Source organism: Leiobunum rupestre, chromosome 3 (genome assembly GCF_980474605.1).
Source record: "Leiobunum rupestre chromosome 3, qqLeiRupe1.1.hap1, whole genome shotgun sequence".
Classification (NCBI taxonomy): domain Eukaryota; kingdom Metazoa; phylum Arthropoda; class Arachnida; order Opiliones; family Sclerosomatidae; genus Leiobunum; species Leiobunum rupestre.
Genome location: NC_143386.1, coordinates 51,715,715 through 51,787,803, shown reverse-complemented (window position 1 = coordinate 51,787,803; position 72,089 = coordinate 51,715,715). Strand labels below are relative to the sequence as shown.

The following is a 72,089-nucleotide window of genomic DNA, read 5'->3' as shown; positions in this document are numbered from 1 at the left end:
ACGTAATTACTGATGTCAACAACTTGTCTGCTTTATTTAATTATGGTTTTAAGGTAAAAGAGTAAATTTAAACAAAGAAGATAATATATTTCGATCTAAACAATATATTTGATACACTGCGATTCTAATATTAGCCATTCTCTCTGAAATGTTTTATGGTTTTACAAAGGATTTTAACTCAGTAAAACACTTAGGACGCGCAAGGTCTAGCATATTACTTCAGAGCACATCACTTGTCGATAAATAAGTCCAGTTTATGACGTTTATGGGAATATAATTACAGATCTTGCCCGTTATTTGATTTTACTACTTTTATGGCCTAGAGTAATATAGGACGTGACGTTTTTGTTTAAAGGACCTTGTAATTTTTAACCGAATGGTTTTTGGGTGGATTTCATGCTTTTTTGTTTATAACAATAGAAGTGAAGTTATTATAATACCTATAAACGTAACAAAGTGGAAATAATGTTTATTAACAATATTGGAAAGTTAACTTTTAATTTTTTGGAATATTGAGAACTGCCTAGCTCTTTCGCCAACATTGTGTACGTTTCGATATTGTTTACTTGAATTTTTTGAAAACGTGGCGTCATTATGCTCTTTAATTAATTTTTCGATGTTAATAAATAGGCTTGTACGATTGTTATTAAACTTTACACGTTTTGTACTGTGTTCATTACTCATTGGCATGGTTTACCGCCCTCTGGCGGCACACTGCCCACCTGACACTGGCGAGACACTTCGAACTCACTGCACCTCTTTCACTTAGAAACAACCTATAAATCAGTAGCATAGAATGTTTAAATCTATTTCTGTTATTATTTTCCCATAAACGTCATAAACTGGACTTATTTATCGACAAGCCCTATGGCGGACAACCACCATCCTAACACTCGCAAGACTATTGTTGTCGAACTCAGCGCCCCCTTTTTTTTCCTACAATCCACCTATAAATATGTTGCATACATAATTTTCAAGTATATCCGTTAAAGCGGGCATTTTAACCTTTAAGGCTATATTTTCGAACACAGCGCCTCGTTTTAGCCTAGAATCAACCCTAAAACCTTTTGCATTAATTTTTAAAATCGCTGGTCGCTCCGGTTTAGTACTTCTTATGTGTTTATTACTCCAGGGTTTCGTTACCGACTCACTAAACTGTACATTTGTCACCGTAGCTCAAGAACTTTACCAGATATGAACTTCTCCTTTGGAACGACACAATGGAAGCTTAATATGAAAATATATACCAAATTGCATTTAAATCGGTTCAGTAGGTTTTGCACCTAGTCAAGTACCGTTCTGGAATGGCCGTGAGAGGTCCTCCAATTAAAATGTGTCCGGGGGTTAGTGCGGACAAGTCATTGGGGTCAGAACTTAATGCCGTTAATGGTCTGGAGTTCAGGCAGGCACCACTTGGCATAGCAGCGTCTGAAATTCTTCATAGGTAAACATCGTAGCCCCAATGACCCTCTTGAGATGAAATTTAACAGACCTGACCCCTGCCTCCCAAAGGCAGCCAAAGTGAGGGGCAGCCAGTGGATTGAAATGCCAGCTAATCACTTCTTCGGTTGTCCATCCGAAGATTTGTTCCCGGTTCGATGTGGCGTTTATGGTTCTAATGAACTCTTTTAGTTCGCGGTTTGCTCCGACAAAGTTGGTGCCGCAATCGCTGTAGATGTCGGAACTTTAGCCGCGCCGAGCCACGAAACGCTTGAGTGCTGCTAGGAACGCTTCCGTAGACATGCTGCTGACTAGTTCTAGGTGCAAGGCCCGGGTAGCGAAACAGGTGAAAAGGGCGATGTACGCTTTGAACATCCTCTGTCCTCGTCCTTTCAACATTCGTAGTGTGAATGGCCCAGCGTAATCCACTCCGCAACTTTGGAATGCTCGTGCAGGATTAACCCTTGGCACCGGAAGATCGCCCATTTACTGCTTGGCAGCTTCAGCGTTCTGGCGCACGCAACGGACGCAACGGACGCTGCGTCGTATATGAAAGCGTACGGCGTCCTGGATGCCAACAATCCTGTAATGTATCTGGGCAGTGGCTACCAGGAGTTGTTGTCCCCCAAGAAGATGTTGGACATGGGCCTGGTCAATGATTAGATCCGTCAGTTTGCTTCTTCAAGGGAGCAGTATTGGGTGCTTCTGGTCTGGAGATACGTTTGCGTGCCTGAGCCAGCCTCCTACTCGGAGAGTCCCATCCTGGTCCAGAAACGGGCGGATACCCAGGAGGCTGCTTTTTGGCGGAAACTCGGCTCCTTGCCGCAGCCTTCCTAATTCCTGGCTGAAGGCGTCTTGTTGTACCATTTGGATCCAGCGTAGAAGGGCCGCGTCGCGGTCGTCTCTGCTTATCAGCCCCGGGAGCCTGGACTGTTTTGCTTTGTTAGGGATCCGGGCGTTACGAGCGAAGCGAAGTATGTAAGCTGTTATGTTTATCAGCGTACGTAGTGACGAGTAGGATGCCAGCATGGAGCCGTTGATCTTGCTGTGAGCGGAAAAGGCGTCCCCGACTCTCTTCTTCGGTGCTGCATTCCTCTGGCTCGGTGACTGATGTGTCGCTCTGCAACTCGTTGCTTTCAAGTAGCCATCTTGGTCTGTGCCAACAGAGTGGATGAGAACAAAGTTCATCCACTTGAATGCCTCGTGATCCGCAGACAGCTGGGTTGTGGTCACCCGGCACGTGTTGCCATTGAGTGAACGGTAGAATCTCCTGGACCTCAGAGACCCTATTGGCGACAAACGTTTTCCACCTTTGAGGAGGGGACGAAATCCAAGCCAGAACGATGGTGGAATCCGTCCAACAATGAATTTCAGGTACGTTGTCGTGAACGGAGTCTCGGAAGAGCTTGACTAGTCTGGCGAGCAACACTGCTCCGCAGAGCTCTAGCCTTGGCAACTTTGTTTTCCGTAGTGGCGCGACCCTCGTCTTGACTGCGATCAATAGGACTTGAACTCGCCCAGCGGCCGAGATAGTCTTCAAGTAAATCGTTGCGGCAAACGCCTTCTCAGAGGCATCGCAGAATCCATGCAGGATCGTCTGCTGAACATCTACCTGCGCTAGGTAGCGTGGTATCGTGAGCTTCTCGATATGTGGAAGTTTCTCCCGGATAGTGTTCCATTTCAAGACCAGTGGCGGAGGTAATGGGTCGTCCCAGTCAAGCTTTAGTTGCCACATCTCCTGAAGCAGCATCTTCGCTAGTACAGTTACGCGAACCAGGAATCCCAGCGGAACGAAAACCTTGGCGATTTCCGACAGGATGGTACGTTTATTTATCGGAGCCCTTTGCTTCAGTGGCGCTAAGGTGCATGAGAAATGATCCGGGGCAGGGGTCCAGAATAACCCCAAAGTCTTGATGGTTTCGTCAGCGTCGATTCTTTATGGGCTTTGGACCTCCCGTAGCTACGGTGGTAATGCGTTTAGTAGTGCGGACGAATTCGATGGCCATTTTCTTAGCTCAAAGCCGGCTCCTGTCGTTGCTTGGATTATCTCCTTCTGAAGCTTCAGGCCTTCGGATGTGGTTGCGCTCCTGCCATAAGGTCATACATGTACAAATACTGTGCTAGCGCTGCTGATGCTAGCGGCAGCTCATCCCTTACATCAAGAGACAGCTGTTGGATGGTCTTCGTAGCCAAATATGGAGCCGCCGCCGTCCCGTACTTGTCCGTTAAGAGGCGATATTCTTACAAAGGCCTTTCCGGATCATCCCGCCAATGACTCGTTGCCAGTCGGCGTTATCTGGGTGTATCAGTACCTGGCGGTACATCTTGGCTATATCTGCTGTCATGGCGATGGAGTACGACCTGAAGCGAAGTAGTAGTGCGACTAGGTCGTCCTGAATGTTCGGCCCGACCACAGCACGTCGTTGAGTAAGAGGCCGGATGAGGTTTTCGTGGACGCGTCGAAGACGACTCTCAGCTTCGTTGTTGTGCTTGCCTCTTTGACCACAGCGAAGTGGGGTTAAAAATAGGCCTTCTTAGACAACTGGGCTGGCGGCACGCGTTCCATATGACCCAGTTCGATGTATTCGGTCATGAACCGCAGGTACTGATCCAGAAGGTAACCGTCTCTCTGTAGCCGATTTTACGACCGCCAGGAACCGCCGAACCGCAGTCTTGCTTGATTCACCAAGTTTCACCCAGCCTGACCTCCAACTGGGTGACCCCACGAGCCGTACCTAAGCCTGCCGCTCCGACCCCTTCAATCGGGACCGTACAGCGTTTTGCTTGTAGCTTTCGGACCCCTTTTTCCGTTTTGAAGGTTGCCTGTAACGCGGAGTCTAGAAGGGCGCGCAACCATAGGAAACGCCCATCCGCGTCCCTGACGGGGATCAGCGCCGTCGGAAGGATGACTTGTGTCTCCACTGCGCGTGAAGGTGAGCCAAGCGACCCTTGACGAGAGACGTAGCAGGTGACTGTTGATGACTTGACTGTCTCGTCTCCTGGCTCTCGATGGAGCAGAGTGTTGTGTTTTGAGCTGCAGCGTTTGCAATGGCCGAGCTTACATTCAGGGGTTCGATGATCTGTACGGAGGCAGTTGAAGCACAGCGTATGTTTTTTTGCCAGAGCCCATCGTTCCTCCACCGATGAGTTCAGAAACATGGTGCACTTGTAGATAGTATGTTCTTCGGAGAAAGTAATGCATCTCAGACGAACAGCTCCTTGATGCGAGGACAATTGTTTCCTCTGGTGGCTCACTTCGTTCGATCTTGACGACCCTTGAGAAGGTTGTGAAGCTGCGAAAGCTCTAGCTCGTTGCTCTATGAACGTGGCGAGTTCTTGGTACTTCGGACACTTGGACCCTGCCAAGGATAGCTCCCATTGACGCCGAGACTCCAAATCTAGCTTATCCTTGATGATGTAGACGAGAATTGCTGGACTGGTTCTTGCAGCACCCTGAGGGATCTGGTGCACTCCGGGGTGGTGTCAATTAGCTGACGTAGGGCTATTGACGACTCTTCTTTGATTGTAGGTTGGCTAAAAAGGCGTTTGACATGAGCGTCAACAATCTCCCTGGCATTGTGAAACTGTTTTGTCAGAATGTCCCACGCCTCAACGTAGTTGCCATCCGTGAGCTGTAGTGACTGTATAAGACAGGCAGCGTCCCCGAACATAGCGTTTTTTAAATAATGGAGTTTCTGGGCCCCGGACAGCACGGCATTGTTGTGGACTGTCGCCAGAAACAAATCGTGGAATGGCAGCCATTCTGTGTAACTCCCGCCGAACTTTGGCAGATCGATGCGTGGCAGCCGAACGTCCGATGTGGGTCCCGTTGGTGTAATTATGCTTTCCGACGCAGCTATGATGTTGCTCTTAGCGTTCTGTAGTAGGATATCCAACGACTCCAGTCTAGTGACAAGCCCGTCGTATTCCGTCAAATGGCAATCAAAGTCTTCCACCTTGAACTTAGCAAGGATCAGGTCTTGGAGTGTCTCTAGATCGGAAGCCTGCTTCGTAACCTTGTCGAGATATATGCTCAATACCGCGCCGCTCAAGGGAACGAGCGTCGTCAGGTCGGACGGATTCAGGACATTATACTTGATGCGCGTAATCTAGCTTTTGACGACCTTGCGTTTGGCCAGCAGGGCGTCCATACTCAGGCAATCTTTTAGACAGTAGACGCCTTGAAATCGGTGGACTTCTCACGGAAAGAATGCTGGAGACCTCAGGCCTGCTTCGTGACTTCAGGCGATCTGGCTCGACGGACCGAAAATGATCGTGGGTTCATGGATTCAAGGCAACGACTATGTTAAACGTTTAAGCATTTATTTGGATAAAGAACGACCGAACATACAAATGAGGTGACGGTCTGCCATTATATACAGATCGTTAAAAAAGTGTCGTTATAATTAAAACAGTTAACATAAAAAATAAAGAACGATAACCGTATAAAAAAACTTTCTTTATTTCTTAAACACCACTCGTCTGGTTCTAGCACCTTTAAGTAATTTTTGGGTCGAAAATAAGAATAATTACCAAGTCGTCCCACCGATGTTTAGGAGTACATATGACGAACATTTAGAGTTGGCAGAAGTCGAACATATGACGTCGGGCCGACCCTAAATCAAGTAGGACATTTCGATCATAAATAGTGCCAAACGTTCACCCGACTCCGCGAATTACGTCTGCCGCCGACGTCAGTTCGACTCCGATTTACTACTGGAGTAGACCTACATGTACTAACGAGGAAATTCATTTTCGCTATTTATTAAAATACACCACTAATTTTTTCTATGAACTTTTTGTTAGATTAAGGGTTCGTACGCAATTTTCGGAGTAAAAATCCTTGAATTATCCAGGTTATCACTGACCATTTTTTGGCATTATCCCAGACCTTTTTGATAATTTTTCATAGGTAAAATACAAAATGAAAATAATTTTTAAATGTCACAAACTCTGGAAAAGGTGCCAGATATGAGCGCCCAAGAGAAGACACCTACGATGCCAAGTTTGTTGACTAATAAAACCCCTGACTTATCACGATATTATTTAGCTCCCTGATTTATCCCTGTATTTTAAGATATAATTTAAATACCTTTCTTATCCCTAACTTTTTTTCCCATATTTGACAATCCCTGACATATCCAGGTTATCCAGGTTCCGTACGAACCATATTAAATATAGCCAAATCGAAGATTTGTCGGAAAAAAATGAAGACAATTCTCTAGTTAATTTCGTAATAAATATATCAAACATTTTATTTCATTTTAAGTTACTCAACACTTTCTGCTACCATTGCAAATTCTCCATTTTTGGTCGCGGTCGTCCGAGTTGCAGTTCGTAGCACGAATGGTGGCTCCATTTCCATGACTGTACGCTCTGAGGCATCTTCCGGTTGCCTTTTGGACTAGAAGATACTCGCCGCCCCCAACTCCTCGGAATTCGAACTGCTGTCGATCGTCGTTGGTGTTGCAACCGATGGTGTACAGAGGGTCTTCGTGGTTCTTCCCGGTGTAAATACACATGTTAGAATGAGTGGCCGATCCTTTCAACAGTTTCGATCCTCCGGGAGCGTCCACGGCGTAAAAAAGTTCGTTGACTGGTGTGAAAGCGCCTCTGAAAATGAAGACGCCAATAATGACATTTAATTAGAAACCACTCTTCGAATCTCAAATATATCTTCAAATATTTTAAATTTCAAATCGAAAAATTTCTTTAAATCTGTTAAATCTTTAAATTATTCCGTATAAACTTTTTAAATCTGTTTAAAAATACTTTCAGGCTCTCCCGCAAATCACCATTTTGAAAAACTCTTTAATTAACTATCTGTCCAATGTTAAAATTTAATTGAAAGTAAAAAAATAGTTCGTGTGTCTGGATTATAATAAAGCGGTGAAGCAATGAAAGACAGGAAAGTGTCCCCTTACCTCCAGTTGCAGTCGTAAAGGATGATTTTGATTCCGGATCCAATCAGGGCTCTTTCGACGTTCATGCATTTCCCGCTGGCCGGATGCTCAATCAGTCTGCCTTTATCGTATCTCTCCGCAAAACTAAATATTCTCGAAATGATATCTAATCCACCGCCGATATTAGGGAATTGGCAGGCGCCAGATGACAGGAGTGCGCACAAAGTGACAGCCATCAGGCAGCAGCACAAATATGTCGACCTCATTTTTCAAATCTGCCAAGAAAGTAAGACAACAACTCGAATCATTACACGACTTGAAACTTACTTAAGGATATGTAAATTGACGTTTCAATAATTTAATATAGCCTATTTAATACGTGTACGCGCTCATAAGAGTGAAATAATAAACTGTTTTTTAAGTGTATTTGGTCTGGCTCGATTTTGCGCGTTCCTTGAATAGAAGGAAAATACCCTTGAGAACAATAACAATTTGACGGAAATTAACCAAATTATGTGACTATCTGTCTCATTTGAAATAACCTATTTGGATTCATGAATTTTGCCGTAAGCGAACGAAGTTCACAAGTTTCTTTAAAGACATTAAACAGAGTAGGTGTGATGGTAGTATTCACTTTCAACTCGCAGCATGAGGAGCCCAGCTTTTAAAAGTACCATTCTCCCACGCAATGTAACCCGGTCATCTGGAATAATTGTATTAAATGTCGTCTATGCAGGTGCCTTTAACAGGGGAATTTTAATGCATGGGCTAACCCGGCTAGTGCCCAGGGTTCAAAACCAGTTTGGGGAAGTCTGGTCTATCGGCTTTATCAGAAGGAAATATCCCCTTTCTCATTATAGTTATTGGTGTTAATGTTCTTATCAAAAAGATAGAATTAAGTCTATTAAAACAGGGTTTCGAAGTAGATTTATGAAGTGTTTGGCAAACCACCCTCCTACGTATTGTTACCCGGCCAGCAGAATTAATGGCGTTAAAGGTCGCTCGTCGACTTGAGCTTAGGTGGTGCAAACCAAGTTAACTTGGTTTGGAATGGGTATAGATTGTAGATTTTGGTAGCAGACGAATCTGGTAAGAGACCAGCCGGAAATATTTTATTCCGGGATTCTAATTTTGCTATAAATAATGAGTGGTGTTTTTTATTAAAGTGCCTATTAAATTTTCCATTATTAATATTTATCCCGAGCAGAGGTGAGTTGTCCCCTCAGAAAATAAGGATGATAATAAAGAGTGCATTCTCATTTGCAGAAAACTATGTAATTAACTTAGTAATGGAATTTTAAAACCTCTAATTATTCCAATGAAAAATATGAAATGAAAATTTGGTTATTTGAAAAATCCTTACCGTAAGTTGTAGAGCTCTAAAGTCCTGAATTAACACGGTGCTCGATGTTGCTCACGCTGATATAAGAGAAGCACCAATGAAGACTATAGCTTATCTCTCGAGATTGTCTTTATTTATAGTATAAATCCCGACGCATTTTTACCTTTTGTTGATCGTGAAAAAAACCGGTCTCGAAAGTATTGCGCAATACGAATATGAGAGTGTTGCAATTTTCCTTGTTCGAGAAATTTGATAGTTGTGCAACAAATGGAAACGCGGAATTGTCGAAGTACTTTGAAATGGTATATTTCCAATATAATACTAAATTACTATCAGGACACTTTTCAATGTCCATTGGTTTGTGATAGATATAAGTGTTTTTCTTTATTTTATTACATTTATGGTAGTAATTTTTAAACAAGCTTTCCGTATTTCACATATTAATTTCCCAAAGAATTATTATAGATTGTTACAGTCATTTGTCAATATAATTATTCAAGATTAAAAATAATTATGTATTTATATTTTTTAGAAATGTATAATTTTTAAAATTGAATAAAAAATATTTAAAAATTAGTTTACACCTAAAAATTGATATATGCAGTTAAAAAAATCCATATTTATACTTAAAATCTACACTTTATAAATTAAATAAAATAAATTATGTACTCGAAAATAAATTTTGTTTATTAAACTAAATTTAATTTTAAAATCAAATATTATATTAAAATGGAATAAAATAAAATAAAATATTATATTAAAATGGAATAAAATAAAATAAAATATTATATTAAAATGGAATAAAATAAAATAAAATATTATATTAAAATGGAATAAAATAAAATAAAATATTATATTAAAATGGAATAAAATAAAATAAAATATTATATTAAAATAAAATAAAATAATATATTAAGATAAAATAAAATAAAATATTATATTAAAATAAAATAAAATATTATATTAAAATAAAATAAAATATTATATTAAAATAAAATAAAATTAAATATTATATTAAAATAAAATAAAATATTATATTAAAATAAAATAAAATAAAATATTATAACATAAATATTTATAAAATTAAATAAAATATTATATTAAAATAAAATAAAATTAAATATTATAACATAAATATTTATAAAATTAAATAAAAAATATTAAATCATAATTTTCTATAAAATTTAATAAATAATAAAATATATAAATATTTTTAAAATTAAATTAAAAATATTGAATCATAAATTTATATGGACCCTTTGATTTTTTTACAATTTCCATTTTTATAAGACGTAAATATTTATTTATATGAATAATTTTTTAGACAAATTTCATTCGAGTATCAATATTTTATTTAATAATTATAGTGTGCGAAATAATCATTCAAAATATTTAAAAATTATACCAGATTAAATTGAAAAATTTCCATTTATTTCTAACAAAATTACTATTTAATACCTTCAAATTACAGGAAAACCTCATCTATTTTGATATGAATGTAGCTAGCAAATCATATGTGAATATTTTGGTATCAAAGCTTGTTAATTATTATTAAATTCGTAATAATTAAAAATAGGTTCGAATTTAGACCCTTAAATATTTTTAAAATTATTTACAATTGTTTTTTTGCGACCGACTTTAGCCCTAGTATATATATACAGCCTTATATTTCAGGCTTGATATTATTTATTAATTACAGTTTCAAGCCTTAAAAATAATTATGTATTTATATTTTTTAGAAATGTATAATTATTAAAATTGAAAAAAAAAAACATTTAAAAATTAGTTTACACCTAAAAATTGATATATTCTGTTAAAAAATAAATTAAATTAAATAAAATTTTGTACTCTACAATAAATTTTGTTTATTAAACTAAATTTAATTTTAAAATCAAATATCATATAAAAATGGAATAAAATAAAATAAAATAAAATATGTTTAAATAAAATAAAATAAAATATTATATTAAAATAAAATAAAATATTATATTATATTAAAATAAAATAAAATAAAATATATTATACAATAATTTTTCGGGAAAAATACCTAAAGTACAATGTTAACCAATTTTTTTAATTTAGGTATTTTTCCCGAAAAATTTTAATTTTAAATATAGAATATTATATCAAATTTAATTGATATTAGGAGAATTCACATTTAACCTAAGCCACTAAATGACTATTTAAAAAGTATTTAACTAAAACAACATGAAAACGAAAATACAAATAAAAGATAACAATTATCTTTATATTTTAAGTTTCGGTATTTTCCCCGATACTACACGTTGTAGGAGACTCATTCACAATCGAACCTTGAATGATCAAAAGATTCCTCGATTCGTGCTAGACAACAAACCGTATGATGGAATTGGAGTTAGCCAAAACCTGTTTGTCCGACCTCAAATGCTGCTAATGATTAAAAGGCGAATGCATTCGTTTCCTTCTTTTGAGCAGTTGCGACAAAAAACGTCACACATTCTTTCAGTTTCATCGGAATTACAGAGGAAACAAAATCCAATAATGAATGAAATTACAATACACTACTTTAGCTCCAAAATCATGTATCTCATGAAAAACCAATATGAGTTGTTATAAGACATTGTTTTTAAAAATCGTTAAAGAGCCATTACTTTGAAACTATTTAATTAACATATTTTTACTATAAATGTAATTTTTAATTATGTTTCGATTGTTACACAAAAAACTATTTCGCTTAAGTGAAAACCGTTTGAATGAAAGTTAACGTTTTCTCTCACCAGATGGGGTAAAGGACTCACTCAGCATCGCGCCTTATTACTAATAGTAGCGTTCCAATAAATTGTTTCTTAGCAAAGGTAATTACGAGCTTAGAATCGTTGGCTTTTAATTCATTCATACTTAAAAAAATTATTTATTTATTTAATTGTTTAAGGCTTGAAACTGTAATTAATAAATAATATCAAGCCTGAAATATAAGGCTGTATATATATACTAGGGCTAAAGTCGGTCGCAAAAAAACAATTGTAAATAATTTTAAAAATATTTAAGGGTGTAAATTCGAACCTATTTTTAATTATTACGAATTTAATAATAATTAACAAGCTTTGATACAAAAATATTCACATATGATTTGCTAGCTACATTCATATCAAAATAGATGAGGTTTTCCTGTAATTTGAAGGTATTTAATGGTAATTTTATTAGAAATAAATGGAAATTTTTCAATTTAATCTGGTATACTTTTTAAATATTTTGAATGATTATTTCGCACACTATAATTATTAAATAAAATATTGATACTCGAATGAAATTTGTCTAAAAAATTATTCATAGAAATAAATATTTACGTCTTATAAAAATGGAATTTGTAAAAAAATCAAAGGGTCCCTATAAATTTATGATTCAATATTTTTAATTTAATATTAAAAATATTTATATATTTTATTATTTGTTAAATTTTATAAAAAATTATGATTTAATATTTTTTATTTAATTTTATAAAAAATTATGATTTAATATTTTTTATTTAATTTTATAAATATTTATGTTATAATATTTTATTTAATTTTATTTTAATATAATATTTTATTTTATTTTAATATAATATTTTATTTTATTTTAATATAATATTTTATTTTATTTTATCTTAATATATTATTTTATTTTATTTTAATATAATATTTTATTTTATTTTATTCCATTTTAATATAATATTTTATTTTATTTTATTCCATTTTAATATAATATTTTATTTTATTTTATTCCATTTTAATATAATATTTTATTTTATTTTATTCCATTTAAATATAATATTTTATTTTATTTTATTCCATTTTAATATAATATTTTATTTTATTTTATTCCATTTTAATATAATATTTTATTTAATTTTATTCCATTTTAATATAATATTTGATTTTAAAATTAAATTTAGTTTAATAAACAAAATTTATTTTCGAGTACATAATTTATTTTATTTAATTTATAAAGTGTAGATTTTAAGTATAAATATGGATTTTTTTAACTGCATATATCAATTTTTAGGTGTAAACTAATTTTTAAATATTTTTTATTCAATTTTAAAAATTATACATTTCTAAAAAATATAAATACATAATTATTTTTAATCTTGAATAATTATATTGACAAATGACTGTAACAATCTATAATAATTCTTTGGGAAATTAATATGTGAAATACGGAAAGCTTGTTTAAAAATTACTACCATAAATGTAATAAAATAAAGAAAAACACTTATATCTATCACAAACCAATGGACATTGAAAAGTGTCCTGATAGTAATTTAGTATTATATTGGAAATATACCATTTCAAAGTACTTCGACAATTCCGCGTTTCCATTTGTTGCACAACTATCAAATTTCTCGAACAAGGAAAATTGCAACACTCTCATATTCGTATTGCGCAATACTTTCGAGACCGGTTTTTTTCACGATCAACAAAAGGTAAAAATGCGTCGGGATTTATACTATAAATAAAGACAATCTCGAGAGATAAGCTATAGTCTTCATTGGTGCTTCTCTTATATCAGCGTGAGCAACATCGAGCACCGTGTTAATTCAGGACTTTAGAGCTCTACAACTTACGGTAAGGATTTTTCAAATAACCAAATTTTCATTTCATATTTTTCATTGGAATAATTAGAGGTTTTAAAATGCCATTACTAAGTTAATTACATAGTTTTCTGCAAATGAGAATGCACTCTTTATTATCATCCTTATTTTCTGAGGGACCAACTCACCTCTGCTCGGGATAAATATTAATAATGGAAAATTTAATAGGCACTTTAATAAAAAACACCACTCATTATTTATAGCAAAATTAGAATCCCGGAATAAAATATTTCCGGCTGGTCTCTTACCAGTTTCGTCTGCTACCAAAATCTACAATCTATACCCATGCCAAACCAAGTTAACTTGGTTTGCACCACCTAAGCTCAAGTCGACGAGCGACCTTTAACGCCATTAATTCTGCTGGCCGGGTAACAATACGTAGGAGGGTGGTTTGCCAAACACTTCATAAATCTACTTCGAAACCCTGTTTTAATAGACTTAATTCTATCTTTTTGATAAGAACATTAACACCAATAACTATAATGAGAAAGGGGATATTTCCTTCTGATAAAGCCGATAGACCAGACTTCCCCAAACTGTTTTTGAACCCTGGGCACTAGCCGGGTGAGCCCATGCATTAAAATTCCCCTGTTAAAGGCACCTGCATAGACGACATTTAATACAATTATTCCAGATGACCGGGTTACATTGCGTGGGAGAATGGTACTTGCTAAAAGCTGGGCTCCTCATGCTGCGAGTTGAAAGTGAATACTACCATCACACCTACTCTGTTTAATGTCTTTAAAGAAACTTGTGAACTTCGTTCGCTTACGGCAAAATTCATGAATCCAAATAGGTTATTTCAAATGAGACAGATAGTCACATAATTTGGTTAATTTCCGTCAAATTGTTATTGTTCTCAAGGGTATTTTCCTTCTATTCAAGGAACGCGCAAAATCGAGCCAGACCAAATACACTTAAAAACAGTTTATTATTTCACTCTTATGAGCGCGTACACGTATTAAATAGGCTATATTAAATTATTGAAACGTCAATTTACATATCCTTAAGTAAGTTTCAAGTCGTGTAATGATTCGAGTTGTTGTCTTACTTTCTTGGCAGATTTGAAAAATGAGGTCGACATATTTGTGCTGCTGCCTGATGGCCCTCACTTTGTGCGCACTCCTGTCATCTGGCGCCTGCCAATTCCCTAATATCGGCGGTGGATTAGATATCATTTCGAGAATATTCAGTTTTGCGGAGAGATACGATAAAGGCAGACTGATTGAGCATCCGGCCAGCGGGAAATGCATGAACGTCGAAAGAGCCCTGATTGGATCCGGAATCAAAATCATCCTTTACGACTGCAACTGGAGGTAAGGGGACACTTTCCTGTCTTTCATTGCTTCACCGCTTTATTATAATCCAGACACACGAACTATTTTTTTACTTTCAATTAAATTTTAACATTGGACAGATAGTTAATTAAAGAGTTTTTCAAAATGGTGATTTGCGGGAGAGCCTGAAAGTATTTTTAAACAGATTTAAAAAGTTTATACGGAATAATTTAAAGATTTAACAGATTTAAAGAAATTTTTCGATTTGAAATTTAAAATATTTGAAGATATATTTGAGATTCGAAGAGTGGTTTCTAATTAAATGTCATTATTGGCGTCTTCATTTTCAGAGGCGCTTTCACACCAGTCAACGAACTTTTTTACGCCGTGGACGCTCCCGGAGGATCGAAACTGTTGAAAGGATCGGCCACTCATTCTAACATGTGTATTTACACCGGGAAGAACCACGAAGACCCTCTGTACACCATCGGTTGCAACACCAACGACGATCGACAGCAGTTCGAATTCCGAGGAGTTGGGGGCGGCGAGTATCTTCTAGTCCAAAAGGCAACCGGAAGATGCCTCAGAGCGTACAGTCATGGAAATGGAGCCACCATTCGTGCTACGAACTGCAACTCGGACGACCGCGACCAAAAATGGAGAATTTGCAATGGTAGCAGAAAGTGTTGAGTAACTTAAAATGAAATAAAATGTTTGATATATTTATTACGAAATTAACTAGAGAATTGTCTTCATTTTTTTCCGACAAATCTTCGATTTGGCTATATTTAATATGGTTCGTACGGAACCTGGATAACCTGGATATGTCAGGGATTGTCAAATATGGGAAAAAAAGTTAGGGATAAGAAAGGTATTTAAATTATATCTTAAAATACAGGGATAAATCAGGGAGCTAAATAATATCGTGATAAGTCAGGGGTTTTATTAGTCAACAAACTTGGCATCGTAGGTGTCTTCTCTTGGGCGCTCATATCTGGCACCTTTTCCAGAGTTTGTGACATTTAAAAATTATTTTCATTTTGTATTTTACCTATGAAAAATTATCAAAAAGGTCTGGGATAATGCCAAAAAATGGTCAGTGATAACCTGGATAATTCAAGGATTTTAACTCCGAAAATTGCGTACGAACCCTTAATCTAACAAAAAGTTCATAGAAAAAACTAGTGGTGTATTTTAATAAATAGCGAAAATGAATTTCCTCGTTAGTACATGTAGGTCTACCCCTGTAGCAAATCGGAGTCGGACTGACGTCGGCGGCAGACGTAATTCGCGGAGTCGGGTGAACGTTGGGCACTATTTATGATCGAAATGTCCTACTTGATTTAGGGTCGGCCCGACGTCATATGTTCGACTTCTGCCGACTCTAAATGTTCGTCGTATATACTCCTAAACATCGGTCGGACGACTTGGTAATTATTCTTATTTTCGACCCAAAAATCACTTAAAGGTGCTAGAACCAGACGAGTGGTGTTTAAGAATTAAAGAAAAATAAGTTAGTCGAAAGCTGTGAAGAGAAAGATTTTTAGTTGGTGTAGTCCCTCGAACTGGAGTGAAACTATAAATGTCTTTCCGGCAATCGGAAAGCTCAAATCTAGAGTATGGAGTTCTATATTTTCTTGGGGTCGCGGTTTCGTCGCTAGCCTCCGCGCGGTGGTGCTACTCACCAGTTTTTTTATACGTTTAGCATTCTTTATTTTTTATGTTAACTGTTTAAAATATTACGACATTTTTTTAACGATCTGTATATAATGCCAGACCGTCACCTCATTTGTATGTTCTCTCGTTCTTTATCCAAATCAATGGTGAAGCGTTTAACATAGTCGTTGCCTTGAATCCATGAACCCATGATCATTTTTGGTCCGTCGAGCCGGATCGCCTGAAGTCACGAAGCAGGCCTGAAGTCTCCAGCATTCTTTCCGTGAGAAGTCCAGCGGTTTCAAGGCGTCTACTGTCCGAAAGATTGCCTCCTTATGGACGCCCTGCTGACCAACTCAAGGTCGTCAAAAGCCAGATTACGCGCATCGAGTCTAATGTCCTGAATCCGTCCGACCTGACGAAGCTCGTTCCATTGAGCGGCGCAGCATTGAGCATATATCTCGACAAGGTTACGAAGCAGGCTGCCGACCTAGAGGCAGTCCAAGACCTGATCCTTGCTAAGTTCAAGGTGGAAGACTTTGATTGCCATTTGACGGAATACGACGGAATCGTCAATAGGCTGGAGTCGTTGGATATCCTACTACAGAACGCTGCGTCAGCAAGCATAATTACACCAACGGGACTTACATCGGACTTTCGGCAGCCACCCATCGATCTGCCAAAGTTCGGCGGGAGTTACACAGAATGGCTGCCATTCCACGATTTGTTTCTGGCGACAGTCCACAACAATGCCGTGTTGCCCGGGGCCTAGAAACTCCATTATTTAAAAAATGCTATATTCGGGGACGCTGCCTGTCTTATACAGTCACTGCAGCTCACGGATAGCAACTACGTTGAGGCGTGGGACATTCCGACAAAACGGTTTCACAATGCCAGGGAGATTGTTGACGCTCATGTCAAACGCCTTTTTAGCCAACCTACAATCAAAGAAGAGTCGTCAATAGCCCTACGTCAGCTAATTAACACCACCGCGGAGTGCACCAGATCCCTCAGGGTGCTACCAGAACCAGTCCAGCAATTATCGTCTACATCATCAAGGATAAGCTAGATTTGGAGTCTCGGCGTCAATGGGAGCTATCCTTGGCAGGGTCCAAGTGTCCGAAGTACGAAGAACTCGCCACGTTCATAAAGCAACGAGCTAGAGCTTTGACAGCTTCAGAACCTTCTCAAGGGTCGTCAAGATCGAACGAAGTGAGCCACCAGAGGAAACAATTGTCCTTGCATCACGGAGTTGTTCGTCTGAGATGCATTATTTGCTCCGAAGATCATACTATCTACAAGTGCGCCACGCTTCTGAACTCATCGGTGGAGGAACGATGGGCTCTGGCAAAAAGAAACATACGCTGTGCTTCAACTGCCTCCGTACAGATCATCGAACCCCTGAATGTAAGCTTGGCCATTGCAAACGCTGCAGCTCGAAACACAACACTCTGCTCCACCGAGAGCCAGGAGACGAGACAGTCAAGTCATCAACAGTCACCTCCTACGTCTCTCGTCAAGGGTCACTTGGCTCACCTTCACGCACAGTGGAGACACAAGTCGTCCTTCCGACGGTGCTGATCCCCGTCAGGGACGCGGATGGGTGTTTCCTATGGTTGCGCGCCCTTCTAGACTCAGCGTCATAGGCAACCTTCATAACGGAACAAGGGGTCCGCAAGCAACAAGCAAAACCCTCTCGCTGTACGGTCACGATTGGCGGGATTGGAGCGGCAGGCTTAGGTACGGCTCGTGGGGTCACTTAGTTGGAGGTCAGGCTGAGTTAAACCAGCCTTGTGTCAATGGAAGCTCTCATTCTCAACCGCATCACGGCAGATCAACCAACCGTTGCGTTCGACCCAAGCTTATGGCCACACACGACGGGCCTGAAACTGGCAGATCCGACTTTCCATCGACGTCCTACTGGGAGCAGAAGTTTTCTTTGACGTTGTAGAATAGGGAAGCTGCCGAAGCAGTCGGAACCTAACCGTCACAGTCTGGACGGTCTTCGGCTGGACCATTAGTGGGCCGTTGGGGCCTCTAACAGCCCAGCCGACGATAATTCGTGCTCATGCTGGTACTCTTGACGACATACTGACAAAGTTCTGGGAGATGAAGGAACTATTACCAAGAAAATTACTAAATCAGGAGTAGAAGTGGGCCGAGGAGCTATTTTCCGACATGTATTCCCGAGGTCCCTCAGGAAGATTCATCGTACGTCTTCCCTTCAAACGCAATCCGGATGAACTTGGTGAATCAAGCAAGACTGCGGTTCGGCGGTTCCTGGCGGTCGAAAAACGGCTACAGGGAGACGGTTACCTTCTGGATCTGTATCGGCGGTTCATGAACGAATACATCGAACTGGGTCATATGGAACGCGTGCCGCCAGCCCAGTTGTCTAAGAAGGCCTATTTTTTACCCCACCACGCTGTGGTCTAAGAGGCAAGCACAAAAACGAAGCTGAGAGTCGTCTTCGACGCTTCTACGAAAACCTCGTCCGGCCTCTCACTCAACGACGTGCTGCTGGTCGGGTCAAGCTTCAGGACGACCTTGTCGCACTACTACTGCGCTTCAGGTCGTACTCCATCGCCATGACAGCAGACATAGCCAAGATGTACCGCCAGGTGCTGATACACCCAGATGACGCTGACTGGCAACGAGTCATTGGCGGGATGATCCGGAAAGGCCTTTGGAAGAATATCGCCTCTTAACGGTCACGTACGGGACGGCGGCGGCTCCAAATTTGGCTACGAAGACCCTCCAACAGCTGTCTCTTGATGTAAGGGATGCGCTGCCGCTAGCATCAGCAGCGCTAGCACAGGATTTGTACATGGATGACCTTATGGCAGGAGCACAAACCACATCCGAAGGCCTGGAGCTTCAGAAGGAGATAATCCAAGCAACGACAGGAGCCGGCTTTGAGCTAAGAAAATGAGCATCGAATTCGTCCGCACTACTGAACGCATTACCACCGGAGCTACGGGAGGTCCAAAGCCCTTTAAGAATCGACGCTGACGAAACCATCAAGACTTTGGGGTTATTCTGGACCCCTGCCCCGGATCATTTCTCATGCACCTTAGCGCCACTGAAGCCAAGGGCTCCGATAAATAAACATACCATCCTGTTGGAAATCGCCAAGGTTTTCGTTCCGCTGGGATTCCTGGCTCGCGTCACTGTACTAGCGAAGATGCTGCTTCAGGAGATGTGGCAACTAAAGCTTGACTGGGACGACCCATTTCCACATATCGAGAAGCTCACGATACCACGCTACCTAGCGCAGGTAGACGTTCAGCAGATGAGCCTGCATGGATTCTGCGATGCGTCTGAGAAGGCGTTTGCCGCAACGATTTACTTGAAGACTTTGAAGACTATCTCGGCCGATTGACCGAAGCCAAGATGAGGGTTGCGCCGCTACAAAAAACGACGTTGCCAAGGCTAGAGCTCTGTCGAGCAGTGCTGCTCGCCAGACTAGTCAAGCTCTTCCGAGACTCCGTTCACGACAACGTACTTGAAATTCATTGTTGGACGGATTCCACCATCGTTCTGGCTTGGATTTCGTCTCCTCCTCAAAGGTGGAAAACGTTTGTCGCCAATAGGGTCTCTGAGGTCCAGGAGATTCTACCATTCACTCAATGGCAACACGTGCCGGGTGACCACAACCCAGATGACTGCGGATCACGAGGCATTCAAGTGGATGACCTTTGTTCTCATTCACTCTGGTGGCACGGACCAAGATGGCTACTTGAAAGTGCACGAGTTGCAGAGCGTCACATCAGTCACCGAGCCAGAGGAATGCAGCACCGAAGAAGAGAGTCAGGGACGCCTTTTCCCCTCACAGCAAGATCGACGGCTCCATGCTGGCATCCTACTCGTCACTTCGTACGCTGATAAACATAACAGCTTACATACCTCGATTCACTCGTAACGCTCGGATCCCTAACAAAGCAAATCAATCCAGGCTTTCGGGGCCGATAAGCAGAGACGATCACGTCGCGGCCCTTCAACGCTGGATCGAAATGGTACAACAAGACGCCTTCAGCCAGGATTTAGGAAGGCTTTGGCAAGGAGCCGAGCTTCCGCCAAAAAGCAGCATCCTGGGTCTCCGCCCGTTTTTGGACCAGGATGGGACTCCGAGTAGGAGGCTGGCTCAAGCATGCAAACGTATCTCCAGACCAGAAGCTATGCTGCTCCCTCGAAGAAGCAAACTGATGGATCTAATCATCGACCAGGCCCATGTCCAACACCTTCATGGGGGACAACAACTCCTGGTAGCCACTCTCCAGAGACATTACAGGATTGTTGGCATCCGGGACGCCGTACGCTTTCATATACGACGCTGCGTCCGTTGCGTGCGCCAGAACTCTGAAGCCGCCAAACAGTTAATGGGCGATCTCCCGGCACCAAGGGTCAATCCTGCACGAGCATTCCAAAGTTGCGGAGTGGATAACGCTGGGCCATTCACATTACGAATGTTGAAAGGACGAGGACAGAGGACGTTCAAAGCCTCCATCGCCCATTTCACCTGTTTCGCTACCTGGGCCTTGCACATAGAACTAGTCAGCAGCATGTCTACGGAAGCGTTCCTAGCAGCACTCAAGCGGCAAAAGTTCCGACATCTACAGCGATTGCGGCACCAACTTTGTCGAAGCAAACCGCGAACTAAAAGAGTTCATTAGAACCATGAACGCCACATCGAACCGGTAACAAATCTTCAGATGGACAACCGAAGAAGGGAATAGCTGGCATTTCAATCCACCAGCTGCCCCTCACTTTGGCGGCCTTTGGGAGGCAGGGGTCAGGGCTGTTAAATTTCATCTCAAGAGGGTCATTTGGGCTACGATGCTTACCTATGAAGAATTTCAGACGCTGCTATGCCAGGTGGAGCCTGCCTGAACTCCAGACCATTAACGGCATTAAGTGCTGACCCCAATAACTTGTCCGCACTAACCCCTGGACACTTCTTAATTGGAGGACCTCTCACGGCCATTCCAGAACCGGACTTGACTCCTGAGAAAGCGAGCCGGCTGTCTCGCGGGCAACTCGGACAAAAAATCCTCCAGCATTTCTGGGCTCGTTGGAGTAGCGAGTTCCTATCCCGGCGTCCCAAGTGGGCCACTCCTAAGCGTAACCTCGAAGTAGGTGATCTGGTCCTGTTGAAGGACAAACACCTGCCGCCGTTGAAATGGTGGATTGGCTTTGTTTCCATGCTTCATCCAGGAGACGATGGATATGATCGCGTGGTGACTGTAAAAAGGGCAGACAAGGAATTCAAGAGGGCAATCGGAAAGCTGTGCCAACTACCGCTGGAAGGTTGAAAGTCTTTCAAGGCGGCCGGAATGTTTCGTCGCTAACCTCCGCTCGGCGGCGCTACTCACCAGTTTTTTTATACGTTTAGCGTTCTTTATTTTTATGTTAACTGTTTTAAATACAACGATACTTTTTTAACGATCTGTATATAATGGCAGACCTTAGACCAAGAAACACAGGGACGTCTCGCTCATAGCATACCCAACGCTTTATTTTTCGGCGGGGCTTTGTTGCGGCTGCGGTTGGGAGAGGGGTGTTAGGTGATACAGATAGTCAATAGGCGCCATCCATGAGAGATAAAAATAACGTTTTTTAAAAACTTGAAAAAAAATAATCAGCTAAGAGTTACATATTTTTAAATTATTTTATTTTTTTTTAATATTTTAGGGACACAAATATTAAAAAACATACCAGAAATTTCGTTTTTTTGGAGCCACGCTGTTGCAGGCCACGTGCTGACAGACTGTAGGGCTGTGCACGTTTCTCAAATAGCCAATAAAAATTGACTCACCTTCGCTACTAGTGACACAGTGCGAGATAAATAGGAAATAGGCAGCCGCAACGAAGCTTCGACCGCGAAATATCTACCGTGTTTCTTGGTCTAAGGGCAGACCGTCACCTCATTTGTATGGTCTCTCGTTCTTTATCCAAATAAATGCTCAAACGTTTAACATAGTCGTTGCCTTGAATCCATGAACCCACGATCAGTCGCCATACCGACTTGATCAAAAAGCGACCAAAAACGTACTTACGCGGCATTATCAAAAAAAAGTTTCGTTCTTTTAGAGTCGGTTTTTGGACCAGGACCCAAAAGCGAGTTTTCGACCCAAGTTCGACCCTAAATCGATTCTTTTGTGCTACAAGGGTAAACAAAATAGGACAAACTAGCACAGTAAATTATATAGATTTAATCGTTTATCTATATACGTATTGGAAAAGTTAGCACAGTATTATTTGTAATATTTTGGGTTCCTGAAACCCATAAGATGCCCAAAATCTCAATTATCAGAAAACAGTGTAAGGTCTTTTTTAAGTCGGAAATTGCATTATAAATTTCGGTCGGCACTGTGACGAAGAAAAGTCTGAAAAACGTAAATATATATTTTTTTAAGATTAGACTTTTTGGGTCGGCTTTTGGTCATGGACCTAAAACGACATTTCGACCCAAGGCCGACCCGTAACCGACTCCCGTGTGCTACAGGGGTACTTATTTTCGCAGTAAAGAACCTAGATGTGGGCTTCAAAACATTTATTTTATAAAATATTACTTTAATACGCATGCTTTCCTTCTTTTCCTTAGAACAAAACATTTAAATATTGTTTTTTTCCTTTTTAATTATGAAATATTTTTCAGATAATATAAGAACCGACGAACCACAGTTTGTAAATCACTGTTAACGATCAGTCTAAGCTTCTCTTTTAATGTATTACAGTCGCTGTTAGACGAAAGTGCTAAAAACTCCGCTAATATTTTAAGTGCAAGAGCTATTCAGAGTCTAGTAATTATACTGGTTAATAGACATGTAAAGCTTCAGTTTGTAAACGTGTCGGCGGAACATGTAAGAGTGTAAATTTTAGAGAAATAATGTCAGCATTGTTATAAGGTCTCGCAACACGTATCTGAAGAGTGGCTTAGCCTGTTTATTTTCTGTCTCAGTTTCTTATCTTGGGTATTAAACTTCTAGCTATCAACATTGTTGAAATGCATGGTAAATGCGTCAACCATTTTTTCAATGATTTTTTTTAGATTAATTACAAGTGTGAACTTCTAAGGAAAGAGATAGCCTCTGCTTCGAGGAATGTCTATAGTTGAGCTGATTTCATTTGGTATAATGGTTTTGGAAAACCGGATTACAGATTTTCGAATATTTTTCTTTGATTTCCACTGATTTATCGCTGATTTCCAGTGATAATTCACATTTTCTCGGTGATTTTCTTCTGCGATTTGTACACCTGATTACAAGAGTGACTACCACCTCGGTCTATCGTGACTTTGGTAGCAACAGTGGCAATCTTTCTGAATATAACGGCAGCGACGTGATTCAACTTTCAAAAAATTCACATTAAGAAAATATAATACGGCAATTTGTCGTATTGATTTCCTTCGATAATCTTGTTGAACAGATCAGAACTCATTCCTAAACCTTTACTTATAAATAAATCATTTTGTCTCCGTAGCCATTGGTATTGAGTATTTCGGGAATGTTAAAATTATAGTTCAAGATTATGTTACATTTACAACGAGATAAATGTATTTTTAAATACCTGGATTGGAGATCACCATATAAATAAATCTAAGTATTTATATATAATTGATAAAGAGAGTTCAGTCCCCGTGTTTACAAACGACGATTTTTAGCATCATAATACAAACAAAAAAAGAACTAATGTATTTTATAAAATAAATATATTTAAAAAATTTATGTTTGTAAATATTTTAGTTGAGTATCATGATGAATTAATAAAACTTTTAAAAGGAACCGCCTATGGACAACAATGCAAAGGATGATAAAATTAGCGAATAAGTAGATTAGTCCATTTTGTTTGCTCGAAGACCTATTGGTACGAGCTATTTGTAAATTTTAAATTTCTTCAAATTTGTTTAGGGTTTAGCTTTTTTATCCCTTTTCTTAATTCGCTAGTAAAACTTTTGTTTATTGAATAAAAAGATCTGATACTTCAAGGTTTACATAACTTTCTTTAAAATTATCTTAAGCTTTTGGACCGAGGTCCTTCATCAGCCGCGTTAAACACAATGAAGTTTTGTAAAATTAATTAAAATTCAGGAAACATGTTTATTAAAAAACTATATAACAATAAGTTTTATTTATTTCGGTGTAATAAATCTTATATTTTCTCTTTAATTAAAGTTAGCTTATTACCGTTACTTGTAAAAGGACTTACCTGAAATATGTCACTCTCAATCAATAATAATAATTTCCAGCCATAAATATGTAATTATCTCGTGGGAAAAAATTCCACTTTATCAGTCTTTACTCGTTTAACATAGACACTGCGGTTTTATTTATATTATATTTTGTACTAATCAGGCAGAATATAAACATCAATATAATTTAATTATTTTAAAAACTTAGTTAGTGTGGGGAGCTGTTGGCTCGCGTGGCATTTCATGGCTTGCCACCACCCTCCAAGGCATTGAAACCCAGCCACCTGAATTAATGGCTTAAAAAGTCGCTTGATGACTTAGGCCCATGGTGGTGACTTGGTAATAAGCCTAGCACATTATTATTATTAATAATAAGAAAAAATTAGAAAAAAATTCTAATTCATAGAAATTTCAGGAACTGAATCTCTTAAGCCACTTAAAAAACTGATAAGAATATAAATCGGTTGTTTGGAAAAAAAATATCACAACAGTTTCATTTTTCAAATTTAAGTATGACAAAGTTTATTTAATTTTATTCTTAGAACCGCGTTTTTACATTATTTATTTAAGTCATAAAACAATATACATGTATATACATATTAAACGAAAAGTTCAATTAAAAGCTGCAATTAAAAGCTAGCTGTAAATTTTTAAATAAGTTTTAATTGAACGTTTTAATACTGCAGTCATTAAGTATCGTGTCTCCCCAAAAAAATAATAAAATGTAATTCCTCAATTAAAACAATTGTCTCTGGTGGTCAATTTCCCAGCGTGTCAGGAAACCATCATGATCAATATCCAATCTGCTGAATTCGCTGTCGACCCTTCGGGCCACTCTTCGTGACGTGTGATTCAAGCCCGTTTGGGCCACCCAGAACCTGGTTTCCAATTTTCCATCTCCGTCCTTGTCAGACAATGCAAATATCTTTTCTAAATGTTTGGCCGACTCAACTTTGCTCTCGATGTCCAACTTGAAAAGGGACCTTTTCCTGCAATTGCGACATCCAACGCCTTTGCGACACCCTCCTTCGCACGCGCAACCGAATAGATTGCAGGGTCCGTATCCGCAATTCGGGGTTCCAGCAGTTCAATCATTACATCTGTACCTGTCACATTTATGGCAACAAGCCGCATCGACGTCCACGGAATGTTCGATGACCAGCAATGAAGCGGTGCACACCACTTGGAACAGCATAATGGTTTAGTGTAAAATGTATTATAGAACACTGAAGTATTAAATATTTGAAGCGTTCTACAACGCATATTTTCCTAATATTTCCGAGAATTCTTAAAAAAACACTTAATGAAATGGCCATAAAACTGTGGTTATATATATAAGCTTAATTCGTTCCAAAGCTATGTACGGGTCATTAACCTGGGGAGGTTGCAGTAATTATCTGTTACTAAACATAGAAAAAATTCAACGTAAATTTTGTAGATCAACTATATTATTTCTTTCTTTGAAAACACTGCAGATATAATTACAAAAATATACTTAAAGACATTGGATTAAATACCCTTTCCACCATTCGTGAGCAAACTGAGCTAATATTTATGTTTAAACTAACAAATAACATTACACTATGCTCAAATCTATTACCCTATATCAATCTATGTGTGCCTTATTATAAAACAAGAAATTTTAATTTGAATAAAACCGAAAAAAGCCAATTAAATCCAATTAATAGAGTACTAAACACTGTAAATAAATATAGTGGCAAAATTGATATTTATAATTGCAGAATTGCTCATTTAAAACAAGAAGAATATTAAACCTCTCATTTATATACTCAAAATACACTCAAAATTGTTTAAATTGTTTTGAAATTTTCCTTTTTTTTCTTCCACAACTAACATGTATAATTTTTTAACTGTGTGTTAACTTGCTGATACAACCCTGTATTGTTTTAATGCACATTAAACCACTTTTTCATTTCATTTCATATTGTAAAGAACTTGATTATTATACTACTACTTAATTATTATATTATTAATTAAAAACGATATAATATTTTTATTCAATTAATTATTTACTTGTGAAATTACTTAGATTAAATTAAATGAGATGAAAGTATACGATATAAGTGTAATACATTCAAGATAAATACGTTTTGGACTGAACTTTTGCTATTATTAATACAAAACGTTTTAGTCTAGAAGAGAAAACTAATTCCTTTTAAATGAAAAAGTAATAAAAAATTAAGCTTTGCTGTTGACGGCTGCGTCAATGTAAATAACATTTCTAATTAACTTAATAAGGGCAGCTGGTAGTTGGAAAAACAAAATATTTTGTAAAAAAAGCGCCTCAAGATTTCTGAGCATCGAAAAGATTATTTGATTAACTAAGTAATATATAATTTAATTTCAGAGACCACTATTTCCCAATTGAAAAATCTTACCGTTAATTGTGGATGTCTTAATTTTCTTTAAATCTTCAATTTTGGTGATGATACACGTTATGTACGCTTATTCTTCAAAAGCCCAAATAAAGAATAAATTATTCGCTTAAACATGACTTTATTTATAGTAAAAATTGGAACGCATTTTCACCCATAGATATTCTTAAACCGGTCTCAGTTATTGCACAATGTCCGACAAATCGAAACGCGTAAGGACGCAGGAGGAAATGCTTAATTTTAAAAGAAACCCTTTCATTAAACACATTTTTGTGTTACGCTTTTTTTAATAAATTACTTTTATTTAATTACAGCTCTGCTCCAGGTAGATCTCCTAAAGTGAGGACGATTAAATGTTAATATAAAAAATTATATCTATTATAATATGCCTTAATATTGTTTTCTATATTGATCAAATAAGATCAAGTTTTCTATATATTTTGTAAAATTACAAAACAATTAATAGAAATTTAATTTTTCAAATAAATTTTATATTTGTAACTTTAATTTTATATTTGTAAATTTAGTTTTATATTTGTAAATTTAGTTTTATATTTGTAAATATATTTTTATATTTGTAAATTTAGTTTTATATTTGTAAATTTAGTTTTATATTTGTAAATATATTTTTATAATTGTAAATTTAGTTTTATATTTGTAAATATATTTTTATAATTGTAAATTTAGTTTTATATGTGTAAATTTAGTTACTTGAAAATTGAAATGAACATTTAAAAATTAATTTATACTTGAAAATTGAAATGAACATTTAAAAATTAATTTTTACTTGAAAATTGAAATGAACATTTCAAAATTAATTTTTACTTGAAAATTGAAATGAACATTTCAAAATTCATTTTTACTCGAAAATTGAAATGAACATTTAAAAATTAATTTTTACTTAAAAATTGAAATGAACATTTCAAAATTAATTTTTACTTGAAAATTGAAATGAACATTTCAAAATTCATTTTTACTTGAAAATTGAAATGAACATTTAAAAATTAATTTTTACTTGAAAATTGAAATGAACATTTAAAAATTAATTTTTACTTGAAAATTGAAATGAACATTTCAAAATTAATTTTTACTTGAAAATTGAAATGAACATTTCAAAATTCATTTTTACTTGAAAATTGAAATGAACATTTCAAAATTAATTTTTACTTGAAAATTGAAATGAATATTTCAAAATTCATTTTTACTTGAAAATTAAAATGAACATTTCAAAATTCATTTTTACTTGAAAATTGAAATAAACATTTCTAAAATTCATTTTTACTTGAAAATTGAAATGAACACTTCAAAATTCATTTTTACTTGAAAATTGAAATGAAGATATATAAATTTATTTTTACTTGAAAATTGAAATAAAAATTTCAAAATTAATTTTTACTTGAAAATTGAAATGAACATTTAAAAATTAATTTTTACTTGAAAATTGAAATGAACATTTAAAAATTAATTTTTACCTGAAAATTGAAATGAATGTTTCAAAATTCATTTTGAAAATTAAAATGGACATTTCAAAATTAATTTTTACTTGAAAATTGAAATGAACATTTAAAAATTAATTTTTACTTGAAAATTGAAATGAACATTTAAAAATTAATTTTTACCTGAAAATTGAAATGAATGTTTCAAAATTCATTTTGAAAATTAAAATGAACATTTCAAAATTAATTTTTACTTGAAAATTGAAATGAATATTTCAAAATTCATTTTTACTTGAAAATTAAAATGAATATTTCAAAATTCATTTTTACTTGAAAATTGAAAAGAATATTTAAAAATTCATTTTTACTTGAAAATTAAAATGAACATTTAAAAATTCATTTTTACTTGAAAATTGAAATGAACATTTCAAAATTCATTTTTACTCGAAAATTGAAATGAACATTTCAAAATTCATTTTTACTTGAAAATTGAAATGAACATTTCAAAATTCATTTTTACTTGAAAATTGAAATGAACATTTCAAAATTCATTTTTACTTGAAAATTGAAATGAATATTTCAAAATTCATTTTTACTTGAAAATTAAAATGAACATTTCAAAATTCATTTTTACTTGAAAATTGAAAAGAATATTTCAAAATTCATTTTTACTTGAAAATTGAAAAGAATATTTCAAAATTCATTTTTACTTGAAAATTGAAAAGAATATTTAAAAATTCATTTTTACTTGAAAATTAAAATGAACATTTCAAAATTCATTTTTACTTGAAAATTGAAAAGAATATTTCAAAATTCATTTTTACGTGAAAATTGAAAAGAATATTTCAAAATTCATTTTTACTTGAAAATTAAAATGAACATTTAAAAATTCATTTTTACTTGAAAATTGAAAAGAATATTTCAAAATTCATTTTTACTTGAAAATTAAAATGAACATTTCAAAATTCATTTTTACTTGAAAATTGAAAAGAATATTTCAAAATTCATTTTTACTTGAAAATTGAAATGAACATTTAAAAATTAATTTTTAATTGAAAATTGAAAAGAATATTTCAAAATTCATTTTTACTTGAAAATTAAAATGAACATTTAAAAATTCATTTTTACTTGAAAATTGAAAAGAATATTTCAAAATTCATTTTTACTTGAAAATTAAAATGAACATTTCAAAATTCATTTTTACTTGAAAATTGAAAAGAATATTTCAAAATTCATTTTTACTTGAAAATTGAAATGAACATTTAAAAATTAATTTTTAATTGAAAATTGAAATGAACATTTCAAAATTCATTTTTACTTGAAAATTGAAATGAATATTTCAAAATTCATTTTTACTTGAAAATTAAAATGAACATTTAAAAATTCATTTTTACTTGAAAATTGAAATGAACATTTAAAAATTAATTTTTACTCGAAAATTGAAATGAACATTTCAAAATTCATTTTTACTTGAAAATTGAAATGAACATTTCAAAATTCATTTTTACTTGAAAATTGAAATGAACATTTCAAAATTCATTTTTACTTGAAAATTGAAATGAATATTTCAAAATTCATTTTTACTTGAAAATTAAAATGAACATTTCAAAATTCATTTTTACTTGAAAATTGAAAAGAATATTTCAAAATTCATTTTTACTTGAAAATTGAAAAGAATATTTCAAAATTCATTTTTACTTGAAAATTGAAAAGAATATTTAAAAATTCATTTTTACTTGAAAATTAAAATGAACATTTCAAAATTCATTTTTACTTGAAAATTGAAAAGAATATTTCAAAATTCATTTTTACGTGAAAATTGAAAAGAATATTTCAAAATTCATTTTTACTTGAAAATTAAAATGAACATTTAAAAATTCATTTTTACTTGAAAATTGAAAAGAATATTTCAAAATTCATTTTTACTTGAAAATTAAAATGAACATTTCAAAATTCATTTTTACTTGAAAATTGAAAAGAATATTTCAAAATTCATTTTTACTTGAAAATTGAAATGAACATTTAAAAATTAATTTTAAATTGAAAATTGAAATGAACATTTCAAAATTAATTTTTACTTGAAAATTGAAATGAACATTTAAAAATTAATTTTTACTCGAAAATTGAAATGAACATTTAAAAATTAATTTTTACTTGAAAATTGAAATAAATATTTCAAAATTCATTTTTACTTGAAAATTGAAATTAACATTTCAAAATTAATTTTTACTTGAAAATTGAAAAGAATATTTCAAAATGCATTTTTACTTGAAAATTGAAATGAACATTTCAAAATGCATTTTTACTTGAAAATTGAAATGAACATTTAAAAATTCATTTTTACTTGAAAATTGAAATGCATATTTAAAAATTAATTTTTACTTGAAAATTAAAATAAATATTTCAAAATTAATTTTTACTTGAAAATTGAAATGGACATTTCAAAATTAATTTTTACTAGAAAATTGAAATGAACATTTCAAAATTCATTTTTACTTGAAAATTGAAATGAATATTTCAAAATTCATTTTTACTTGAAAATTGAAATGAACATTTCAAAATTAATTTTTACTCGAAAATTGAAATGAACATTTAAAAATTAATTTTTACTCGAAAATTGAAATGAACATTTAAAAATTAATTTTTAATTGAAAATTGAAATGAACATTTCAAAATTAATTTTTACTTGAAAATTGAAATGAACATTTCAAAATTCATTTTTACTTGAAAATTGAAATGCACATTTAAAAATTAATTTTTACTTGAAAATTGAAATGAACATTTCAAAATTCATTTTTACTTGAAAATTGAAATGAACATTTCAAAATTAATTTTTACTTGAAAATTGAAATGGACATTTCAAAATTAATTTTTACTTGAAAATTGAAATGAACATTTCAAAATTAATTTTTACTCGAAAATTGAAATGAACATTTAAAAATTAATTTTTACTCGAAAATTGAAATGAACATTTAAAAATTAATTTTTACTTGAAAATTGAAATGAATATTTCAAAATTAATTTTTACTTGAAAATTGAAATGAACATTTCAAAATTCATTTTTACTTGAAAATTGAAATGAACATTTCAAAATTCATTTTTACAAGAAAATTGAAATGAACATTTCAAAATTCATTTTTACTTGAAAATTGAAATGAACATTTAAAAATTAATTTTTACTTGAAAATTGAAATGAACATTTAAAAATTAATTTTTATTTGAAAATTGAAATTAATATTTCAAAGTTCATTTTTACTTGAAAATTAAAATGAACATTTCAAAATTCATTTTTACTTAAAAATTGAAATGAACATTTAAAAATTAATTTTTACTTGAAAATTGAAATGAACATTTAAAAAATAATTTTTACTTGAAAATTGAAATAAACATTTAAAAATTAATTTTTACTTGAAAATTGAAATGAACATTTAAAAAATAATTTTTACTTGAAAATTGAAATAAACATTTCAAAATTCATTTTTACTTGAAAATTGAAATGAACATTTCAAAATTCATTTTTACTTGAAAATTGAAATGAATATTTCAAAATTCATTTTTACTTGAAAATTAAAATGAACATTTCAAAATTCATTTTTACTTGAAAATTGAAAAGAATATTTCAAAATTCATTTTTACTTGAAAATTGAAAAGAATATTTCAAAATTCATTTTTACTTGAAAATTGAAAAGAATATTTAAAAATTCATTTTTACTTGAAAATTAAAATGAACATTTCAAAATTCATTTTTACTTGAAAATTGAAAAGAATATTTCAAAATTCATTTTTACGTGAAAATTGAAAAGAATATTTCAAAATTCATTTTTACTTGAAAATTAAAATGAACATTTAAAAATTCATTTTTACTTGAAAATTGAAAAGAATATTTCAAAATTCATTTTTACTTGAAAATTAAAATGAACATTTCAAAATTCATTTTTACTTGAAAATTGAAAAGAATATTTCAAAATTCATTTTTACTTGAAAATTGAAATGAACATTTAAAAATTAATTTTAAATTGAAAATTGAAATGAACATTTCAAAATTAATTTTTACTTGAAAATTGAAATGAACATTTAAAAATTAATTTTTACTCGAAAATTGAAATGAACATTTAAAAATTAATTTTTACTTGAAAATTGAAATGAACATTTCAAAATTAATTTTTACTTGAAAATTGAAATAAATATTTCAAAATTCATTTTTACTTGAAAATTGAAATTAACATTTCAAAATTAATTTTTACTTGAAAATTGAAAAGAATATTTCAAAATGCATTTTTACTTGAAAATTGAAATGAACATTTCAAAATGCATTTTTACTTGAAAATTGAAATGAACATTTAAAAATTCATTTTTACTTGAAAATTGAAATGCATATTTAAAAATTAATTTTTACTTGAAAATTAAAATAAATATTTCAAAATTAATTTTTACTTGAAAATTGAAATGGACATTTCAAAATTAATTTTTACTAGAAAATTGAAATGAACATTTCAAAATTCATTTTTACTTGAAAATTGAAATGAACATTTCAAAATTAATTTTTACTTGAAAATTGAAATGAACATTTCAAAATTCATTTTTACTTGAAAATTGAAATGCACATTTAAAAATTAATTTTTACTTGAAAATTGAAATGAACATTTCAAAATTCATTTTTACTTGAAAATTGAAATGAACATTTCAAAATTAATTTTTACTTGAAAATTGAAATGAACATTTCAAAATTAATTTTTACTTGAAAATTGAAATGAACATTTCAAAATTAATTTTTACTTGAAAATTGAAATGAACATTTCAAAATTAATTTTTACTTGAAAATTGAAATGAACATTTCAAAATTAATTTTTACTTGAAAATTGAAATGGACATTTCAAAATTAATTTTTACTTGAAAATTGAAATGAACATTTCAAAATTAATTTTTACTCGAAAATTGAAATGAACATTTAAAAATTAATTTTTACTCGAAAATTGAAATGAACATTTAAAAATTAATTTTTACTTGAAAATTGAAATGAATATTTCAAAATTAATTTTTACTTGAAAATTGAAATGAATATTTCAAAATTAATTTTTACTTGAAAATTGAAATGAACATTTCAAAATTCATTTTTACTTGAAAATTGAAATGAACATTTCAAAATTCATTTTTACAAGAAAATTGAAATGAACATTTCAAAATTCATTTTTACTTGAAAATTGAAATGAACATTTAAAAATTAATTTTTACTTGAAAATTGAAATGAACATTTAAAAATTAATTTTTATTTGAAAATTGAAATTAATATTTCAAAATTCATTTTTACTTGAAAATTAAAATGAACATTTCAAAATTAATTTTTACTTAAAAATTGAAATGAACATTTAAAAATTAATTTTTACTTGAAAATTGAAATGAACATTTAAAAAATAATTTTTACTTGAAAATTGAAATAAACATTTAAAAATTAATTTTTACTTGAAAATTGAAATGAACATTTCAAAATTAATTTTTACTTGAAAATTGAAATGAACATTTAAAAATTAATTTTTACTTGAAAATTGAAATGAACATTTAAAAATTAATTTTTACTTGAAAATTGAAATGAACATTTCAAAATTAATTTTTACTTGAAAATTAAAATGAACATTTCAAAATTCATTTTTACTTAAAAATTGAAATGAACATTTAAAAATTAATTTTTAATTGAAAATTGAAATGAACATTTAAAAAATAATTTTTACTTGAAAATTGAAATAAACATTTAAAAATTAATTTTTACTTGAAAATTGAAATAAACATTTCAAAATTCATTTTTACTTGAAAATTGAAATGAACATTTAAAAATTAATTTTTACTCGAAAATTGAAATGAACATTTCAAAATTAATTTTTACTTAAAAATTGAAATGAACGTTTCAAAATTCATTTTTACTTGAAAATTGAAATGCACATTTAAAAATTCATTTTTACTTGAAAATTGAAATGCACATTTAAAAATTCATTTTTACTTGAAAATTGAAATGAATATTTCAAAATTAATTTTTACTTGAAAATTGAAATGAACATTTCAAAATTCATTTTTACTTGAAAATTGAAATGCACATTTAAAAATTAATTTTTACTTGAAAATTGAAATGAACATTTAAAAATTAATTTTTACTTGGAAATTGAAATGAACATTTAAAAATTAATTTTTACTTGAAAATTGAAATGAACATTTAAAAATTAATTTTTACTTGAAAATTGAAATGAACATTTAAAAATTAATTTTTACTTGAAAATTGAAATAAATATTTCAAAATTCATTTTTACTTGAAAATTGAAATGAACATTTCAAAATTAATTTTTACTTGAAAATTGAAATGAATATTTCAAAATTAATTTTTACTCGAAAATTGAAATGAACATTTAAAAATTAATTTTTACTTGAAAATTGAAATGAATAATTCAAAATTAATTTTTACTTGAAAATTGAAATGAACATTTCAAAATTCATTTTTACTTGAAAATTGAAATGAACATTTCAAAATTAATTTTTACTTGAAAATTGAAATGAATATTTCAAAATTAATTTTTACTTGAAAATTGAAATGAACATTTCAAAATTCATTTTTACTTGAAAATTGAAATGAACATTTCAAAATTCATTTTTACTTGAATATTGAAATGAACATTTCAAAATTCATTTTTACTTGAATATTGAAATTAACATTTCAAAATTAATTTTTACTTGAAAATTGAAATGAACATTTCAAAATTAATTTTTACTTGAAAAAAGAAATGAACATTTCAAAATTCATTTTTACTTGAAAATTGAAATGAATATTTCAAAATTAATTTTTACTTGAAAAAAGAAATGAACATTTCAAAATTAATTTTTACTTGAAATTTGAAAAGAATATTTCAAAATGCATTTTTACTTGAAAATTGAAATGAACATTTCAAAATGCATTTTTACTTGAAAATTGAAATGAACATTTAAAAATTAATTTTTACTTGAAAATTGAAATGCATATTTAAAAATTAATTTTTACTTGAAAATTGAAATGAACATTTAAAAATTAATTTTTACTTGAAAATTGAAATGAACATATATAAATTCATTTTTACTTGAAAATTAAAATAAATATTTCAAAATTAATTTTTACTTGAAAATTGAAATGGACATTTCAAAATTAATTTTTACTAGAAAATTGAAATGAACATTTCAAAATTAATTTTTACTTGAAAATTGAAATGAATATTTCAAAATTCATTTTTACTTGAAAATTGAAATGAACATTTCAAAATTAATTTTTACTCGAAAATTGAAATGAACATTTAAAAATTAATTTTTACTCGAAAATTGAAATGAACATTTAAAAATTAATTTTTAATTGAAAATTGAAATGAACATTTCAAAATTAATTTTTACTTGAAAATTGAAATGAACATTTCAAAATTAATTTTTACTCGAAAATTGAAATGAACATTTAAAAATTAATTTTTACTCGAAAATTGAAATGAACATTTAAAAATTAATTTTTAATTGAAAATTGAAATGAACATTTAAAAATTAATTTTTACTTGAAAATTGAAATGAACATATATAAATTCATTTTTACTTGAAAATTGAAATAAATATTTCAAAATTAATTTTTACTTGAAAATTGAAATGGACATTTCAAAATTAATTTTTACTAGAAAATTGAAATGAACATTTCAAAATTCATTTTTACTTGAAAATTGAAATGAATATTTCAAAATTCATTTTTACTTGAAAATTAAAATGAACATTTCAAAATTCATTTTTACTTGAAAATTAAAATGAACATTTCAAAATTCATTTTTACTTGAAAATTGAAATGAACATATATAAATTCATTTTTACTTGACAATTGAAATAAAAATTTCAAAATTAATTTTTACTTGAAAATTGAAATGAACATTTAAAAATTAATTTTTACTTGAAAATTGAAATGAACATTTAAAAATTAATTTTTACTTGAAAATTGAAATGAATATTTCAAAATTCATTTTTACTTGAAAATTGAAATAAACATTTCAAAATTAATTTTTACTTGAAAATTGAAAAGAATATTTCAAAATGCATTTTTACTTGAAAATTGAAATGAACATTTCAAAATGCATTTTTACTTGAAAATTGAAATGAACATTTAAAAATTCATTTTTACTTGAAAATTGAAATGCATATTTAAAAATTAATTTTTACTTGAAAATTGAAATGAACATTTAAAAATTAATTTTTACTTGAAAATTGAAATGAACATTTCAAAATTAATTTTTACTTGAAAATTGAAATGAACATTTAAAAATTAATTTTTACTTGAAAATTGAAATGAACATTTCAAAATTAATTTTTACTTGAAAATTGAAATGAACATTTAAAAATTAATTTTTACTTGAAAATTGAAATGAACATTTCAAAATTAATTTTTACTTGAAAATTGAAATGAACATTTCAAAATTCATTTTTACTTGAAAATTGAAATTAACATTTCAAAATTAATTTTTACTTGAAAATTGAAAAGAATATTTCAAAATGCATTTTTACTTGAAAATTGAAATGAACATTTCAAAATGCATTTTTACTTGAAAATTGAAATGAACATTTAAAAATTCATTTTTACTTGAAAATTGAAATGCACATTTAAAAATTAATTTTTACTTGAAAATTGAAATGAACATTTAAAAATTAATTTTTACTTGAAAATTGAAATGAACATATATAAATTCATTTTTACTTGAAAATTGAAATAAATATTTCAAAATTAATTTTTACTTGAAAATTGAAATGGACATTTAAAAATTAATTTTTACTCGAAAATTGAAATGAACATTTAAAAATTAATTTTTACTTGAAAATTGAAATGAATAATTCAAAATTAATTTTTACTTGAAAATTGAAATGCACATTTAAAAATTAATTTTTACTTGAAAATTGAAATGAACATTTAAAAATTAATTTTTACTTGAAAATTGAAATGAACATATATAAATTCATTTTTACTTGAAAATTGAAATGAACATTTCAAAATTCATTTTTACTTGAAAATTGAAATGAACATTTTAAAATTCATTTTTACTTGAAAATTGAAATGAACATTTCAAAATTCATTTTTACTTGAAAATTGAAATGAACATTTCAAAATTCATTTTTACTTGAAAATTGAAATTAACATTTTAAGCCCACTGTAATATTTATTCTAAATGAGTATCTAATTTTGTAGGAAAGAAAAGTGTATTTAAGCTGTCTACACACACATTTATTGATTTGAAGCTAATATCTAGAAAGATAATAAAATAAAATTACTGTTTAAATTAAGGCCAGATTTGGTGCCATTTTTGCAATTTTAATTGAGACTAAAATATGCATAATTTTTGCAGTTGAATTAATTTGAAATTACAATGTGCATTATTTTGCAGTTTGAATTGACACTAACAGATGCATTTTTTGCAGTTTAAGTTGATACTAAAATATACGTTATTTTGCATTAAATTGAAAATAAAATTAATATTATATTTGCATCTAGTAATAAGTTTAAAATAACCCTAGTAATAATACGCTTAAATTTAATCTTAAAGAAGACTAAATTTAGAGGAGGAATATCAGACTTAAATAAGAGTTTGCCAGAGATTCGACAAGTGGGGGTCGAAGTATGTGAATGTTAAGAGGGGGGTCGAGAAGGGGTGGAAATTTATTACAGTCAAAGGTAGACCCAAGGGGGGGGGTTGGACACGGAAACCCCCCCCCTTGTCTACGCCACTGATGTGGCAGTTTCAAAAAAGGTCTTAGACAAGTTTTATTATTTGCTAACTTTTTTGAAACTTTAACAAGCCAAAATATAGCAATCTTAAATAAGTCTCGATTTAAAGTCCAAATAAGAATGAATTAACTCTGAAACCAGGATGTATTTGGGACTGTGACAGTTTAAAAGGAGTCTGTTTTATACTAATAATACAACTTCGCTTTTGGTAAGGGAACTTGAAACTTACTGAAATCATTCCTTATTTTGTGATAAAGATCTACTTAAATCCATCTATTAAATTTCTTAATACAAAAGATCTTAATATTTTCCGTTATTTGGTTTTTCCAGAAGACCGTCCCTAGACCACAGGGACGGAGCTGCTTTGCCCGCCCAACTTCTCAAACGTTCCTTTGCGAATTAGATGTTAGTAAAAATGAGTTGGCGATACCTCGCTTAGTGAAAATGAAGAACTGAAAATCAAGGAATACAGGTATACCCTTGAATGTGTGCCTTAAAGCGTTGTCACTATGTCGAATAGGTTCAAAATTGAAGCCCCAAATAACATGGATGCTAGCAGTAATTTTCGAAAGGTAACTATTTTCATAAATAGTATAGTACTTCATATTTTTATAGGTGCATTCATAGCTCATGATTCATAGCCTCACTTCCACTTAGAGATACGAATCGGTGGTAATTTACCATTGTACTCGTGTTTCACTGTTTCTCAATTTTTTTTTATCTTTCGGGCTAAAATGTACCTAAAATACGTCGCGCAAGATTACAAAACTAAAAACCTAACGTTATTCGCATTTTAGTATATTTTTGCATCGTTTAATAATGTAATTTAACTCCAGAAAACACTAGATCATAGGCGTAAACCGGGTAACGCACTAACTCGAAGAGCTAGGCACCGCTGCGCCACCTAGATTCGTTTTGGTTGAGAATTTCCAAGGAGTCGAAGGCCGTGTTAGAATAGTTTGATACCTTTAATAGGAAGAATACTTTTGTCTAGCCCTGTTTATACCGGTTCAATTAACTATCGATGAATCTGACGAGGATGAAAACGATATAGCGTACCCTGAGGAATATGATAATACTGATAATGCATCTCAAAATGAAGATAATTGAACATTTTTCGGCATTTTTAACCTATTGTGGTAATTTATAAAATTTATAATACCCATCAAAAGCGTTTCTTCTTTGTATTCCTTGTTTTAATCGTAAAAAAACCCTTTTACAAAAAAAAGGAAATTACGGTAATTTCAGACATCCATTTAAACAAACATACAAACAAAGATATATTTTAATTATAAAGATTATTAATTTAAATATACAAGTGTAAAATTTTCATTTTACTTAATAATCAATTTGTCATCTTAAATTTCTACTTACAGTAAATTAAATTTTAGAATTTTAAAGTTGAAATTATATTTTTAATAAATAGTCAAATTATTATCGTACACGAAACTATTCTTTAAAAGAATACATGTTATTGTTGGTGGCTACACAAATAGTGCTTTTTCACAATTAATGGTTCCAATACTACCACTTTTTCGAATAGTGTGCATCGCAAGCCGGGAGTAGTGGCTCACTCCTGTAATCCCAGGCGTCCGGGAGGCAGAGTTTGTGGATGGCCGTGTGAGGACGACCACTAATCCCCCAACGGGTGGTTGTCATACTTCCGCCACGGGTGTCCCAACCCTATCCCCAATTATCCCCCCGTTGGCGTGGCCGTAATACATATCTCGCACCTGATTAATCAAATGGACGAGCGGACTGTATGGTCCCACCCGTCTCAATGGCTCATAATGAACTTCTAAAAAAAAAAAAAGTGTGCATCGCAATGGGAAATAATGATGATTTTGGTAAATAGTGGTGAATAATTATAAATTAGGTAAATAATTATAAATTAGGTAAATAACTATAAATTTGGTAAATAATTATAAATTTGGTAAATAATTATAAATTTGGTAAATAATTATAAATTTGGTAAATAATTATAAATTTGGTAAATAATTATAAATTTGGTAAATAATTATAAATTTGGTGAATTATTATAGATTTGGTAAATAATTATAAATTAGGTAAATAATGGTTAATTATGGCAAATAATTATAAATTCGGTAAATAATGATTAATTTGGGGAAAATGGTAAATAGTGGTAAAAATTGATTTACATTCTAAATTAGATATTTTCCCGAAAAAAAATTAATTTGAAAAATAGAATATTATATCAAAATTAAATTGATATTAGGAGAATTCACAAATGACTATTTAAAAAATATTTAACTAAAACAACGTGGAAACGAAAATAAAAATAAAAGATAACAATTATCTTTCTATTTTAAGTTTAGGTATTTTCCCCAATACTACACGCTGTAGGCGACTGATTCGCCATCGAACCTTGAATAAAGAAAAGATTCCTCTAGTTGCGCTAGACAACAAAACCGTAAGATGAAATTGGAGTTAGCCAAAACCTGTTTGTCCGACCTCAAATGCCGCTAATGATTAAAAGGCGGATGCATTCGTTTCCTTCTTTTGAGCAGTTGCGACAAAAAACGTCACACATTCTTTCAGTTTCATCGGAATTACAGAGGAAACAAAATCAAGTAATGAATGAAATTACAATACACTATTTTAGCTCCAAAATCATGTATCTCAAGGAAAACCAATATGAGTAGTTTTATACGACATTATTTTAAAAATCGTAAAAGAGCCATTACTTTGAAACTATTTAATTTACATATTTTTACTTTAAAAGTAAGTTTTAATTATGTTTCGATTGTTACACAAAAAACTATTTCGCTTAAGTGAAAACCGTTTGAATGTAAGTTAACGTTTTCTCTCACCAGATGGGGTAAGGACTCACTCAGCATCGCGCCTTATTACTAATAGTAGCGTTCCAATAAATTGTTTCTAAGCAAAGGTAATTAAGAGCTTAGAATCGTTGTCTTTTAATTCATTCATACATAAAATAAAATTATTTATTTATTAAATTGTTTAAGGCTTGAAACAGTAATTAATAAATAATATCAAACATGAAATATAAGGCTGTATTAAATTCGGTCAAAAAAAGACAATGTTTAAAAATATTTAATGGTTTAAATTCGAACATATTTTAAATTATTACGAATTTAAGAAATTAAAAAAATCAGCATCCAATTCTTATACAAAATGGATTTAAAAAAATCAAAATTTCTGGTTTTCAGTAGGATCGTCAAGTTCTAGATTTCATTAAACACAAACTAAATTTTTTATCAGAAGTAATACTCTGAACAAATTGTAGAAAGCATATCATTGTTTTATCAAGTTGAGTTCCCTGGGTTTGGAACTCACGTTATCAACAAGCTTTGATACAAAAATATTCACATATGATTTGCTAGCTACATTCATATCAAAATAGATGAGGTTTTCCTGTAATTTAAAGATATTTTATGGTAATTTTGCACATCAGTGTTAAAGAGAATTTGAAATTTTTTCTATTTAATCTTGTGTACTTTTTAAACGTAAGATAGTGAAATTTTATTAAATATTTGGGTTTATTATTTTGCACACTATATTTTTTAAATAAAATATTGATACTCGAATGAAATTTGTCTCAAAAATTATTCTAAGAAATAAATATTTATGTCTTTATAAAATGGAATTTGTATAAAGTTCGTATAAAGAGAATAATTTTAGAGAATTATTTAAGAAATTTGCAATATAAATGTTGAATTCCCTTTATCCTTTAGGTAAAAAACCATGCTAAAGCTTTTAATAGAAACAAAATAACTATTTTATTTCTTAGAGTTTATGGACACCCCTCCTATATTAGTTACTCAACTTTCAATTTTACAATTATAAAATTTAAATAAAAAACTAATTTTAAAATTATTGATTCATTTTAATTTTATTTTTTACTTAATTTATATTTTCTTATTTTTATTTTTTAAAATATGTTTTAATTTAATATTTGATTTTAAAATTAAATTAAGTTTAATAAACAAAATTTATTTTCGATTTCAAAATTTTATTTTATTTTAGATTATAAAGTGTAAATTTTAAGTATAAATTTGAATTTTTTTAACTGCATATTTCAACTTTTAGGTATAAACTAATTTTTAAATGTTTATTTCAAGTTTTAGGTATAAACTATTTTTTAAATGTTTATTTCATTTTTCAGGGGTTAACTAAGTTTATTTAAATTTTCAAGAAAAAATTAATTTTGAAATGTTAAATTCATTTTCAATTTTAAAATTATACATTCTAAAATATTTAAAAAATAGAAAAACATAATTATATTTAATCTTGAAAATAAGCAGAATACTTTTTAAATTGACAAATGAGTGTAACAATCTATACAAATACTTCGGGGCAACTGTGAAATAGGGAAAGCTTGTTTAAAAATTACTGCCATAATTGTAATAAAATAAAAAAGCACTAATTTCTATCACAAAAAATGGACATTGAAAAGTGTCCTGTTAGTAATTTAGTATTATCTCGGAAATATACCATTTCAAAGTATTTCGACAATTCCGCGTTTCCATTTGTTGCACAACTATCAAATTTCTCGAACAAGGAAAATTGCAACACTCTTATATTCGTATTGCGCAATACTTTCGAGACCGGTTTTTTTCACGATCAACAAAAGGTAAAAATGCGTCGGGATTTATACTATAAATAAAGACAATCTCGAGAGATAAGCTATAGTCTTCATTGGTGCTTCTCTTATATCAGCATGAGCAACATCGAGCACCGTGTTAATTCAGGACTTTAGAGCTCTACAACTTACGGTAGGGATTTTTCAAATAACCAAAATTTAATTTCATATTTTTCATTGCGACAATTAGAGGTTTTATAATTCAATTATTAAGTTAATTACATAGTTTTCTGCAAATGAGAATGCACTCTTTATTATCATTTTAAAATAATAATAATCAGGATAAATATGCATAATGGAAAATATAATAGCCGTTTAATTAAAAAACACCACTCATTATATATAACAAAATAAGAATCCTCGAATAAAATATTTCCGGCTAGTCTGTTACCAGATTCGTCTGATACAAAAATTTACAATCTATACTCATGTCAAACCTAGTTAACTTGGTTTGCACCACCTTAGCTTAAGTCGTCGAGCGACCTTTAACGCCATTAATTCCGCTGGCCAGGTAACAATTCGTAGGAGGGTGGTTTAACAATCACTTTATAAATCTATTTCAAACCCTGTAATAATAAATTTAATTGTATTATTTTATATGAACATTAACGCCAATTACTATTGGGTCATTCCATGACAAAACGACCTAGTTTTTTTTAATTTTAACACCCGACCCCTTTCGATTTCGCCAAAATTTTGTATACAAGGTTTTTTGGGCCTAGGAAAACGATTTTGACAGTTTCATCACGATCGGTTCAGCCGTTTACGAGATACAGCATACGCGTTTTTTCAAAAGTTCGCCTTGACCCCCTAAATGTTTTCTAGTATATCTTATGACATAATTATCGCAAAATCACATGTAATACCTCATTTTAAAGACAATGCGCACCCTAATATGAATATTTAATCAGAGTTGTCATTTGACGTAAATGTCATTAAAATCTGGGCCTTTAAATAATTTGACCTTTGACCTTGCCCAGACACCTCAGTCGTAGGTCAACGATTTTAGCATTTTTAAAATTCCCACTATCGAATACATAATAATCACTCAAAATCTCAAAGTAATATTTGTAGTTTTCGAGATATTAATTTTTGAAATTTACCCCACCACACACAAAATGAAATACCAAAACCATTTATTTTTATAGTTTACACACCAATTAATTTTTTATTTACACAAAACAGCTTAAACTTCTTTATACATGGAAAAGGCTTTGGTAATTTTATTTTTATCGTGTTCTTTGATTTGATAGCCTTTCGAATTTGGTAAACCTACAAGAATTTCAATTGCACATAGAACATTTTCACTTGACACCCAACTGCTATCGATCCTTCTGGGCCATGTCTATTTGTCCGAAATACCAGGGGGACGCAAAAAGTTTACAAAGAAGTCTCCAAACTCTTCTGATACTTCCTCAATTAATCCAACGTAAAGTTGGCCTTTGTAGACGCTGGCTACCAAATTTCCCACTTTAAAGTTTTCAGCCTCTTGATTTCGAGTATCTGACAATTCTAAAGTCGAAACCTTAACTGTGGTTAGCGAATCGTCATTAGATAACGGAGAAACCATGATTTCATTTAACGATTTCGGAACGAATTTATGAAACCCTCGAGTTCTTTTTACTGTTATGGCTTTAGAAAACCTTTCTTTTAAAAGTTCCTTTTGTCGCTCAATTTCTTCGTTTTTAACATAGATGAACTTGATATTTTCGAAGTTTGATAGGCAGAAATTAAACATATCTGTTGGAGTCAAAATCTGTCCAGTCACTGGTCGCTGAAGACTGACTCTTGCTGTTTTACGCTTCACTGTTCCGCCAATTCCGTCACAAGGTCCCTTGCCATGAGATGTGGCAAAAAAATGCCATTCAGCGTCCAAACCAAAATCTTGTTTGTGGCAACAGAGATTAGAAAAGTTGTATTTGTTTTTATACTGTCCAGCACATCCATCCGTAAAATAAATTAGCTTTCTAACATTAGGAACATGTGTTTTTATATTTGGAATTAGATAAGTTAAAAAACTGTGAACAGTATTGGTTGTATGTGTTCTGGTATCACTGATAATACAAAAATTTAAGTGGTTAAGTTCTCCGTTTTCGACTACCCTGAAGTAGATTACGAAGGGATGCACTGTCGCTTGAGAATTGTCCCAATGGAACCCTTGTGCTTCGTCTTGAATTACGAAGGAATAGTTCTCCGCAAAATCACCGAGAACAATTACGTCACCAGGTTTTAGAGTTTTTTTGAGGTTTTTAAGATAATTAGATTGCGACTTAGATGTGTAATGATGACGCGTTAGTTCAAGTAGTTTAATGGCCAAAGAGTCGAAAAAGTTTTCCACACTCTCGCTCAAGGTCATGAGCTTTGTGCTGTCAGTTGTCACCCATTGCATGAACTTTATATTTTCAAAATCTTCTAAAAGGTTCGTTAAATATTCATTTTCAAGTAGACCATTTTTCCCAGGACAGTCCTTGCACACCCTCATCATACAATTCCTGTTTTGAGTGTCACACACGGTGAGCGCCATGAAATCGATATCACATTTTAAAGGACAAGGAGACGGTAGAGCTGATATCATTAGCTTGACATTTTGGTGATAGGTGCAGACACACACTGAATGTGTACCTGACGAACCTGCTAATACACACCAAGGTGGTCGTAGATAACAAAATGACGAAAATCCTAACGTCAAATCATGCTCTTCCTTGAATTTGTTATAGAGCTCTCTCAGGTTCAGCAGTACAAGCCTCTTTTGATGATGTTCTTTTTGACCTGTCTCGTGGTTTCTAACTGACACAAACTCCTTTTGTCCAGGTGTCATACGACTGTTATCGTCATTTTCGTAAAATTCAACGACCTTTGATTTAACGTCTTCGGTCAATATTAATCCCTTCGATTGTTTCTCTGGTAGCGAAAGAATTCCTTGACTAGATTTAAGATTCCTGCTTCGTTTGACCATGTATTCTGGTGCTCCAAATTCCTCCATTGTGCGTTGTATTCCAAATGGTGACAAGGTCAGGATCTGAAGCTTTTCGCCGTATGATGTCTTGGAGTTATTGAATTTCTCTCTCAGTTCGTTCAAAATATTCTCATATAATCGATGTTCTTCGAGCTTTCTAAAAACATCGTCCGTAACCATATTATCGTCTGTTTCATCAAGATAAATTTCCATTGACTCTTCTAATTTGCGTTTCAATGAATTGTTCACAGCGTTTAACTTAGTCCTGCTTAGAATTGTTTTTTGGCGAGATGACAAACCTTCTGTACAAAAGTTAAAAAATATATGTATTTATATATGTATACATATATAAATTCTTTCAAATTGAATATATTTCTTACTTCTTTTAACAGGAGATTCTCCCAAGTTTATTAGAGTTTCGTTAACTGCCACTAAAGCTATAGCTTTGTCGTCTTGCGTCGCATCTCCCGATGAACAAGGTTGACTAAATGAAAAAGAATCGCTTTCTTGTGATTCTTGTGCAGTGTGAACTTCTGAAACGTCCAACTGTATTTGGAGTTCATCCTTTACTTTTTTTCCAGCAGACATAAAACACTGGATGCACAACTTATTTCCAGCGATAACTTCAATTCCTCGTAACTTTAATTTTTTGAACAAATCCAATGAAATAGTTTTTAGTCCACTCTTTCTTTCAGCGTCGTGAGTCCCAAAAGGATTCATACACTTCTTTTGACTCGTTGAATACCTTTTCATAAAAAGTTCTTCATGGTGACGACATATGTTTCTTATTTTGGACATAGGTATAGCTGTTCGGCTGCTAAGAACTAATTTGTCATCCTCGGACAGATGGTTGTTGATACCAACTGTTTTCGAAAGTGTTTGCAAATGACATTTACTACTGTCTCTCCAAAACGAACAATTTCGATCCATTTCAGGGCTTTGTTCGAGAATATACAGTTAAATAAATTATATTTCGCTACTCAATTATCGCTGTTAATATATTTAACTACTCAATTATAACTATTATATATTAAAAAGATATTAAAACATTTTTACGTTATTAAAAACGTAATCGATATGACTAAGAGCAATATTGGGTTTTCTTGAGATATCTAGCACATTTCCATTTTAGGGTGCAGTAAGATACGCTACAATAATATTGAACGCCAGATTATACTAAGGACAAGCAATTTAGTGATGTCTTCTGTCTACAGATAACATGCAAAACTAAAAATAATATGTAAATAACTCAACTTAATTTAAGAATTAGTGTATTTGATATTCTAAACTCAAAATTACCAAAATAATAATATTTTTAATTTATTTAGTAGGTCAACTAGTTTCGTGTATAAAATAGCATTTTCATTAATTTGAGGGGTAAATTTCAAAAATTAATATCTCGAAAACTACAAATATTACTTTGAGATTTTGAGTGATTATTATGTATTCGATAGTGGGAATTTTAAAAATGCTAAAATCGTTGACCTACGACTGAGGTGTCTGGGCAAGGTCAAAGGTCAAATTATTTAAAGGCCCAGATTTTAATGACATTTACGTCAAATGACAACTCTGATTAAATATTCATATTAGGGTGCGCATTGTCTTTAAAATGAGGTATTACATGTGATTTTGCGATAATTATGTCTTAAGATATAGTAGAAAACATTTAGGGGGTCAAGGCGTACTTTTGAAAAAACGCGTATGCTGTATCTCGTAAACGGCTGAACCGATCGTTATGAAACTGTCAAAATCGTTTTCCTAGGCCCAAAAAACCCGGTATACAAAATTTGGGCAAAATCGAAAGGGGTCGGGTGTTCTGTGGCAGGCGTTTTGTCATGGAATGACCCTATAATGAGAAAGGGGATATTTCCTTCTGATAAAGCCGATAGACCAGACTTCCCAAAACCGTTATTGAACCCTGGGCACTAGCCCGGTTATATCATGCCTTAAAATGGCCCAGCCAAAGGCACCTGCATAGACCCAATTCAGAATGCGACATTTAATGCAATTATTCCAGATGACCGAGTTGTATTGCGTAGAAGAAAGGTGAAATGTACTTGATGATATAATCCCTTACACAATATTACTTTTAACCTCTGTAAAGTTTTATTAATAGAGAAAACCTAAGAACTCGATGAAAAATCATTTAAAGTGGCGAAAAACTTTGCTTACTCAATACAAAATAAGTCGTTCCAAGTTTTCCTTCCGTGCCAAAAGCTGAGCTCCTCTTGCTGCGAGGTGAAAGTGAAAACTACCATCCCACCTATTTTGTTTTATGCATTGAGACAGATGCTCACATAATTTGGTTAATTTACGTCAACTTGTTATTGTTTTCTAGGGAAATTTTCTTCCATACAAGGAACCCGCAAAATCGAGCAAGACCGAATATACTTAAAAAATAGTTCAATAATATATTTATTATTATGAGCGCGAACACATATTAAATAGGCTATATTAAATTATAGAAACATCTATTCACATAACCTTAAGTTTCAAGTCGTGTAATGATTCGAGTTTTTGTCTTACTTTCTTGTCAGATTTGAAAAATGAAGTCAACATATTTGTGCTCCTGCCTGGTGACGGTCAGTTGGTGCGCACTGCTGGCATCTGGTGCCGGCCCCTTTCCTAATATCGGTGGTGGATTGGATATCATTTCGAGAATTTTTAGTATTGCGGAGAGATACGAAAAAGCCAGACTGATTGAGCATCCGGCCAGCGGGAAATGCATGAAAGTCGAAAGAGGCTTAATTGGATCCGGAATCAAAATCATCCTTCACGACTGCAACTGGAGGTAAGGGGACACTTTCCTGTCTTTCATTGCTTCACCGCTCTAACATAATCCAAATACACGAACTATTTTTTTAATTTAAAATACATTTTAACATTGGACAGATAGTTATTTAAAGAGTTTTTGATAATGGTGATTTGTGCGAGAGCGTCGAACAATTTTTGCAGAAATTTTTAAAAGTTGGTACGGAATAATTTGAAGATACAACAGATTTAAAGAAATTACTCGATTTGAAATTTACAATATTTGAAGATTTATTTGAGATTCGGAGCGTAGTTTCTAAATAAATGTCATTATGGGCGTCTTCATTTTCAGAGGCGCTTTAACACCAGTGAACGAACTGTTTTACGCCGTGGACGCTCCCGGAGGATCGAAACTATTGAAAGGATCGGCCACTCATTCTAACATGTGTATTTACACCGGGAAGAACCACGAAGACCCTCTGTACACCATCGGTTGCAACACCAACGACGAACGACAGCAGTTCGAATTCCGAGGAGTTGGGGGCGGCGAGTATCTTCTAGTCCAAAAGGCAACCGGAAGATGCCTCAGAGCGTACAGTCATAAAAATGGAGCCACCATCCGCGCTACGAACTGCAACTCGGACGATCGCGACCAAAAATGGAGAATTTGCAATGGTAGCAGAAATTGTTGAGTAACTTAAAATGAAATAAAATGTCTGATATATTTATTACGAAATTAACTACAAAATTTTCTTCATTTTTTTTCAAGAAACAATGTTTCGACAAATCTTAATCACTACAAATATTAAAGATCTTCGAATTGGCTATATTTAACATGGTTCGTACGGATCCTAGTTAACCTTGATAACCTCCCCAGTAGCATTGTCGGTTGGGCCGACTGTCTGACGGCGACTATTTCGTGGCCAAAATACAGTCGGCAAACTACTCTTTTGACTGGTACTATGTCCGCCCGAATAACAGTCGGGAAAACTATTTTTACCGCAAAGAAATTACTTTCCGACTAACAATAGGTAGGTATTACGACTTAATATTGCAATGATACTCGACTCCATTTCGGATTAATAACCGACCCCGTTTTGGATACACACCCGACACCATAACGGATTAATACCGTACCCCATTTCGGATACTTACCCGACCCCGTTTCAGATACATGCCCGGCCCCGTTTCGGATACATGCCCGACCCCGTTTCGGATACATACCCGACCCCGTTTCGGATACATACCCGTCCTCGTTTCGGATTCATACCCGTCCTCGTTTCGGATTCATACCCGGCCACGTTTCGGATACCCACCTGACCCCGTTTTGGATATCCACCTGATCCCGTTTCGGATTCATACCCGACCACGTTTCGGGTTCATACCCGACCCCGTTTCAGGTTCATACCCAACCCCGTTTCATATTCATACCCGACTCCGTTTCGGATACCCACCCGACCCCGTTTCGGATACATGGCCGACCCCGTTTCGGATACATGCCCGGCCCCGTTTCGGATACATGCCCGACCCCGTTTCGGATACATGCCCGACCCCGTTTCGGATACTTACCCGACCCCGTTTCATATTCATACCCGACTCCGTTTCGGATACCCACCCGACCCCGTTTCGGATACCCACCCGACCCCGTTTCGAATACCCACCCGACCCCGTTTCGGATTAATAACCGACCCCGTTTTGGATACACACCCGACACCATAACGGATTAATACCCTACCCCATTTCGGATACTTACCCGACCCCGTTTCAGATACATGCCCGGCCCCGTTTCGGATACATGCCCGACCCCGTTTCGGATACATACCCGACCCCGTTTCGGATACATACCCGTCCTCGTTTCGGATTCATACCCGACCCCGTTTCGGATACATGCCCGGCCCCGTTTCAGATACATGCCTGACTCCCGTTTCGGATACATGCCCGACCCCGTTTCAAATACATGCCCGGCCACGTTTCGGAGTTATACCCGGCCCCGTTTCAGATACATGCCTGACTCCCGTTTCGGATACATGCCCGACCCCGTTTCAAATACATGCCCGGCCACGTTTCGGAGTTATACCCGACCCCGTTTCGGATTCATACCCGACCCCGTTACGGAGTCATACCCGACACGAACTCTTTGGAATATTAAGATGTCTCTAGACGTATAATTCTGGTATGAACCTATGAAAACGTATTATATTAATACATCCCGAATTTAAACAGTGCAATATTTCTTAAAAATATATTTATTGGGAAATAGTTTATAAAATCTACATAACTATATAGGCTATTGATCATTAAGATCGGACTAATTTTTTTTATTCTGTTCAGATTTCCAACATTTTTCCTAGTTTTCACTTTATATAAAATATGAATTAATTAGACTAAGCCTTTTTAGTTAGATTTAGCAAAATATTACACAAAATTAAAACGGCAGGAGAATTTTTATATTTCGATTAAATGAATAACGAAACTCGCCCAACTAATATAATTCTTACTAATTGGAGCCTAGCTTACTAAAATCGTGCATGTCTTAAAGCAAGGTTGGTAAGGTCTTTAAGCAGACGGATGAAACCTAAAAGAAGAAAAGTTTAGAAAACTTCTAAAAATTCTTATAAGTAGCTATTTTAGCAACAGGTCGAAAAAACCATAAATATATTATGTCTTAAATAACTCAATAAGACGGACAGTTGAAAATATATCCACAACAAGTAAAATTAGTCTACTTGCGATGTGTCTATTTCTCCCACACCTGAACGCTGAATATTCGGTCCGTCTTTACGTCGCTGAAATAGTCTCTAAACAATCGTCTTATCAATTCGATACCGAAACCAAGGAGGATAGAAACTTAGAAAGGGAGACGAAGTAGGAGGCATGAACGCGCCAGTATCCTTGTTATAATTACCGTGGTACCATTTTTCCCATAGTAGAACCACCCCAGTAAGGCCTTTCCTTCCCCTTTCCCCCATGTGATAATTACCATGATACCATCTACCCCTTTTCTCCATGCGAGAATTTCCGTGGTACTCCCCTCCCCCTTTCCCATGAGAGAATTTCCGTGGTACCCTTTTCCCCGCAAAAATAACTCAAAAACTCGCAGTCGTCACAAACCCCCCTGTACCCCTTTAAACCCCCTGTATCCAATGGCTGATTTACTCTCATGACGAACAAATAAAAATACGTTCGTCCTTTAGCCTCGATTTCCCTCTGTCCCGCGGGCCACGCTGTTTATAGTCGAACCACCTCAGTAACAAAGAGAAAGGCAGTCTCGGTTTCTCTCTGTTCCGCGAACCGCTTTCTCTTCGAATTATCTTTCGAGTGTAGCCCCCCCCCCCCTGGTTTTTGGTAAGAAAAATATTTTCTCACCAAAAGTGAATTTTGAACGGCCACATTTAAGATTTTTTTAAAATAATAACTAAAATGGTCATTTAAAATCTGAGACGGTCAAGTTGGAGAACGCGTATCGTAGTTTTAGATAACACAAGTAAAAGGACTCTAGCGAGTCCCCAACGCCGTACGCGACGAACCCAAAATGACGGGGAAAAATGCCCAATGGCGACTACGAATAACGATTCAACGAAGTGACCGGCCCTTCCTTATTATATAGATGATAAACGTATGGACACAGTCGCTATTATTGATGTTCAACGTAAAGAAACTGATAAGAGTACATTTAGGAGTCGGATAAACCTATTATCAAAATATATATAAAGAACATAAAATGAACTTCTTCGGCCCTTACGCGCAACGTGAAAAATGAGTTTCCCCCTCAGAAAATGTGGATTGCGGTCCCCTTTGGGGGTTAACAGGGGGGATTGGTAAATCGCCGCGGCGGAGTGTTAAATTGGCGCATTTTTACAACAGGTACATGAGCGAGTTGGTTTTAGTATTATAGTTCCACCTTGGAGTAGAGAACCCAAGGTTCCACCAATTCTCAAAACCGTTTGGTTGCAGAATACCCAAGCCAAGGCTTAGCGCTATGTTTTAATTCGCACATGCTTTTAATGAATGTGAAAACTTAGTGTTATTTAATATCAGTGAACCAGAAGTAAGTGGACGACAATTAGAACTAGCTGTACTACTAGAAAATAATGAAAATGACAAATACTTCGTAACTGATAAAACAGGGATCGTGAAACAAACAATTGAATATATGAAAAACAATGGAAGCTTGAATGAATTATTACAAGATATTTGTTTTTAAATTGAGTACTTTTAGTTTTTGGCTTTAAAGCAAAAAGAGCCACCTGGGCTTTTGTTTTTTTCCGAGGCATTTTAAAAACTACAGAAAACAATTCTAAATTGAATTAAACGATTAAACCTACAAAATTTTATGTATCAAAATTCAAAACAAACCTAGAAAACGAGACCCTTCAGACGACTTTGACAATTTCGCCTCTAGAGGGGCTAGTGAAGCTGAACTATTTTCCGATGAGGAATCGCCTACGCGTGACGTAAAGGACTATTCCGATGGGGTAACTAGCTAGCTCTATTGCGATTGGTAGTTAAAAAGGGGGAAATAACGCTGCCCCTCTAGCTTCTCATTTTACATGGCTAATACAGTGAGAGGTATCGAATGGCCGAAGAAGTTAACTTTTTGTTCTTTATATATATTTTTGCTATTATGTACTATGTTATTAATGCCGGTTGTTTTAAGGACACGCATGTACAATTTATATCGAATCAGGTTTAAACTTTAAATAAAATTTAGTTTCCATTCGTGAGTAATAATTAATTTTACAGATACTAAGGATAACAAGCTGCCTTCTAGATATTCCCAACGATATATAAATGGCCTACATCCAGAACACTTTTGTAAATCATTCCTGTAGTAATAATTAACTTAGATTAATGATTCGATTGATAAAATAGTAAATAGCAACTTTATTTATAGAAATAAACTAAATACGTGACTGATACTTCTTGGTTTTTAAAAACGTCATTTTATTTTTAAAACCATGAAGTATCAGTCACATATTTAGTTTATTTCTATAGATATCCCTAACCATGGTGGAAAATTTTAATGTATATAAACTTTATTTATCTCTACACTTTTGTATTGCGTCATCTATAGAGCTCTGACACTGGGCCTGGTCTAGCCAAATCACGTGCGTGTGACGCCAAATTCTCAATTTAAAACAAGCCTTGAAGGGCAAACAGGGTTTTGGCGGCATATAGAGCTTACAATAAACGTACTTGTGTTCTTAATCTTTTCGTGAATTTATCAATTTAAAAAGATAAAAATGGAAATTTTTTGCACTGTTCACTTTTGTTCGCTGCGTGGAAATCGAGACGGCAATAAAATATATTTTTATCGCTTTCCATCATTAACCGAAAAGAATAAGAACCAAGCAATAGTAAAACTACCAGAAATAAGGACGCAAAGGTGGATTCAAGATTTAAAAAGGAAAGAACTAAATAAAGAAAAAAATTCAAGAATATGTTATCCTCATTTCGTCACAGTTTTGTTTAAAGTAATGGTAAATTAACAAATATTTATTTCAGGACCCCCTGCCAAATAGTAAGACCATAATAACAGAGTTTACATTTGGGTTATAACAAATCTCAAATTTCCAAAAACCATTTAAAGATACTGGATAAAAGAGAAATATTATTGCGAAGACCAGAAATAACTTAGTCTAAGACAAACACTCATGATGTGGCTAAAGAACCAAAATACACCCTTATTGTTTCGGAAGAAGAGGTGGTTCTTGAAGATATTGTTTCTTTACCTGAACACGGAGAGTCTTTGTCTATTGCTTATAATCTTCCAAATACGATTAATAACCCTCCATAATAATATTACAAGCCAGTAATATTCTGAATCGCTTTATTTAGTTGAACCTAAATGAATTCAAGTTTTCCTAACATTCAAGATGTTTCGACTCAAATGGACTTAGCGCGCGATTCCGAGGGGGGATCGAAGTCTTCTCCGAGTAATGTCACCTAATAATTAAAAATTCTATGGGCCATATATAACGCAACCTAAAGGGCAGCACCAAGTCTTACGCACCATGTAAAGTCGGACGTGAAATGTATTCTATCCCTACGAATCTCGACAAAAAGAGCTATGCCTGATACAAAACAACAATGCCTTATAAATAGTGATTCCGCTCCTTGGTTTATTTGCTATAGTAGCAACGTTTACGGTAGGAAATCGACCTATGCCGGGACTATGCCAACTATGCCACCTATGCATTTTATGGAGTAGCTCGATGGCCCGCGAAAATTGTGTACGTGAGAAGTACACCATTTTCAAAGGACCTTTACCCATGGTAATGTTAATTAGCGATGTTTTAGACGGGGAAGCACCAATAGACAAAATTGCACGAGTTTCCTGTGGTCTTTTTAATACAAGGCACCCATTGTAAATGAGTAAAATATTTGGTTTCTGATTTTATCACTATCATTTTATTAATAAAATTGCATATCAAAATAGGAACAAATGTTTTTGATACTTATTTGTACTATATCACGACAAAATTTTCAATAAATAGGAACTAAGTGACGACACGTTTTACAGATCCATTTTCCTTTCGGACTTCTTTTAATTTTAAGGCATATTGTATGATACCAGCCAAATGAACAACCTTCGTTTTCGCAAAAAAAATTGTTAATCATATCTCAATCATCCTTTACATAAACACCAAACTTCATCTGGACTAGGCAGAACATTCGTTGAATCCGCTTGACTTTACTTAACATTATTTGAATCTGCTTGACTATAGTCATAAGTTCTTTAGTTCGAAAATGCCCAACAAAAGATCAGAGACCTATCTCGTCGAGACAATAATAGCGGTTAAGAGTGCAGGTCAAGGTAGAGAGAGAGTGCTTTCCTAAAGTTCTTGGGACTGGGGATTGTCATATTCTCTAATTTACACATTAGTGTTTAAAATTCGAAAAGCGAGACTAGACACGTTTTAAAAGAAGAAAAACGTGTCTTTATTTTAGCGCGCGTGGGTTTTTTTTCAAAACATAACGAAGAAGTTAGTCTTGGAACGGTTTTCATACTTGTAACAATTTAACGTAACCAGTTAAATAAAATTCTACTCAAGCATCGCAGTATTCGCTAGTATTCCTACTATAAACAACAGAAGTATTTGGAGAGATGGTTTGGAAGGATGTCGCTGCGTTCTAGGCCCTTTCCGTCGCCATTGTGAAGTCCTTATGTTGTTTATAGTAGGAGTACTAGCGAATATTGCGTTACTTGAGTAGAATTTTATTTGACTGGTTACGTTAAATTGTTACAAGTATGAAAACCGTTCCAAGACTAACTTCTTCGTTATGTTTTGAAAAAAAACCCACGCGCGCTAAAATAAAGACACGTTTTTCTTCTTTTAAAACGTGTCTAGTCTCGCTTTTCGAATTTTAAACACTAATGTGTAAATTAGAGAATATCACAGGGATGGTCTTCAAGAAATCCGGGAGAGCGTTCCAATCCTTGACTGAGGACGGGAGGAAGGAGTGCCGTCGGAGCGCCCTTTAAGTTCGTAGTGCATTTCGTTGACTTCGTTTGACCTCTAAAAACAATGTGCTTTTCTAAGAAAGCATAATAGTTTCATTTATTTTAATTTAATTAAACTATTTTATGAAATGTATTATTTGTAGCACTAACACCAAAAAATTCAAGTGAACAATTTTATTCCGCTTTCAATCTCAAACATACATTTAGGATGACATTTTTTTTAAACTTATTTTCTGCCCATTAAAAGCGCATATTTCAATATAATGGTAACTTTGAGTTCGTTCCGGTTCAATGATGAATACGCGCCAAGTTCTCGGAGAAGATCGTCTTCAAACTTCCGCAAGACCTTCTCACCGACTTCCACTCCTTCTTCGCGGATAAGTTTCTGATAAGCGGACCAGGTTCTTATGTAAGCCATATAATTCTCAAATGTGGAATCTAAATATGTGACCAAATCGTCGTCTCGCAAGAAATCCTTCATTGGAAGGGAGTATCCTTTGTACGACTGCTTGTCCAAACTGCCTCGCTCGTCTGTGTACTTAACCATTTCCATTTCGTGGAAACGAACTACCATATCCCTCAGTTTTTCGGTTACTCCATCGTTACTTCCTTGTCAAGAGAAAAAGTTATATAAATTTAATTCCTAATTCACACTTTCCAGTGACAATTAATAAAACCCACACATAGTCCATATTAACCATAATATTTTCTTGCTAAAACATGATCCATATTGATCATTATTTGCACAAATGAATGTGGGTACTTTTTAGCAATGATAAGTTGGTAGTAAAATACTTTTTAAAACGATGATTTACCTTATTTTCTTTTGATATTAAAGCTATTAATAATTATTTTATTTTTGTGACTATCCGGTACTGTAAGCTTATTTATAGAAGGTATTGTATCATTGGTTCAAAATTGAATGGTATTGCAATCGAATAAATTGTATTTGTCCAAATCGAAAAAGGTAACTGTTGTCTAGTGAACCAATTTCACGATATAAGAAGTGCAATTGTTTGAATTTAAAAATCAATGTTTCATATCGACTTTTTCAAGCTCTAAATTAAGCTTAGCTTAGATTGTAACAATTTAAGTTCCACCTAAGTTTTAGAATAGGCGTCGGAATCTGATAATTTAGGCAATTACAGTGCGAACATTTTCCGGACAGTTAAATTTTGAACAAACGATACCAATTGTTTAAAATATTTAAACTCAAACTTTCTTAACGGTTTACTTATACGAAAATGTTTGTTTTAGTTTTCACCATTTGGTGTAAGTATATGGGAAAATTACGAAGTGTATAAATTTTTTTTAGCTGTTTCTACTTTAAAAATCTAGAAATTAAATGGCATAAGTTATTTTTAAAAAGGGACTTGCTTCAGAAAACTTTTAAATCTATTATATTCTTAAGGATACAATTATATTCATTTACCTCTAGCGCGAAGACAGGACATACAGGTCTTTGATTTTTTCTTAACGCCATAGATTTATATGTTATACTGTTATATCTCTTTTATTCGGAAGAATATTTAGCTTTAGTAGTAATATTAAACTGCATCAAGTTGTTCTAAATATTTGGCTTTCTTCTAAGAATGGTTAGAGTAATTAAAATATAGTTTTTGCAAAACGTTTTTCCGTTTTTCTGACATCTGCTCATCGCTTTGAGAGCTAAGCTAAGACTTTTAAGCTGTAAAATCAATTTCGATTTGTAAAAATACCAGCCCGAAAATTATAGTTATCAGATATTTTACAGTTTGAATATTTATTTTAGCATTAACATAATCTATCCCATAAGAATGGTTTGAAATTTATTTCAGTATTTGGACATCGTCATCTTTTCATGCCATCATCGCCATCGTGATGTATTCCAATAAAATTAAACTTTAAAAATCCTCAATATTCTATTAATATTTCGTCGCCAAACAAGTGACTAACCCAACCTACCTTTAAGATGAAGTGGTTGAACGCAGTAAGTCGCCAAGACTCCATTCGCGTCTAAAATCCTTTTGACCGATGCAATAAATCGTTCTTTATCGAACCAATGAAACGCAGTGCTAGCCGTAACTAGTTGAGTCGAATTGTCTTCCAGAGGTAGGGATTCCGCGGTTGACACAGCGAACGAAATATTGTACGGGTTTCCCGGGGTGGAATTCGCTTGTTCGATCTGAGTATCACTGATGTCCACACCGGTGATTTTCTCGAAGTAAGGGCTCAAGATCCGAGAGCTCTGTCCTGTGCCGCATCCTACATCCAAGGCTTGTTTGAAAGGCCCCTTATGCTTCTCTTTCAGATAGGACAATATTCGGTCAACTACGATTTGAGGAGTAGTTGGCCGATACTTGGCGTAGTTCGCCGAGTGGTCCGTACCTTTGAATAGATCTGTCATTTTAAAAGAAATGTAAGCCACTGAAAAAGCGCTGTTGATTTTATAACGAATTTGTAGCTGTTTAAGCAAGTAAACGATAAAAAGTACTAAGTTCGACAGCTGCCGAGACTCGTGACTGATCCAGAAACATTTTCTTTTATCAGGCTGTGCGATAAATTATGAAAAGCTGGAGTTCATTCATTTTATCAATTAACAGTAGTTTGATATCGTTTTAAGGTCAGATTTTACAAATAAAGAGAGATAAATGTAAACAGACCAGTAGAGTGATATATTGTTGAAGATAGAATTGGTCTGTTTATATAATAAATATTATCGTAAAAATCGAGTAATTTGTAAAAATGGCTTTAACTTGTAAGAAAATAGTAAACATATTGCTTTAATGCATTATCGACCAGTATAATTTTTAAAAAAATGTTATATTTGCTAGCATGAGCATAAGAAAAAATCTTTTTCCAAATGGCTATTTTGAGTACAAAACTGCATCGAATGATATTGGGATCGATCAGATAAAAAATTGAGACTGGTGTAAAAAATTAAAATTAGTTTTTTTTATGGTTAAATATGTCATTGGGTATTAGTAAAAAGGAAATAATTTATTATTTTATTATTTGAAATTATACATTCAAACTACTCTAACCTTCTAAACAAACTTTAAAAAAACTATATTATAATAATTTAATATTAAGAAATCATTAAAATTAATTTACTTCCTTTTAATAATAATAATAATAATAATAATCAGCTAGGCTAATACCCAAGGGACTTTCAGGAGAGCTGTGGGTGGAAGTCCATTTAACATACGTCATTCGGTCGCATTTAAATATTACACTCTGATGACGTTTCAGTGACGTTAATTTTATATATATTAAATATACTTAAAATAAATCAACTCTTTTCGCCTCGAATATTTGCAACATCAGTTGTTAAGTGTAGGCTAACGTGGAAATAAGGGCATTCTGGCACTTTCCTACGCAACTTAAACTAGCCACTTTAATTAAAGGCATTAAAATTAACTAGATGATTTGGGCCTAGGGTGGTGCCTTGGATATTAGCCCAGCTGATTATTATTATTATTATTATTATTATTATAGTTATTGCTCGCAAAATGCTTTTTGTCAATATACCAGAATACATGTATGGGTGGATCATACATAAACTTTCACAAATTCGTCTATTCTGTAACTAGTAAACGCTAAACTTTAATTTGAAAAACTACATAATACAATTGATATTAAAATATATATAATTAATTTTAATACTCCACATTTACAAATGTTTTCTTCAAAAAATCATCCGAATATTGAAATAATACGATTACATGTCAGTTTCCAATTAATGTGGCTATTTCTTGCAGTGTTACTTTCTGCCCATGAGAAGCACATATCTCAATGGGATGGTAACTTTTAGATTTACGGCATTCTTTTTATCAACTTTCAGAACTGTAAGAACTTCATCTTCCACTTCCTGCAAGAGCTTTTTGGCGAACTCTTCCCCTTCAACTTTGGCCATCTTCTGATAGGCCGACCAAGTGGTGAGATAGGCCATGTAATCCTGGAACAGCATCTGAATGGGCACGACAACCTCCTCGTCCCTGACGAAGTCTTCGAAGGGCAGAATGACGCCTTCGTACCTCTGTTCCTTGTAGCCTCCTCGTCCGTCGCCGTACTTCGACATCTCCATTTCGAACAAATCCAAAATTATCTTCTTCAAATTTGCGGTTTCTTCATCCGTGTTTCCTATAACAGGGAAAATGAATATAGATATACAACAACTGGAATGCTGAAGATGTAGTAAGCTCCGTTAGAGACTAGCAAATGAGTATCTTAGAGCAAAATTACCGTTCGTCATTATTATTTTGACCGACCTAGAGGTCCCCTAAGAAAACGGCGCATTATAACAGTTTAAAAACTAGAGACGTCACGATTACTAATGAAAGAAAAACGTGTTGTCAAGGGTAACCCTGGAATAATCAGCCGCCGTCTGCTTAGACGAATTCTAGCTTGGTATTGCAGCTATCAACATATAGCTGCAACTTTCACGCAACTGATTGGCAGGTAGACAAAAAGCGTATCTAATTATCTATTACGCGTTAATGCGTACCATAAAAATACATTTCTTTACTGATAGCCAAACGGTAATAGCCCCTGCCAATACCCTACTTAGTGTTTTCCATTGCAACCGAAGCTATGGGTTAATCCGAAACTGCTCTAGATAATTGTGGTAAAATTTCATACAATTCGGCTGTTAAAATTATTACATAATCATTCATTACTTCTACCCATGTAGCTCAGCACCCTTTTAGTTAGATGATACCTTTTAGAATGAGGACTTCGCAGCAGTAAACGGCCAAAACCCCATTGGGCTCCAAAACTCTTTTAGCGGACTTCAGAAAGCGTTTCTGATCAAAATAATGGTAAGCGGTACTGGCCGTGACTAGTTGCAAGGAATTGTCTTCGAAATCCAGAGACTCGGCTGCTGACACCGCGAAATCCACATTGTTCGGGTTTCCGGAGGTTAGCTTGGCTTGTTCGATCTGACTCTCGCTGACGTCCGTTCCGGTCACTTTTTCGAAATTCGGGGCCAATATCCTTGTGCTCTGACCAGTGCCGCATCCTACGTCCAAGGCGGCTTTCAAGGACCCGCTATGCTTCTGCTTCAGATAGGCCAATATCCTGTCCACCAGTACTTGAGGAGTGGTTGGTCTGTACTTGGCGTAGACAGCCGCGTGATCGGTGCCGCTGAATAAATCCGCCATTGATAAGGCAAATGGAACCGACAAGTCAAAAAGATTTCCTCAGTTCAGACTGAAATGACATTGGTCGACGATTGGAATTAGCTAAGAAGTATGTATATAAAGATTTAATGTATATAATGTTATCAGTCCTTTGCCGTTGATTCGTTTCTATTTTATCTCCAAATTGTAGAGGTACTACGGCATTGAAATTGTAATCCTTCATACCGCAATATATATTAGTGTAGTCTATCCATTTTTTATTTTTCAACGCCGTTCCTTCGTTATCAGTAATTTCCAAAATACTAGAACTTGTGTAAATGCTGGAAAATTATCAGTTACGAAAAGACAAGTACAGTCTGTTCGATATAATACATACGATTAGGTTTTAGCTTAATGCACTTAACGTCTTTGAAGTTTTTATTATGTAATATAAGAAAAATGTTAAAGATATGAAGTTTTGATAATTTACTTACTTTCTAATACATATTCCTTAGGTACAAAGTGTAGACACCTCAATAATAATAATTCTTGGAACGGAATGTAACAGTGTACGCGACGAAAACCTTTTGCTTCAGAGATTTAACTAAAACTGATGATTCTACATTTGCTATTCTGTAAATAGCAAAGACTATAGTCTTTGGTAAATAGCAGCTACTTTGACATGTTGCATTGGAAAATAGACCCTCATTTTCAAAAATTAATAATATAGATTTACAATTGGTTTTACTATTTAACTAGGATGTCACTAAAGCCCTAACTGGCATTTTTGACAAGGAAGTAGTAGTAACATGTGCGAATTATACAAAGCCCGTACGTGCTCCCCAAAGGAGGGGCGGCATTAAGAAATATTCTACTAGTTAGTTTTTCTCCCGATAGATGGCACCGCTACTTGTCCCGAGTGAGGGATAAACCATAAAGTTTTAAAATAATAAGGAATTTTCTTTTCTTGGGGATAAACTATAAAATACAAAATAATTTTGAGATATTATTTTGTGTAGTTAGATAATATTATATTCGTTTTTTGCATATTTTCTAAAATAGGAACTACATTTACATTTCTAATTTTAATATACTTTAAAAGCATAACTTTATCACAGAATGTAGTTTGCATGTTAACATGCTGGAACAAAGCCATCAGTTAAGTTGGTCAAACAATGCTAATCATTTATAATATCAGGTACTTTTGTAAGCACGATATATCTAAATCTTTAAACCTTTCTCGATAATGGTTTCGAGTTAATTTTTTAACTCTCTCATTCCTATCCGATACATCTTTAGCATAATTATTCATTAAGGGGCGCAAAAACTTTTCTAATAACATTTAGAAAGTACGTTATCACAACAGTTACAGCTAAGAGAAACTCTAAAATGGGGCCATATTACTTCAACATAAGCAGCTAAAATTTTTCATTTGTGAAACAATTTTTTTTGAAAATTGCACGAAATCCGCAACTAATCCCAAGAGAATAATCAGCAGCCGACTAGGATATTTAAGGCCTCCTTCATCTTGCTTTTTGATTAAATGGAACAGCGGCGCTTCTGATGAAGGCTGAGTTAGTTTCTCCAAGCAGTCCAAACAGTCGGAATTTTCTTCTGGTACTCTTACTATATAGCCCCCTACCATTGCTAGCGTAAAGTTTTTAATAGTTGGTTGACAGTTATCTATAAAAATAATTAAAATTTTAGCAACACAATATTCATAGCACTAGTAGAAACTAAGCGATTTACCACTTCTCGTTACTTATGTCTTTCTTTTCAACAACAATATTAAATGATCTGTCAACTTGGGTTTAATTTTGGTGGTGACTTCCAACTGCTGGCTCATAATTTGATTTCGATTTATACCTTATTATTGATCACAAATATGGTTCACATTTTTCATCAACATACGAGAAATATCAATAATAACATACTTGTTCCCAATGGCATTTGAGGGTTTTCATTTCTAATAGTGTTGGCGCTATCAGAGGTTTTTAGGGTGCCTATTTTTAGCAGGTGTTCCATGGCTAGAGTGCAGGAACGTGTGTCTATCTGATCATTCATACCACCCATTGATTTTAAATGGCTAAAGGTCATTTCTACCACGTCACTGGATAATTTTTTAGTTAGAACGTAATGAAACCCAGAACTAATCAAATATTTGATGAGAGCTACAGTTTACCTTGTTGTGATACAAATAGCTTCATAAGTTTGATCTGTCAACCGTTCATTTTTAAGGGTTGCATTCATTTGTATCATTTCAAGGAATGTTAGGAAATCATAAAGAAGCCATTCGAGAATTTCGTCATCTACATTGTGAAAGGGCGACTTGTTCTAGTTACGTTTGAAAATTCCATGTGTTACATTTACTATGTCATGTATATCCCACCACTTCCTTATCATTTCCATAAAATAAATTGAAACTTCAAGATTTTCTCTTTCATTTTCGTCGTACGGTCGTAGGCTTAACATGGTCTGTAGTGCTGCAGTGAGAGGCTGGGAAAAAAACTGAACAGCACGAAAAACGTTCATTTTCTCGAAAGAAGTGGGATAAACCACTTTCCTTTTTAGAAATCTAGCAGGCTTTATGAGATTTCCTTTTTGGAGATTGTAAAGTTTCTTCACAAAATCTGCTTTTATAACCATTCTAATAAACACCATTTCTCTAGCTAGAAATTGCGAGCTAATATTTTTAATTACATGAATCTGGTCAAATGCCAAAAATAGCTTCCTCTTCGGATCTAATGGACGGTTCACTTCATGAGACAATGTTCCACCTCCAAGTAATTTGAATGCATTAGTATTACATTTTTGCATTGTCTGCAACCACTCTCAGAACGACAAATCCAATCTGTTCCACTATTTCAGTAACTCTGACTGTTAGCTTGTGTAGCTGTTCGCCGGTCAAATTATAAGTAAAAAAGAAGGCTACTGGAAGACCAAAACTAGTTGTAAGCCCATGGAATATGAAGCATAGTAAATTCGTTGCAAGCTGTTCACCAAGTGACCAATAGCATACTCCTGAGTTAATGTAGTTTGCCCAAAAAATGTATCTAAATTTCGGTCGTACTGTAGTCTTGCTTCGATGCTCATTTCATCCACCACTTTAGAACCTATCTTAATAATAATTAGCTAGGCTAATACCCAAGGCACCACCTTAGGCCTAAGTCATCATGCGACTTTTGAAGCCCTTAATTCAGGTGGCCGGGTTACAATGCGTAGGAGGGTGGTGGCAAGCCCTGCATGCCACGAGATCGAGCCAACAGCTCCCTACACTAACTATTACCGTTAACCTAGACCAGTTTTTATGGAGGGGGAAACCGAAGAACTCGGGGGAAAACCCCTTAAACCAGTGGGGAGAGAACTTGCAAACTCAACGCAGAAGGAGTTGTTTCGAGTTTCCACCCAGTGCCACAAGCTGGGATCGAACCCGGTTCCTCTTGCTGCGAGGCGAAAGTGCTAACCACTCCGCCACCCCACTTATGATGATCATTTGTTAGCCTTTTAAATTCAGGTATTAAACGTATTTTTATTAATTCGGTGATTAAATCTTCTCCATAAGAATGACCAATGAAACGTCGTAGTGTGACTCTGTGTGGCAAATGAAGTAAGCCTTGGTCTCTCAAATTGTAAGCGCATGGGCACTTTTTAAATAATAAGCAGCACACTTAAAGCGTTGATTCCAAGTAGGGCCTAGATTGCTTTCCAAACGCTGATATTTGCTCAGCTAGAAATGTTGCTTGAACATCATTGCTTTTAATTGCGTCAAGTCCTTTTTTTTTAAACGCACCATTGTTTCATCTTTTAATTCATTTTGAAGATCTTTAACTTTTTTCAACAATTTATCATTCTTGTTTAAATTTTTGAATTGTCTTCCTAAGCTTTGAAATAACCCTTCCTTGCTTTCGGATAGAAGTATTTTTCCTTCGATATCTGAATTTACAAGTTGCAGAAGAAACTTGAGTAGCTTTTTCAGAGTAAGTTTTCTCAGAAGGTACAATGGATGCATCTTGATTTACACAAATACTTGGATTTAATAGAAGTTGAGTAAAACATTCATTTTGACTCTTGTCTGGGTTCCGCTCAGTCAGGATCATATCAACTTCGAAGTTGGTGTCTTCATTACTGATTGATCCTCTCACTATATGTCTTTGACTCTGAAGATGATTTTCATTATTAATATTAATTGGTGACAGCGGTATTCTTTTTTGGTTGAATGCAGACTTGAATTTAACTGGAATTGAAATATTTTCATCTTGAACTGTGCTACCTTGCCTTAACAATGGAATTCTAATTTCATTTCTATCAGTAAATAAGACTTTTCTTATTGGGTGTGTATTAAATGGCGTGTCAATAGAACTTTGTTGGGAGTGTTTGTATTGGTGTGTGTTCGTTTTGTGCTGTTGAAAGTTACTATTTTTGCCTACTTGTTTGCACGGGACAAAAGTTAAAAATTGTAAAAAAATTAAAAGCAATCTGCGCTCTATTTGATATTACCAATGCAAATAAAAACTCACTTCAGTCGGAAATATCCCATAAGTGTTCGAGTCTGACGCCTTAACCACTCGGCCACGACTGCACTGAGATCATTTTAATCATCGCTTTCGATCGTTAGAAATAAAATTTATATTTTATGTTTACATCGTACATTATTTTTTATTAAATTGTTTTTGTTAAATAATAAATTCTGAATGAAATTGTTATCCTAGATAGGATTTGGGTACAGAGATATTTCAAATATTTTGAGTATTTCTTCTCGATATAACTACCTCTCCGAGGGGACAAAGTCCCCTAGGAGGGGTTATACAACCACCGTGTCTGTCTGTCTGTGGGTCTGTCTGTCAGGCCTGCGAACGCGTTCGCATTTTCGGGGCAAAGGGTAGTCACTGCGTACGCAGTTTCTTGGCTCATTGCGTACGCAGTCGAATAACCGTTTTAGCAGTTTAAAGGTTGGCAAAATCACCGTGTGACGGTAAGCGTTAACGGATAAATTTGCGATTGCGTTGAGTTTGGTTGTTGCTTTTCGTTAACGATCACCGTCGCGGCAGTTTTAACTCAGTTTGATTTTTTTTGTAATGTTTATGTGTTGGGTGGGAATGTTGAATTTGTGTTATGACGGCTGTGTTTGTTGTGTCTGGGGTGTTTGTTTTTTGTATGTAGGCGCGTTTTTTCTCCAACTTCTTCTTGACTTTTGGGACGGATCGAGTGCTGAGTGTTATGGCAACCTCTCAACATCCAATGGCAGGGTTTTCACCAATTGTTCACGATATTCGTCTTAGTGTCAATTTGCGATCGTATCGAGCGGGATTTGAACCCAAATCCTCCTGCATGACAGGCGGACGTTCCACTACAGAACCACCGATACTTATTACGCTGCTTCGGAAATTAGACTTTCAGATTTATCGGAAGTGTATATTACTAATTAATAGAGAATTAAATTTCGGTGTTTATTTATAAAGAACGAAATTTCGTGTTCGATTTAAATTTTTGCATCGAAGATATTTTAATGTAGCGTCTTGACAAGAAAATGCTTTACCACAGAATCACGGACAAGTATACGACTAGTTATTTTTTTTAAAAACAGCTTTGGCGAAAGTCCGTTCTTTTTTACGCTATTATGAGTTTATTGATGTCAAATATTTCCATAATGTTGTTAACATTTATTCAATAACAGCTTTATCGAAAGTCTTTTAAGCAGTTTTAAAGTTGTTATCGTCAATTTATCCTGTACAATTTTATTTTTTTTAGATATGTGTAAAATTTTCCAATGTGAAAATAAATTAATTTGAAGTGAAATTATTTTTAAATGTGAAAATAAATTAATTTGAAGTTATATTCGATCGCCGTAAGGAATCGAACCCGGGCCACATTGTTAAGACACGGACGTTTTACCGATGATAAATTTACATCTACTTCCCCAGTAAAACCGAGATAAAAATAAATGTAATATTTGTAAAGATTATAAACACCCTACGAAGATGTTTATTTTGTTTTTTCGGAAGCGTATTTAATAGAGTACGAAATTTTGGTTTAATTGAAATAGAATTGAAATTAAAATTATTGCATCGAAGAAATTCTAATTTAGCGTTTTCTCTATTGATTAAAAACAAATACGCCACCCAGGTTTCGAAGCCAGGCCATTCGGCTTGGCAGTCGAGCGCTCTATCACAGAACCACCGATAGCTGGTTAGCTTTTCTGAAAATAAGACACCCATCGTAAGCATAATAGGTAATAAAGTCTTGAAATTTTTTATGAATGAATTTTTGAAGGCCTAATCTGTTTTTTTTTACGAATGAAATTATGTTGATTTAATCTTGTTAAAGTCTACATTTTTTACGAATGAAATTTTAAAGGTAAAATCTTGTTTTAAAATATAAAAAGTATCTGGGTTTCAGGCAAAGTAAGGGTTTTATGTTATTTTTACTGATCGAGATAACGTTGTTTTTTTTTTGTCTATTCTTGGGTATTGTTGGTTTTTTAAGCTTATTTTTCGAAATCGTTCAGTTTTAGTGGAACCTTTAAAGTGGTTACATCGTGGCTTAAAGCTTATCCGGTTTCATTATAATAACGTCGAAAATTCGTATTTGTGAATGGTAAGGGGTTGCGCTTCTTGATTTTCTATTTTCTATTGCTTGGTTTTGAATTAATTATTTACTCGTCTGCGTAATAATATTTTTCTATGAGCTATTTTGATCCTGAAGTCTGATTGATTGGGATATTATTATAAATTTTTTCTATTCGTTATTTTTGCTCTGAAGCCTGATAATTTGGGATATTATTAAATATTTTTCTATTCGTTTTTTTTGCTCTTAGCCTGATCGATTGGGTTGTAATTATATATATTTTCTATTAATTATTTTTGCTCTGCTCTGGTCTGATTGATTGGGTTGTTATTATATATTTTTCTATTGGTCGTTTTGGCTCCAAAGTTTGGTCGTTTGGGTTTTTGTATTTAAATTTTTTGATTGTGTTGAGCTTTTGGGTGGTATTGTTGGCTTTTAATTATCATTTTTTCGTGTGAAGTGGTTTAAAGAAGGTTTTTTGTGTAGTTTTATTAAAGTGTTAAATGTCTAGAGTAATAAATCTTGTATAACGTAGTCAGTAATTTAGTTAATCCACAAAAAAATGTATTTAAAACTTAGTTTAAAATTTTGGTGTATATTTCGCGGTTCCCTAAATAAAATAAAAATTTGGCTTGTTTCCGGTCCGTTCGAGGGGACTAGTAAAATTGTAACTCGCGTGGAGAAGGGGTTTGGGAGGACGGCCGGAGCTTGTTTCCGGTCAATATCCTGCCAGGCCTCTTCTAGAAAATTCATTTATTTTGTATAATTGTAAGCGAACCTATAAAAACTCCAGGCTCCATCATTATTCATGTTCTTTTCGTTCATCGCGGGGTCTCGTAAATGACCACATTTTTAGGCGTCTCCAAAAGAGATTTTAGTTAAGCTCCAAACGAGCAAATCTTTGTAAATTTGTAATTGTAAATAAAAGTTGTTGTTCAGTTTTTAACTTCAGCGTTTATTTCTCAAATATAAGTGAATTCCGTTCGTTCGCGAATAAATTGAGTCGGTCCTGAGTAGATAAATATTTTAGAACTCTAACGCTTTTTCAGTCGGGTGTTAGGGTTAGTGTTCGCCGAAAATAAGCTCTCCCAATTAGGGTTAATGTTAATTTTAATTTTAACCCGAGCTACGTCCCGCAACAGCTTACATGCAAAGTATGCGATGCACCAAGTAACCCAAGAATTTTGGTATAAACGTTTTGGCGAAGTTAAAAGTATGTGTTTTCAGTATGGGCCTCCTACGTAGCTGGCTACGTTGAACCCAGCAGAGCACGACTGGTTGGAACTTCATGATCATTTTCGATCTTTTTACCCGTTGAAAGAAAAATCTTTAAAAATTCCAGTTGGTGAATTATAACGATCCTTTTGCTGTAACACTAGTCGTGTTAACATGAATATATTTAACAATGAATATACAACGGCAATAGGGTTGGCTGGTAGTACCTAGAGTTAGGGTTGGAGCTTATCTAGTGACGGCATTAGTCACGTGTCCGGAAATACTAAAAAAAAAAGCAGAAGACAGATCAATAACCTAGCTCGAGTTAGGGCTTTTGGCAAAACTAGGGAAATAATTGTTAATTATAACTTAAATTGGTGAGTAATTTTTGTTTTCTGAAAATTTTTCTGGCAAATTATTTACCTAATATGGTTTTGTTTTTAAAAGGTAGGGAAGGAATAAACCAGAAACAAGCCAAAACTTAAGACAAGTCCTAAGCCTTTACCAAATCCTAAGCGTAAGAAGTCGACTCCATCGCTTTAAAAAAAACGTCATTTCCTAGTCTCTCCTGATTTGAGCCTTGAAACCTGAAACTCGGCTCATAAGCTACCGCTCTTTTCAAAGCGACATCGTACTAGGGCCATCTTAAACAGTTGTATATTCATTGTTAAATATATTCATGGTGTTACACGACATTACCATAACCAAGAACGTATATATGTAAAAGAATGTTGAACAAAAGGCATCGCTTGGGTCATGAGTTAATCGGTTTCAGAATAACTCCACCCTAAAATCCGCGAGCAGCGCACGCTTGAACTAAAAACGGTTTTAACCGCGCGCCGCGTGCTGTTTTTTTTGGGCGGAGTTATTCTGTAACCAATTAAATCATGGCACCAGGCGCCAATTTGATCGTCCAACGTTCTTATTATAACCGGGCGACGGTAGGTACCTCGACTTTCAACATTAAACTCGATGCCTTCACGCTAAGGGAAAGTCAAGGGAAAAAATAGTCATTTTGGGTGCTGAGATGCTGTTTCATTAGTAATTTTTCCACGCGGGTACAGGTAAAACGGATTGTTGTTCCTTAAAATGGCTATCGATGTAACTAAAATATCTGATAGAGTAATCAATTAATCTCAGAGTGATGTAGTTGAGCCCGTAAGACCTTAGTTAGATGAAATGGAATTGTAATCTAAGTATGGTGGTCAGTTGACTCGATGTTTTGAATATATAATAATAATCACTTTCATGATACACCATGTGACAGTTGTGAAAAGTTGTTTAAAAAAAGCAAGTTAAAATCAGTGGGCAACATGTTTAGGAAGCAAATTACTGGCAACGATGCTTTGATGCTTTTAATAGCTGGTGAGACTCCTATTTCGTATTCTGATCAAAGTGTACAGGATGATATTGGTGATGGTGATATTACAGAAAGTGAACGTAACATTATAGTGACTTCCATGTTTGAAGATAAACTTGTATGTGATTTGTGTGTGCGGTACATTATCTTGGGAAAAGTTGCACCTCAGTGTTACCTAAATGGCTTACAAGTAGACCTTGTGCCTGTTGAAATTAGCGAGTTAAATTTTATTTAGAAAATGCTAATTCAGAAAGTTAAAGTATTCCAAAGTATTATTCGTTTGCAAACGCTTTTGGGGAAAAAAAACTGTTAATCGTTCTGGGTTAACAAGGGCAGTTAAAAGTTGTGCGGCTTCCTACTAAAATTAAAAAAGTTTGGCGGTCATTAGTGGATTTAAATTTAGTAAGAAGTGCTGTCTTGAAATTAAAAGATATTAACCCACTTTACCGAGATGTAAATATCAGTAAGTTTCATGACGAAGTTTTTTACGGGTGTTCTGATACGGAGACGTTTAAGGTTGGTGAATTATCCATTTTATTTTATGGATTAAAGACGCACCAAAAATTGGGATGGCAAAAGATAAGGAAGTATTGGATTTTATTCAAAAGTATGTCACATGTGCTTTACCTGATAATAATAAAAATCCTACATTATATGATTTAGTATCAAAATAGCAGTGGTACAAATGCAACGCAACTTGCTTGAGGAAGAAAAAAAAAGGAGATGAATTCATGACATGTTGTCGTTTCAAGTTTCCCAGAGTTGTTACTGATATGACTATTCTTAACGCAGTTGAAACTACTATTAAGCAACATGCCGCAGGAAAATCCAAGAGCAAGCTTTATTTGCTACCTAGATCCAAAGCCGAAACGCACATTAATGATTACAACTCTTTGTTGCTTTTGGCTTTTAAAGGAAACATGGACATTCAGTTTGTATCTGACTCGAAAATGGCTATCGCACGCTATATTACCTCGTATATTACAAAATCAGATAATTAGAGTTTTGGGAATGATTTAGGAAATAAAGATTTACGCAGCCGTTTGGTGGTCAGTAGACTTAAAAGCTATTTCACATCGTGAAATTGGTAGCTACGAGGCAGCTGATCGCTTAACGCAGCAGCATCTGTATGGGAAATCGTATTTCATTGTTTTTGTTAATACATCCTGTAGTGTTCTCTATATATATATACGTATACTTATACTATCTTTTGTATACCGTGTTTGAAACTTTGTAAAGATTTGAAATACGCGAGCTATTAAAAACGTGAAAGATCACGAGCGCGCGCTTGGAGAATTAAAAAGGCAGTTATTAATAAATAATCGAATTACACGGGTGCATTTTATTTCAACGGAATAAATATCGTTAAGCCTAACGCAAGAAAACATTAAACATCCCTTAAAGAACGTAGAAAGCGATTACTTAAGCAATACAAAGTTTTGAAATCTCTGAAAGAGACTGATCCTGATAGCGCAGATATATTCATGAGACAGTTGGTCGATTATATATATACAAATCGCCCTGATAGTCGAGAAGACACTTGTTTGTATGATTGGGCGAGATTCTACTATCGGGTTTCAACAAAGCCTATTGCCAAAGGACCTTCTGAATTTCTTGAACTAAAAAATGGAGCTGGTTTTGTAAAGATGATAGTTAAACCTTTCCTGGTTCAGCACCCAAATCATGATCCAAATAAATCTGAATCAGAATCTTTAAATTTTTATCACTGGTGGTTGATGATATTTTTACCTTGGAGAGAAGGAAGTTCTATACTAGGGAATCATAAAACCTTTAAAGAATCTTTTGAGAGTAATATACCAAGGTTAAAGGATATGATGAAGTATCACGATAAGTTAAATGCCTTACTAGAGGCAGAAAAGGAACTGCAAAAAGCTTTAACTAAAGATACATTAGCTGACAATCAGAATAATTTCGTGGTAGCTAGCACTGATAATCCTATTGAGGGAAGAGTGTTGGGAGAAGTCGAAAGTGCAATGAATGAAGTGAACACAGCTCTCAAGGAATTTAAGGACAACTTAGTTTTAACTCCT

The 72,089-nt window shown here is 33.5% G+C and overlaps 8 protein-coding genes across 8 annotated transcripts; 3 read left to right on the top strand and 5 right to left on the bottom strand.

Moving 5' to 3' along the window:
- Positions 1–2,398: 2,398 nt before the first annotated feature.
- Positions 2,399–3,190, bottom strand: LOC149952541 (uncharacterized). Its single transcript, XM_090169748.1, has one exon. It carries the CDS (start codon positions 3,188–3,190, stop codon positions 2,399–2,401), a length of 792 nt encoding a protein of 263 aa, XP_090025874.1.
- Positions 3,191–4,122: 932 nt separating this feature from the next.
- LOC149952540 (uncharacterized) lies at positions 4,123–6,015 on the bottom strand. Its single transcript, XM_090169747.1, has 3 exons — positions 5,974–6,015; positions 4,893–5,534; positions 4,123–4,848 (listed from the first exon to the last, which is right to left on the bottom strand). The coding sequence occupies exons 1-3, from the start codon at positions 6,013–6,015 to the stop codon at positions 4,123–4,125; spliced, it is 1,410 nt and encodes a 469-aa protein (XP_090025873.1).
- A 664-nt stretch (positions 6,016–6,679) lies between these two features.
- On the bottom strand, positions 6,680–8,768 carry LOC149952539 (uncharacterized). The gene is made up of 3 exons (XM_090170192.1): positions 8,707–8,768; positions 7,365–7,618; positions 6,680–7,053 (listed from the first exon to the last, which is right to left on the bottom strand). The coding sequence occupies exons 2-3, from the start codon at positions 7,607–7,609 to the stop codon at positions 6,714–6,716; spliced, it is 585 nt and encodes a 194-aa protein (XP_090026318.1). The 5' UTR covers positions 7,610–7,618; positions 8,707–8,768; the 3' UTR covers positions 6,680–6,713.
- Positions 8,769–13,203: 4,435 nt separating this feature from the next.
- On the top strand, positions 13,204–15,298 carry LOC149952538 (uncharacterized). Its single transcript, XM_090170191.1, has 3 exons — positions 13,204–13,271; positions 14,360–14,613; positions 14,925–15,298. Exons 2-3 carry the CDS (start codon positions 14,369–14,371, stop codon positions 15,262–15,264), a joined length of 585 nt encoding a protein of 194 aa, XP_090026317.1. The 5' UTR covers positions 13,204–13,271; positions 14,360–14,368; the 3' UTR covers positions 15,265–15,298.
- A 4,945-nt stretch (positions 15,299–20,243) lies between these two features.
- Positions 20,244–20,903, top strand: LOC149952537 (uncharacterized). The gene has a single exon (XM_090169746.1). The coding sequence runs from the start codon at positions 20,244–20,246 to the stop codon at positions 20,901–20,903; it is 660 nt and encodes a 219-aa protein (XP_090025872.1).
- Positions 20,904–40,539: 19,636 nt separating this feature from the next.
- LOC149952536 (uncharacterized) lies at positions 40,540–49,027 on the top strand. Its single transcript, XM_090169745.1, has 3 exons — positions 40,540–40,595; positions 48,122–48,375; positions 48,688–49,027. Exons 2-3 carry the CDS (start codon positions 48,131–48,133, stop codon positions 49,025–49,027), a joined length of 585 nt encoding a protein of 194 aa, XP_090025871.1. The 5' UTR covers positions 40,540–40,595; positions 48,122–48,130.
- A 6,932-nt stretch (positions 49,028–55,959) lies between these two features.
- On the bottom strand, positions 55,960–58,264 carry LOC149952535 (putative methyltransferase DDB_G0268948). Its single transcript, XM_090170190.1, has 2 exons — positions 57,745–58,264; positions 55,960–56,409 (listed from the first exon to the last, which is right to left on the bottom strand). Exons 1-2 carry the CDS (start codon positions 58,184–58,186, stop codon positions 56,027–56,029), a joined length of 825 nt encoding a protein of 274 aa, XP_090026316.1. The 5' UTR covers positions 58,187–58,264; the 3' UTR covers positions 55,960–56,026.
- Positions 58,265–58,758: 494 nt separating this feature from the next.
- LOC149952534 (putative methyltransferase DDB_G0268948) lies at positions 58,759–61,484 on the bottom strand. The gene is made up of 3 exons (XM_090170189.1): positions 61,394–61,484; positions 60,500–60,990; positions 58,759–59,922 (listed from the first exon to the last, which is right to left on the bottom strand). The coding sequence occupies exons 2-3, from the start codon at positions 60,939–60,941 to the stop codon at positions 59,543–59,545; spliced, it is 822 nt and encodes a 273-aa protein (XP_090026315.1). The 5' UTR covers positions 60,942–60,990; positions 61,394–61,484; the 3' UTR covers positions 58,759–59,542.
- Positions 61,485–72,089: the final 10,605 nt, after the last annotated feature.

Coding starts and splice junctions, on each gene's coding strand:
- LOC149952541 (XM_090169748.1), bottom strand. CDS start 3,190: ATGCTGCTTCAGGAGATGTGGCAACTAAAGCTTGACTGGGACGACCCA.
- LOC149952540 (XM_090169747.1), bottom strand. CDS start 6,015: ATGTTCGTCATATGTACTCCTAAACATCGGTGGGACGACTTG. Junction 5,535..5,973: donor AACATCGGTGGGACGACTTG/GTAATTATTCTT, acceptor ACGCGCATCAAG/TATAATGTCCTGAATCCGTC. Junction 4,849..4,892: donor AGTGCACCAGATCCCTCAGG/GTGCTGCAAGAA, acceptor TACATCATCAAG/GATAAGCTAGATTTGGAGTC.
- LOC149952539 (XM_090170192.1), bottom strand. CDS start 7,609: ATGAGGTCGACATATTTGTGCTGCTGCCTGATGGCTGTCACTTTGTGC. Junction 7,054..7,364: donor CTTTACGACTGCAACTGGAG/GTAAGGGGACAC, acceptor CTTCATTTTCAG/AGGCGCTTTCACACCAGTCA.
- LOC149952538 (XM_090170191.1), top strand. CDS start 14,369: ATGAGGTCGACATATTTGTGCTGCTGCCTGATGGCCCTCACTTTGTGC. Junction 14,614..14,924: donor CTTTACGACTGCAACTGGAG/GTAAGGGGACAC, acceptor CTTCATTTTCAG/AGGCGCTTTCACACCAGTCA.
- LOC149952537 (XM_090169746.1), top strand. CDS start 20,244: ATGGTACAACAAGACGCCTTCAGCCAGGATTTAGGAAGGCTTTGGCAA.
- LOC149952536 (XM_090169745.1), top strand. CDS start 48,131: ATGAAGTCAACATATTTGTGCTCCTGCCTGGTGACGGTCAGTTGGTGC. Junction 48,376..48,687: donor CTTCACGACTGCAACTGGAG/GTAAGGGGACAC, acceptor CTTCATTTTCAG/AGGCGCTTTAACACCAGTGA.
- LOC149952535 (XM_090170190.1), bottom strand. CDS start 58,186: ATGACAGATCTATTCAAAGGTACGGACCACTCGGCGAACTACGCCAAG. Junction 56,410..57,744: donor TCAACCACTTCATCTTAAAG/GTAGGTTGGGTT, acceptor TCTCTTGACAAG/GAAGTAACGATGGAGTAACC.
- LOC149952534 (XM_090170189.1), bottom strand. CDS start 60,941: ATGGCGGATTTATTCAGCGGCACCGATCACGCGGCTGTCTACGCCAAG. Junction 59,923..60,499: donor CGAAGTCCTCATTCTAAAAG/GTATCATCTAAC, acceptor TCCCTGTTATAG/GAAACACGGATGAAGAAACC.